Genomic DNA, 72,089 nt, shown 5'->3' on the forward strand with positions numbered 1-72,089 from the left:
TTCTTAGTTGTGCAGGTTACTTAACCTGTTTGACAGGTATTCAGAGGGAATGTTTGTTCTTGTTTTTGGGATCTAGAACACAGTAGTGTAGGTCATTATTAACCAATTTTATCAGATCTTTGTGAGTGATAGCTAGCTGGGAGGAAGTTTGTCAGAAGGCCTGGGGAGGAAAGTGGGTGGCAGGGTGGGGGGCGCTGGAGGCGGGGGCGGGGGGGGGAGCCCTACAGCAGAATGTTGTCTAAGGCAGACAGGCCTGGAGGGGGCTGGGCACTTGCAAGGCACAAGAAGGTCAAAGGGAAATGGGGGAGAGGTCTTCAGGAGTGAGTGCAGGTGGGCAGAAGAAAAACAAGAAATTTACTCGAGTCAAACAGCCATTGGTGATTCGTCTGAGACTCAGGCTCGGCTTCTGTTGCTGGAACAGGGATGGTGGAAGTTCTGTGAGACAGCGCAGGAAAGGGGCAGGGAAGTTATGGGGCGCTCCAGCTTCCAGTTTAGGGTGGCTTTCAGAAAAAAAGCTTAGGATTTCCTCACTGCTGTTCTCTAGGCTGGGGTGAGAGTCTGCCCTGTGCCTTGCCATGGGCTGGCGAACTCTCTAGGCCCTGTTTTGGGGTCAGCGTTGGGAAGTAGGTGTTCAGCCTAACACATTTGGAACAGGTGCTTTGCCCTCTCGCTAGGAACCTACAGCCCAGGTTGGGGGGCCTGCCACAGGACCCCCATCTTTAAGTCACCACCAATTAATTAAGAAACCACTTTTAATAGAGACCAGTCTTCTGATTCTAAAATCTCAGGCATCCCAGCTCATCTGGACCTCTGAAGCATTCAAGGTTTCACCCAGAGAAACATCTGGTTGCATGGGGAGGACTCACAAAAACCACCTCCACTTAACTTCAGGTTGCTTCTTTTAGTGGAGAGCTCTGTGGGCCCCAACCGTGCTTAAGCAGCCTTGAGGTTTGAAGGGCAAATCCCCCCGACTGGAGCACCGCCACAGTAACGGCTCTCACCGCTGGCTCCAGGGCCACGGGGCTCTTACCACATTGTAAACTATACATTTGCAAGTCTCACAGCTAATCCACAGTACAGGCTGCCTGCAATCTAATACGGGTCTGAGAGCCTGGAAGCACCCTCGTGGCACAGGCAGACCCTGTCTTAAGCCTCGCACTGAAAAGTACAACTGGTTAGCCAGACTGCAAAATATGTAACTTGAAGTCCCCTTGCCATGAGAACCACGTCTCTGGAATTTCCTGGCTTCGGGAGGGGTGGCGTTCAATTTCTAACCTTTGCTTTATGTTGGTGGAGCTCTTGCATTTGATTCCTGGGGTTGTTTCTGTATTTGGTAGGGAGGTGAGGGGGCAGGGTGAAAGGAATGAAAGAGTCTAATAGAAAAGCAAGGAGCCCGAGGCTGCCAAGTGGTGCATTGTGGAGTCCCATCTGGGCCCGCGCAGTGAGCCCCGGGACCAAGCGATGCAGACAGAGGCCGTGGAAATGCTCCGTCTGCCTTCTCCCCACACGCACATTGCTACAGGTTTCCCACAGCCTGATCACTGCGAAGTGAGAACAGCTATCACATCAGGGCAAGGACACTGGACCTGGAGTCAGAAAACCTCATTTCCAGCCCTGCTCTTACCACTTGCCACTGAGGGTCCTTTGGCAGACCTACCCGAGTTTCAGCTTCCTCCTTTATCTCTGGGGCTAGTCTCACCTCCCAGAGAACTGTGAGGACTGGATAGAGCAAGTGCGGAATGGAGGCCATCCAGAAGCCCATCTAGGGAGCTCTGTGGAGTATCTGAGTTCAGAAAGATTGCCTCTGCAGCTCAGCACGGGAGCAAATAAAATCTCCAATGAGCAGCCCTGCATGCTGACTGTCTTTCTTGGGCCGTGAGGCCGCTGCCGAGGAGCATAAAAAAGGTCACCGTGAACACACAATTGAGGACTGAGGCCAAGCCACCACCCCCCTCAAAAGATGACTAACAGGGCAAGGCATCGTTTGCTAAAAATCAGTAAATGTTGAAGAGAACTCAGAGGAGAAAAGAATGAGCCTTCGATAATGGCCAAGGGACTCTCTCAGAGAAAAGAGGCCTGTAGAATGCTTTATCCTGTTGGCTTTGGCATCCTGGGACTCTTTCTTGCGCCTAAAAAGTCTAGTTCAATATGTCCAAGTTTGAAGAGTCACACGATCCATGATCTATCTCTGCCTAAACAATTTGAGTAAACATTTCCTGATTAAATTGGCTGCAGGGAAAGCTAGCGTCTTTCGCCAGACAATTTTGTCTTCCCTGCCCCAAACCTACAGGCCCCGACACCGTGCAGAGCAGGGCCGCTTACTGCCTGGGGATGTGTAGTCTCCACAATTTTATTGTTCCGGATGTGTTGTGTTTTTTAAAAAAATTATCGAATGTCATCGTATGATTCCATTTCTTGGCTCCTGCCTGAGAAAGCCGGAGATCTCCTCTGAGGGAATTCCTTGTTGAGAGCTGAGGCTGTCTGCCTGGGACCACGCCACACATCCTGTCTCCCCCGCAGTCCTGGGGTGCAGGCCGACGCCACCGGCTGTATCTTTGAGTTACAACTTAAAGATGAAGAGCGCAACGACATCTTAAAAATATCTGGGCACTACTGTTGTTGCCTGAAAAACTTCTCTAGGCTTGTCCCCGCATGGGTACTATGGGACAAGGGCCCCATCCTGCAGAGTTGCCTCCAACCTGAGGTCACATTAGGGTGGGGTTGTAGACAAAGCCACGTTGACTGGGAGGCAGCGCAGTGCACCTGCAAGCTGGGAGCAGCATTTCTGTGGAGAGCCAGGTCATTAGACATTATAGCAGAACCAGGGATAAATACAGGGGGAGACAGACGACAGGCAAAAGTCTAAGAGGATACACAGCAATGTGCTTACAGGGGTCGTCTCTGTAAAAATGGTGTGATGGGTGTGTCTATTGTTTCTTCATACTTTCTGAAGTAAAAATTGATAATTAGAAAGAAAACAGATATTTAGAAAATGGCCACTAGAAAAATTACCTTTAACTATTGACTTAAAAATAAAACAAAATATAAACATTCTTCTGAATCTAAACCACTTGGGAACTCGGTTCCGTGTTACATTGGGCAAGTTACTTAACCTTTCTAAGTTTCAGTGTTCTCATCTGTAAACTGAAAATAACAATAATGCCTCCAACCTCAGTGGGTCATTCATTGTAAGGAGTACATGAAGGAAGCCAGGCAGAGCTTTGAGAGGAGCATGTGGCACTTGGTAAACATCAACAAATTTTAGTTGTTCGTGATCATCCCTCATTTTTTGGAATTGAAGGATGGATGTACATGGACTGAGGAGGTGGTGCTGTCCTCTCTGGAGAGCAGAAGGAGAGGACCTCAGACGGGCCCAGGCGGGACGGGAGCGAGCCCAGGGCTCCTTCTCGCAGTGACGATGAGGTCTGTTGCTCCCACACAGGCAGAGCCAACGCATGCTCATATGAGAGAGAGCCTTCCCACCCTGTGGGAGCATGCTGTGGTGCCTTTAAATGTTTCAAGTGTTGCCTTGGTTAGGTGTGTTTACGTTTTCCATAAAAAAATAGCCATGTTTTTCTAGGACGGAGGTTGAACTGGAACTGAAGAGTCCACATTTGCCCTAATAGGAGCAGAGCACAATCCACCCCTTCTGTGACAGAGCAGAAGAAAGCGTCCATGAGCATCTGGTCCAAGTTTTGCAAGGAACAAGGTACTAAGGGACAGAGTCTCCTCTCTTTTTTGAGGGGGGTGTGGAGCACTGTTAAAGGAAAATAGAGGCAGCTGACTCAGAAACTTGAAGAAGATTGTGGCAGAGGTTGCTCATTGGCCCCCAGTATCCATCCCTTGTTCTTGTTTTAAGTAACAGATCCTTGAATTTTAACTCACACACAGGTGCCCAGAATAAAGACATATTCCCCAGCTTCCTTGGTATTTCATTATAGCCGTATGCATAGTTTTTAGCCAATAGGATGTAAACAGAAGTGATATGTGATATGTGTAACTTCTGGGTCATGAGAGAGAAAAATAAACTCCCATCTTGTTTAAGCCATTGTACTGGACAAAATGGATTTGATCCCTATAGATTAAAATTGTTTGTGTCTATACATTTTCTACCACTGAACTTCTCTACCCCTGCAGTTATGAATAAGCCTAGTTAATAGACAATCAAAGGAGCATCCCTTTTTTGTCAGGTGATTTCTAGAGGGCCCATTAGATAACACGCAATGCATCACTGAAAGTGCACCAGTAAGAAAACAAACAAGCCTTCTCTTTCAAGTGGAGCTTCCACTCGGAGTCTACGGTAGGGTGGGAATTCAGGTGACTCTCCTGTGCCTATTCAACCTGTCCCCCAGCTCTGCAGTAGACCTTGGAGGATCCATGGAAGATCAGCAGGTCCTTGGTCATGGCTTTCGGGGTTGCCCCATGTCCTACCCCTCTCTGTCAGGAGGAAACCAAAATCATCACTGTGAATTCTTGTTAAGCCTTTTTCTCTGAATGCTGGGGACCTACGGTCTCTCCCTAGCCTCTGATAAATGCCATCAGCCTTTCTTTCATTTCTGTCTCATTCCATTTCGAGTGTGTTGGGGCCTTTAGCTCCTAGGGGTGGGGCATCTGCAAAACGCACTAAGCATCACTTTGCAAAGAGCTCTAATTCCTTGAGTTGCATTACCAAATGCCCTTGTCACAGCGTGTGCCAGGTCCCAAGGTGGGATGGATGGTAAGTGTTTGGAGAATAGGAAAAAAACCACCCCCTCACTTCCACATAGTGAGTGTGAATTACCCGGCATGTCCTGCATGCTCACTACATGGTAATTACTAGTATTATAAAAAGACAAATCTCCCTGAGGTCTGGGATAGTCCTGTAAGAGATGGGACTTGAACTAGGCATTGAAGAATGGCACAGAGGAGAAAAGGAGAAAGGAAATGGGAAGATGGAGGGCATTCCAGGCAGTTGGCACATCACGAACAAAGGAAGGAAAGTCGGAATGAGTGTGCTCCCTTTGGATGGTGAGGAGGCGAATGAGTGTGGGAGAGAGGTGGGACCGATGGTGGGGCAGAGGGGCAGGAAAGCCGGGATGAGGAGCTTGGACTAGAGGTAGCACTGCTGGGGTCTATGGAAGGCTCTGGAGCTCATGCAGGTCTTTGATTCTACAACTGTGTTCTATTATCACAGCGCAGCAAAAGTATCAACACCTGCAAAAAGCCTCCTCATTGCTCTCACCTCCTCCTCAGGGGGACAGGGGCCTTCAAGCCCTGATACACTTTGGGGGAGAGCTGCCCCCAGCCCCCCAACACACTGCAACTTCTCCAGGGAAATTTAGACTGTGGCCTCATTTCATAGTATTTCTGGGAAGACGTGTGAAGGCCAACCAACCAGTTTATCTTTTAAATGAGGCTTAGTTCACAAAACTTTGAAAACTTGGGTCAGAGCTGCCACCATAATTACTGCTGTGTAACACAAACCTACAAGTACACTCTGTTACCATTCTCAGAACATGCCAAATGGATATGGCCTCCGGGAAGCTGAAAGGCACAAAATTATGATTTTTGGCCATCAAATTGGCATTTGTGCTAACACTGGCTAACTGCTCAGCCACAGATAGAGTTTAAAAAAACATGAAGGCGGCTCCTATGATTTACTCTCTGAATGTCAGGTGAAGATTATTAACCTGACAGTAATAAATTCTTAGAGGCCAATGGCTGGAGTACTCCCAATCAGACAGAAATAGCAGTTGTATGTGGTCAGCAGGCTCTCTAGGTGAGTTCCTATTCTGAGACATATTTTATGTCCCGGTGTTTTCCAAAGCATCAAAGCATGAGGCTTTCAAAGACAGCAATGCCAATTTCGAAGCAGATTCATGAAAAGAGGGAGCCATATTTTATACTTCATTTTTCTTTGGTTCTTTCTTAACAGTACGAAAACATTGTGCTGAAAAGTGATAATAATCTAAGCAAATCTTGGGAAATTTTTTTCCATTTGTATTTAGCTTATACTATGGTGCTTTGCACAGGACTGTTAGATGTTAGGCAGAAATTCGTACTTGGAGGTATATTTTATTTCTGTCAACTGGATTATATTTTCTGAAGGAAATAAACACATTTCCTATTTCTTTTCACTTCCTCATTAACACCGGTACAGAGTTCTTCATTACTTCTTGTATCGTTAGTGAATGCTGTTAGTTGAGAGAGACGCTCTCAGCCGCTCATCACAAAGCACAAACTTTAAAATGGCTTAACCCACATGGGCACTGACTAGTGCACAGGGCGAGACGTCGAAAGGCAGGGCAGAAGCAGACTGGTCAAGGCAGAGACTCAGCTATGGCACTAGGACCCAGGCTTTTCCCACTTTCCTGCTTCATCATCTTCTACATGTGAATTGTCTTACTTGCCACACTCCACACACAAATGCAGGAATTGCCATTTCTCTTTGCTCTTCTCTTGAGGAGGAAAATCTTTCCCAGAAGCCTCAAGCCAATTTCTCCTTGGTCCCATTAGTCAGGACTGGGTCACCCTCAACCAGGCCTGAGCTGCCATTTTGAACCATAGTGAACCAGGAGGCAATGGAGGGTTGATGCAAGAGAGGCCACCAGGAGTCTGTCACTTGGCCTGTGTGTAAAGGATCGCTCCAGTGTGAGGGGAGAGGTAACAGCAGGAAAAAAAAGTCTTTGAAGTTATATGGTGGAAAACAGGTTGGGAACCATAGACACCGAGTGCCTATTTTGAAAAACATTCCCCAATCCCTCCAGGCAGGAACACTTGTAAGTAAATTCCCCACAGAAAGCAGCAGATTATCAGGCTGGCCCTATAGCAAGTCTTGCTTACTACCTAGTTTCGTAAAGTGGCTAAAATAATTGAAACAGGCCATGATCATCCTGGCCACCTTTGGGATACTGGCTGCTCACACACGTATTCCATTACTTACCTAGCTTCATAAATGCATGAAGAAGTTTGCAGCTAATCTTGCTTGCAAATGAAATGTGCAATAGTAGGTTATTTACAAAAATACAGAGCAAGTGATCATTTGTTAACTTATGATATGAGGTCATTGTGTCATTTTATAAAAACTCAGAATAACTAGTGGTGTGATAAAGCCATCAGCTGAAATAATTATCCTCTCTCCTCCATGAATGCATATGACAACGTTCAGTATCTGCACCAATTGAGACAGAAGGACCTGGGTATCTGGAAATCTGGAAAAAAAAGTCCTAAATTACCTCTAAGTAACTGAAATCTACATAATATACAATATAAATGTTGTATATTATATAATGTAATTGTATTTATTTTAATAATGATAATTATTGTGCATTATATAAAATATAATATGTAACATTAACTTACATAATATATAACATTATGATATATAACTGGCATACATATTATATAGAATAAAATTGTAGTATTTCAATTTACAACAAATTACTTTCCTTGTATTTCTCCTTTGTTAGTTACATATCTCAGCTTATGTTACTAAGATAAAAGATAAGTCCTGTGCAATCATTTTAATAGTGTAAGTCGATATGTTTGACATATAGAAATCATGCCGGAGGAAATGATTTACCACCAATGTAAAGAGAACAGAAGTATCCTCATGAAGCAAAAGGATGTAAGATTTGCTAGGCTCCTGCAGACAAGAGGCTCATCTCCCTGGTATTATCTGGCTTTTCTGGGACATCACTCTCAAAAGCAGAGTTTTCTTAGGTGTTACACACTCATGACAGGCTAAATCCTTAGGAAAACCTGGATATCTCTGCGGGGAACTTCACAAAGCTGTTAAGTGTTCATTGCTCTTAAAATATTTGGCAAAAATCAACACCCAAATTCCAGTCGGCTTGGTCTGCCTGGAGGGGCTGAGGATGAGACGCTGTCAGGAGGAGCAGACCCTCCTCACCCCTGTGGGCCGCAACACCTCTAGCCCAACCCATACCTGACACACCTACTATACATACAAGAGAGACCTCCCAGTTGTCCTTTCGCCCTTCCTCCTCCCAGTCTGTAAACTGAACTCTGCATGCAGGAACTCAAGTACAGAAAGGGCAGAGATGAGAGAAAACATATGGACACTGTTCTCATCTCACAGTGCTCAGAGAAAACAAAACAGAACAAAACACTCATGAGCTCAGTGGTGACAGGCAAACTGAACTGAGTGCGAGAACCCTCTTGCCCTCCCCATCCTCTGCCATAGTAAGAGTCTGAAGGTTCTGGGTGTCCTTGGATTTTCTTCCAGAGGAGACTCGCACCCCGCTCTTGACCCAAACCAGAACACTCTTCCTGGCCAAAAGAAGTTGCTCATGGAGAGTGGAGATCTGGAGGAAACCACCAGTTTCTCTGCATGTGGAGCTCCCCAAGGCAACAGTGAGGTAAATATTGTCACAGAGAGGCTGTGGTTCCTCCTGAACACGCCCAGTGTGAAATTGCAGGCAGGCCTCAGTCACGCTACACGACAACGGGGTGAGATAAACACAGAGAGTGTGTTTAGCATTTCCTTCCGTGGGGCCACTGGGGCCTCTTCTGAGGGCACGACACAACTGGTCTTGCCAACATTCCTTTTTTCCCATCCTTTCTCTCAGCCAGGGACAAAAGAGCTGGACACTACAACCTCCCTTGCCCCTACATCCCAAGCCCACTGAGGAGTTTAGATGTAGGTGGTGAGTTCATGGACCATGCCCAAGCTGGGCAGAGCGTTCCTGGATTTGTTACAGGACCAACTTCGGGGGCACAAGTCCTGTGTAATGCAAAGACCCAACTTAGATGGACTCCATGCATAGATGGACCTGCACTTGGTTTAATGCTCTACTGTCATGGTCTTAAAATCCTCCAAATTATTGATTGGGGAGCTTCACATTTTCATTTTGTACTGAGAATTGCAAATTATACTGCTAGTCCTATTTGCCATATGGTCCTTAAAGGGATTGGGCCCTTCCCTCCTACTGTCTTCACAAAGTGCAACTCCCATTTCCAACTTTCGTTTTCATGGAAGCATGAACTCCCCCAAGACATATTCCCTGCAGACCCTGTGGGAGGTGAGGAATTCTGTTCTGACTGCCAGCTGTGGGGATAAAAGTGAGGCAGACGCAGGCTCTGGGTGTACAACCCTCACCCTTCCTGCCATGCTATTCCCAGCCCGGAGCCTCCATCCCACTTCCCTGAGAGGTCCCTCCCCTCCATCAGTCAGCGGGAACTTACTGCTTTCAGCCACTGAGAGCTCACTGTGTGAGAGGCGAGTCAGGAAAAGATGCCACTTTACCCTCATGGGACTGACCGTCCACCTGGGTGGACAATAGTTGGCAAACAAAGTCATGGTCTATGCTGAGTACCAGTGAGGACCAGTGGTAATAAAGAGATGTAAAGAGGAAGAGCTTGGTATGGGCTGGTGGGGCGGGTGTGTGCTCAAAACTCTATGGGTGGGGCCATGCTCTTACCTTATCTCCACCTGTTTCCACAGACCAACCCTTTGCCCTAGCCAGCCTTCTCGTGAAAACCTGATAAGAAGGAGGGGTGAGGAGGGTTGAAAGCAGGTAGGAACATCCCCACCTTTAGAAAATGAAACAACTTGGGCCGTTGTCCCTGTTGGTGAAGATAGATGAAGGGAAGCTCTTTCTTATTATAAATAATTAACTCAGTCGTGTCTCATTCAGAGGAGAACAATTAATTCTGTTGAGGAGGCAGTGAGAACCCATAAGATGGTCAATACTCTGAAGTTGCTACTGGACCAAGAGGTCTGCCTGCCAATGATTAGTTTGATGCTCACGTCTTATAACAGCAACACAAACTCTCTCTGTACCGCACAATTGAGGAAGGAATTAATTTACCTGGATAATGGTAAAACACTTGATGCTCTGGAACTTTCTACATGAATGTGAATATTCTCCTTACTTTTCCTTTTAACTAATTGCTTTCTAATAAGACAAACCTTTATAGAATAGTCATTATATGCCAGAGACTGTGCAAAGACCTAGATACAGATGATCACTTGTAGACCTCATGCCTATGTTAAATAGACACTATTTAATATGGACTGAATGTTTGTGTGTCTCCCCTGCACCCCGTCAAATTTACATGTTGAAATCCTAACCACCAAGGTGATGGTATCTGCAGGTGGGGTCTTATGGGGGTGATTAGGTCATGAGTGTGAAGTCCTCATGATGGGGATTAGTGCCCTTTTACAAGAGCCCCCAGAGAGCTCTCTCACCCTTTTCTGCCATGTGAGGATGCAGTGAGGAAATGGCCTTCTATGAACCAGGAAGCAGGCTCTCATCAGATACCAAATCTGCTGGTGATTTGATCTTGGACTTCTCAGCCTCCAGAACTGTGAGAAATAAATGTTTGTTGTTTAAGCCCAGTCTGTGATATTTTTGTTTTGGCAGCCTGCATGAACTAAGACTCTACTATCACAATATTTTGCCATGTATAATGCCCAAATTTTTGAGGAAAAAATAAGGATGCACATTGTACAAGGGTAATACCTGAAATCCTTTGTATCTGTTCTTGTGTTTTGTAATTATTTGTTACATAAAATTTCTTGCATCATAATATGTTCAAAAATAAATGTTAAAATTCCTTTATAATAAAAACAAGTATCTAAATATAAATACATTAATTAATTAATTAAACAATTAAAAAAAAGATTTTTTCCCTGAAAGTTTGGCCCAAAATATGGGTGCACATTATACACAGCAAAATACAGTATTTCAAATTTACAAATGAGGAAGCTGAGGCATGACTGCCTCACTAGGGAAAGTAGAGACAGCTGAAAATTCAGAATCAGTCTCTGCTCTGGGCCTTTGACCCCGCCCCCAGCCCCCCACCGTCTGCAGCCCTCTTCTCTTGAGAGTTGGGAGAGGATGGTGTTGTCCCTTCAGGGACCACCCAGAAGGTTTCTATCTCTTCTAATATGGGGTTTGAAGTTAAATTAAGTGTGGGATTTGAAGATTCTACCAAACATTAAGCATCTTGGAAGTATCTTAGAAGGTGCTAGGAAGCATTTGCAAATTTCCATGGCCCATGTGGCCTGTGGTTGCAGATCAGTCCCTTACTTGTTTGTGTAGAGGTTGCCCTGGATTAGGCTTGACAGCTCTGGACCCTTTCTCCTTTTGGTTACTATAACCTCCTCTTGTCCCAGAGTTTCCTCAACCTAACGGGTGGGTGGAAGTGGCAATGAACAATCAGTGTGACTGGGTCCTCTGGATTCCCTGGGCCAAGGCAATAATAAGGGAAGACATCATTTATCAGCATTTATCTTTGTATACAGGCAGTCCTCACTTTGCTTGGTAGTGCAGGATTGTGAAAATGACCATGAGCACTGAAATCCTGTGAAGCAATCTTAGTAATTACAGGGGAAATTATAATTATTCTGTGAGCTTTAAAATTTTTCTGGCCCTGGCTGATGTAGTTCAGTGCATTGAGCGTGGGCTGCAAACCAGGCATCACAGGTTCGATTCCCATTCGGGGCACATGCCTAGGTTGCAGGCCATGGCCCTCAGCAACCGCACATTGATGTTTCTCTCTCTTTCTCTCTCCCTTCCCTCTCTAAAAATAAATAAATAAAATCTTTAAAAAAATTTCTGTCAAAACAATAAGAACTCTCTTCCTGTCAGTTATAAATGTTTGTTAAAATGAAAAAAATAATGAAGTCAATATTTACTTAATAGACCATGATTTAAAACATTAGGAATATTGAGAAGTAACATAATTTATTTCTTTGTAAAATACCTGTCAAGAGAAGTTTGAACAATTCCCGCCTTCCTCTCATAAAGTATGTGATACAGAGAAAGCATCTTTGCTATCCTTGATATATTGCTGCATCCTTTTCAAGTCTGGATCAGCTTCCAACACTTTATTATTTGCATGTTCAGTGTTGCCAAGTATCTCTGAGAGTTTCTTGCATGTGAAGATTTTGCTGGCATCACTTCCGCTGGGGCATCTTCATCCTTTTTGCCACAACTCTCCTCACCTATGTCACCAAAGTCTCTGGAAGAGTGGCATGGTCACTATTGCTGTGGTTGGCTATTTCTTCACTAACTCCATTTATGTTGGCTTTGAATTTCATTTCCAGCATCATCATTTTGGCTTCTTTGCTGCCCTTTTGTCTTTCTTGGCCAGCTCCCTCATTATGATTTCACGTGGGCTTATCACTGGGAGACAAGGAAACAGCTGCATGCTTTGCTGTCTGGGGGTGAACTGAGTAACAGATGTGCAGGGGCCGGTCACCAATAGGCTTTGAAGGAAGTGATGCCATCGGCCCCTGATCATGACATGCCTCTGTAATTTACATAAAAATTGGGGAATAGAGAGCTAGCAAAGAAGTTTGTACTTTATACAATTAGTTAACACACATAGTAACTGAAATTCCAACCATTGGGGACTGATGTCATTCAACTAAACTGTGATAACTGAAATTCATTTTTATTTGCACTCTGCAAAGTGAGGACTGCTTGTACCTTACCTCATTTAGCTTTCATGGTGGCCTTGTGAAGGATGAAATGATGCCATCACTGTACCCATTGATAGGTGAAGAGGCTTAGGGAAGCCAGTTAACTTGCACCCACAGGCACAGGACAAGGCAGAGATGGAACAAAAATTAGGGGGTCTGTGCCCCTCACCATCACTCCCTGGGGCCCTGATTTGGAAGGAGGTGGGGAGTCATGCCTTTCCATGGAAGACACCTCATCCCACAGAGGGATTTTGAAGCCTCATCACACTTCTTATGTTTGGGCTTTGGAGGATCTTTGACCTGGGTCTCATTTAAACTTCCCCAATGACTCCCACACTGCTGACAGATGGATTGGCTTATCACTCACTGCGCTGGTAAGATAAGGATTATCGCATCCTTTTGAAATAGGAAGAAATGGAGTTCCAGAGAAAGGAAGAGCCTCGTCCATGCAGCACAGCCAGTTGCAGGGCCCTTTGGCACTGCCACACCATCTGTGGGACACAGCCAGACGCCGAACAGCGCTGGCTCTGAAACGGAGGTGACGGGGTGCAGGGAGAGGCTGAGAAGAAGGCTGTTCCTCTGCCCCCACCCTCCTCTCCCTGCACTGGCCACACTGTTGGGGATCTTCCACTGCCCTCCTCATCCCCAAAGAAGGAAAACCAGCTTTTACTCACTTGGCCCAGCCCAGATAGGAAGGATGTTTCTCATTAATAGGATCAGAAAAGGCATCTCTCTAAGAACGAAAGAAAACATGGCTTTATTTGCCAAGGTCTCTCCCCTAGAAAGCCCTCTAGAAAGCATACAAAATTGTTAAATTATCAAAACATTAATTAGATTGTTAACTAAGACCAATGCTAATCCTCAAAACATATGGGGCAGGCCCTTTGATGGATCTGGCCTAATGGCTTTAGGGGCTGGCTGGCACTTCCTCTCCAGAAAGTTGCAGTCGTAGAATGAATAGCTGAAAACAAAAAGGAGCCGATTGTATGAGAGACAGCATCTGCCCCAGCACAGTCGGACTGGGCAAGGCAGGCTTGGGGCTCCTCCGAGTACCCCAGCTGCAGGAGGCCTTTCCACCTCCCACTTGCCCTTTTCCCAGTGTCTCCACCTTCCATCCTGACTTACCTGTATCCTGTGACTTCAACCCACAGATCCCTGTGTTTGTGTCCGGTCCCTTCAAATACCTTGTAAGCGCCTTGAAGTCAGGGACCAGCTGTTCTATGCTCTATTCTCAATGGTATAGACTTTGAAATTTCAATTAAAAGTAAACCTTTTATTTCCCATTTATTTTCTCTCCATTCCCTGTCTACTCCAGTGGATGTAAAAGGGAATGTGACCTGGAAATCCATCTAATCTGCCAGTCTCTATCCTGGGACAGTATTTTCTGACCAGGCCACAGAATCAAACCCCCGGCCTGCTACAGGGAATTTCTGTACTGCAAATACAGGTAAGAAGACACTACAGCCAGGTGTGCGGCTATGGCTCCCCATGGTTCCCTCTGCCTAATTCTGTGACAGCACTTAGAACATCGGCTTCCAATGGTTCATAGACACCCATCTTCTTGCTGTATGCTCACACAGTAGAAAGCGGTGACAGAGCTCTCTGGGGACCAGAGTGACTTCAAGAGGGCATTGGAAACAGACAGCAGGTTAGCCCTCTCTTGAGAAAAGTTTTGCTATGTGGAGCAGAGAAGTGGTGTACTGGCTGGAGGGGCTCATAGGGTCAAGAGAGAGTTTCTTAACCTAGAGGAGATATTATAATATGTTGATATGTTGAAATAAATGATCCAGTAGAGGGAAAAGTGAGAATTATTATAGAAAGCCCTCATATAAGCAAAGGAATGGTATCTGATGTGCAAGTAGAGGGGCTGGTTTTGGATGGGAACAGTGACAGTCCATCCACAGAATGGGAGAGAAGGCACAGCATAGGGGACAGATGAAGACAAGTGGGTGACTGTGGCAGGAGCACGTGGAAGTTGTCTTCCGATTGTGTTCTCGCAGAGAAATGGGCAATGGGGTCTGAGGTGGGCGAGTGACCAGACTAGGGAAAGGAGAGTCCGGTTGAAGTTAGTGCTCATGGATGTGAATGTGAACTGTGTATGTTCAGCTGCATGCGTGCAGGCATGGAAGGTGTAATTGTAAATGGGTATGTTATTTCACCAGTGACACAATGAAAAAAGGGGTCAGGAAGTTGAAAGAAGGGTCCATAACCATAGAATGTGGAATCTAAGATGGGAAAGGAGGACAGGGTGTGAGGAGCACTGGGAAAATAGTGAGAACAATGAGTTACAGGTCCCAGTGGGGCTCCATCAGAGCTGGCACTAGTCCACAGAGTGTCTTCAGTGAATTAGATAAATATGTCCCTGCAGGTGATACTGTGAGGTAAAGCCATGTGCCAGAGTACACTGTGTCACTCCTGGAGCTTAGTCTGGCTTTCAGGGCTCACTTAAGCCCTTGGCCAATGACTTTGGTGCAGTGCATGGCAGCCCAGAGTCAAAGGGTTGTGGGGGAGGACAGGCTATAAGACAGTAGGTGTGATCCTGGAGTGAGGGGATGAAAGTAGGATTGAGAAGGGGCGGTAGCCATTGGTAATGGGGAGGTTATAAGATCTGCGTGTCTGTGATAGGGTGGAGGACAAGGTATCGGAGGGGAGGGTGCCAAGGACCTGAGAAGTCTGGATGTTGGAAGGATCATTTTCACGAATGTTGAAATCCCCCAAAATAATAACTGGAGAGTGTGGGAGACAGTGAAATGAGCTGGGGCTCGGAGACCATTGGGAGATCTGTAGGCTGATGGCATGTGCTTCAAAGCAGGCATTTTAGACAGGAAGGTGAGAAGTGGTCCTGAGGCAACACTGAGGGTCAGGGAAGACCCCCTAACACAGCTTCCGACCCAGTGCCACGAGGGATGGACGAAAGGAACTTTAGGACTGCAGAAGAAGCTGTGTCCTGGGCAAAAAGCCAGCTTTTGGTTGGAGCAAGAGGGCAAAGAGAGCATTCGGGGAGAAGCAGAGGATGAAGGGCACTTGACTTATGATGGGCCATGAGGCCCAGAGGGCTTGGGGAAGTGGCGGAGTTGGAGACAAGTTCAAATGGGGGACTTCACTGAGCTGACTGGAGGTGAGAGTTAGGGGGTAAAGGATGATCTGGGAGTCTGGGCACCTGGGGGTGCTTGACATACACAGAAATAAAAGGCATGATAGAATAAGCCCCACTGGTCTATAAGGCAGACCGTGGTCACTGTGGGTGTTGGGGTGGGAGTGTTTTCCAGGAGCACACAGAACTCTGGGGGCCCTTCCTTACTCCTGCTGATGGAGGTAAGGGGCCGGGGGAGAGACTGTATTACCCTGGGTCTGTCTCTGATTACCTTATCAGAGAAATAAATGCCTTTCAATTAGTCCAGTTTTGGTGTACCCTCAACTGCAGGTGTCCCTATCTTAATGACAGGTGTTATCCACTCTCTCAGACTGAATGTAACAAGTCAGTGATGCCCCAGAAGGCCAGGCCTCCACTGGACTAAACTTTCGGAATCCCTATCCATGCAGCTGCTCCCAACTCGGAATCCAACTGGAAGGGCCAGCCCGGTAGGCCCTCAGAGGGCCCTCATCCTCGCTGCCTCTAATGTACTGGCCCGGGCTGTTGTGTAAACTGTTGAAGCCATCTTCAGCTCATTCTAAACCGGAAGGACTAGATGTGTATCAGGAGAAACCAAAACACTGTTTGATTAATCGCTATCTTGCAAGCTGGAGAGTGATGGCCGGGCGAGAAATGCGGTCGTTATCTAAATGGAGTGCCGGCCTATCCCCGGGATCCCGAACAAATGGACTCCCCTCTATTTATAAACAGCCCTGAGGGATGAGCAGCTCCGTTTACGTTGGGAAGGGGCCATCATTCATTTTTATCCATCATACCTGCTTTTAGTGATATTACACACACACCCTGCTGGGCCTAGAATCTCAACAACCCAAGAGGTTTATGTGCTTTTAACACCAATTTTGAGGGTCTCTGTGTACATTTCATCATGCGGCGGTAACGGTGGGCCTGAAACGCAGTGTGTGAGCTGACATCTTTTTCAGGTCTTCATGCAGGGTTCATGATGAAGACGAAGCTGAGTAAACTACTGTTGGCCCCAAGGGCACGTTTGTGAACTGCAGGTGAGAAGGCGTGAGCCGCTTGGACAGCCAGGATTCCGCGGGCAGGAAAGGGGGCGGAGGGAGCCAGGGAAGGGAGACCTCCAGTGACGGCAGGTAAGCCCAGTGCAGCCCGGGCCCACAGCAGGCATTTGGCGCTTGGCATTTGCTCACCAGATAGAAGGCGAGAGAGGGGAGAACTGGAAAGGGCACCATTCCTCCACTTTGTGAATACAGATAATTTAATGTTAGATTAGCACTTTCACTCTTTCAAGATGTCCGTGGGTATTCATTCTGATTTTTAAAATGGCCCCAACAGAAGGGCAAGGAATATTATTTTTCTCACTTTATAGGGAGAAATCTAAAGGCCAAGGCAGTGAGGTGGTTCGCTCAAAGTCACTCCTGTGCTGACTGTGAGGTCAGGGCAAATTCTCTGTTTCCACGTTTCCTGCTTAGCTCATCCCACTGGATCACTGGCACGTCCCCGTCGCGTGCGGGCTCTACCGGAAATGCTGGAGTCTCGTCATGGGGCGGAGGCAGTTTTATGAAATAGAGACAGGGGAGGTGCTGCTTCAGCAGGAGCTGTAGTGGGAAAAGGAGAGGGGAAGCCAGAGCAACCCCAAGGGTGGGGGGTCAGCGTCCTTACCACAGTTCTGTCCCATAGTAATAACCTGAGCGGCACACGTCATTGGACCTTCCTACTACCCACACTACAACAAATGAAAAGAAACCAGTGAAGTTCATTGTAATCATACATTTACTATAGCACTCAAACTATTATCAATGTGTATTCAACGTGTGATCAAGATACATATTTATGAATGAGACATTTTAAAGTCTTTCGCTGTGCATTAAAGTTTTAAGATGTGTATTTTTATTTTATCTTTTAACAGCTTTATTGAGGAATAACTGATATACAAAAAAACTGCACATGTTTACAATTGATGTTTGGACATGTGCAAATGCTTGCAAAACCATCCCCACCTATGCATATTTTAAATATTTATTCACATCCTAAGTTTTCAACAGAAATATTTGATCTATATTTAGATTTCTTAAAATATCCAGTTGGAAATTATTAGATTCACATGTGCAGATTGTTCCCAACAGACTTAAAAAGCTTTCTAATAACTTAAGAATCAGTTTTTAAATTTAAATAAACCACACATAAATATATTTAAAACAGCTTTTCAGTCGTAGCCACATCTCAAGTGCTCTGGAGCTACACGAGGCTGCGGCTCCCACATTGGAGAGCTTAGCCATCGCGTAACTGTGGCAGTCACAGTTTCAGAAGCTTGATTTTCTCTCAAGTCTAGGGCTCTGGGGAGTGGGCCAGGCCTTCTCTTTCCCATCAGGCACCTGCCTGGCATTTTCTTTTCACTCATTATTCCTTTCAGTGTGACTGCTCACAGAAAGGACCAGGCCTCTGTCTATGACTCACCATTAATGCATGGATGGATGACATCAGAGGGGGTAGGCATGGATTTGGCATTCTACATTTTGTTTCCTCAGACTAGGAATTCATGAAAGCTGGCATGATGTGGTCATAGCACCCCAGTGCCCTCGCAGGCCCACAGAGGGCAATGATCCTTCCCTGTGGCTGTCAACACACCACCCATACACACACCACGCAATCCCCACTCATCTTATACATACACACACAGTACACATACCACATACCACACCTCATAACATACACCATACCCCCACATACACACAATCTACACATAGACACACAGATACATAATAATCTGCTCTTCCAAGGTCTGTGACATTGAGTGAGGAGCAGGAGCTGTTCTTTCTACATTGTTGACCCTCAAAAATTAATTTTTGAGTGATAGGACAAGCACTGAACAAGGAGTTAAGAAACCTATGATCTGTTCCTAGTTCTGCTGCCATTGACCCATGTGTAAACTTGACCAAGCCCATTAATTTCAGTTTTCTATGAAATGAGAGGCTAGGTCCTTCCAAACTCTGATACTGTCCAGGGTTTAGTAAGCTACTGCCCATGGGTCAAATCTGGCCATGCCCATTCATTTCCATACTTTCTGTGGCTGCTTTTACTGGCAACCACAGAACTGAAGACTTGGTCCAGAAACCATATGACCCACAGAGAAGAAAATATTTACTTTGAGGCATTTTATGGAAAACATTTGCTGGACCTGTTCTCATCTATGGATCCAGCTCATTTTAATCCCCTTTACACACTGATTTCATCCCTTACTCATTCTACCCATATTCATTGGTCACCATTATTGTGCAAGTATTATGAAAATTGCTGAACTATGACAGTGACCAATATAGACACAGTCATTGCCCTCAGGGCAGTTAACATTTTTGCTCAGAGTGAGTTGGCCCATCTCCAATGTGGTAGAGATGGCTGTTGTCCCCAGTAGCCATCTCCAGCTCTTCCATACCGTGATGGTTAATATATGTATCACCTTGGCTGGGCCACGGGGTGCCTAGATATTTTGATGAAACATGATTTTGGGTGTTTCTGTGAGAGTGCTTCTAGATGTGATTAACATTTAAATCAGTGTGCCCTGAGTACAGCAGATTGTCCTCCATGATTTGAGTGGGACTCATACAATCAGGTAAAGGCCTGAATAGAACAGAAAGACTGGAAGCAAGAAAGAATTTCTAGGCTTCTGGCCTTCACACTGAAGCTGCAGCTGGCTCTTCAGCCTGCCAACCCACCCTGCAGATTTTGGACATGCCTGCCTCCATTATGTGCATATATGAATCATACTGGTTCTGTTTTTCTGGAGAATCTTGACTAACATACATAATAATAGAAATTTTAGCTGACACATGGCCACCTGGAATAAAGAGTACATTTCCCAGCCTCTCCTGTAGCTAGGGGTGGCCATGTGACCAATGGGTTGTAAGCAGAAGTTTATCTGATAGATTCTAAGGAGCTTCCTTAGGAGGTAGCCAGTGTGTGCCCTTTGCTACCCTTTTTCCTCTTCCTGCTTCCTGCAGCTTGTAACAGAAATGCAGCGGAGGGACTTCTATCCCAGACACAGAAGGAAAACTGACCTGTGAAGTGGAGGTCTCCAAAAAATGGGGAGAACTCAGAATGAACCTGGCTTCCTGGGGGTTTTGTGGAACAAAGCCACTATGTTATCCTGAACTTTTACTTGAGAGACAAATGAACTTGTTTATCTAACAACTCACTGCTATTTGGGATGCCTGTTATCAGCAGCCACACCCAATCCTAAATGACATACTCACCCTTTCCCAGGTCCCTGTGCTGTGCCTGAGAACAGTATCCACTGTAACTAAGAGGACCTTCCAGAGAGTCCAGAGTATGCCGGGCACATGTGTGAAGGCCATGGTTGCAGTTACCTGTCCCAAATGATGGGCTGGGACAAAGTAGGGTTGTCTGCCCATGAAGTTGAGTTTTAAAAGATATCGGGATTGCAAACTTAACATTACAATTCCTCCTATCTCCTTTAGATAGACAAACTTTTGTTAAAAAAAAAAACATTTGAAAAATCAATTGAATAGTTTTTCTTGGTTTTTGATGGAATGTGAGGGTTGTCTTCCAATGTAACGCTGAAGTGAGTGTTCCTATCCTTTAATGGGTGCCTTGGATATTACTGAGTATAAACATACCTACATGTCTTGGACTATATCACAGTCACATGGAATTCATGACTAGGCTTTTTTCTTTCCATGAAAATATTTTTACATGTAAAACAAATGTTCACTACACTGATAAACACTGTGGATGACCCCTGCCACAGCCTCACCTACTGGTGTTGTTCACAATGACTGTCATGTTAGAGACGGCAGTCATTGCCTGCTTTGCCCATGCCCCCACTCATAACATCTGCTCCAAAGTGGCACATGTTCACCCCTCAGCTCTCTGCACTCTGGGTGCCCAGCACAAGGGCAGCCAAGCCAAAGACCAGCCAGAACACTAGGCTCTGCTTTACTCCCTGCTCCCCCCCTCAAAAAAAAGATCAAGGCCAGTGGGCCAGTAGTATTCCTCGAAAGACAGAGAAACAGCCAGTTACTGTTGGGGCAGAAGCCAAAAGTTGTATAACCACTTGCCACACGTGCAGGAGCTGGCATTTGGGATGGGCCCTATGCACGGTGGAGGAACAGAAACTGAGTGTGCAGCGGGGAGAATGGAACGGACAGCAGGCAGAGCAAGGACTGCTTGGAGAGAGGGCCGGCCTCCTGGGCTCCCTTGGTCCCCTTGGTATTTGCAGCTCCTGATCCATTTCTAGCTCCAGTGCGCATGTGCCCCTGCAGCAGACCTTGTACAAGTGCAGGGAACTTGCATGTGTATTGTTCAGCCGTCTATCCTTCGCCTATTCCCACTCTGGTGCCCAGTCCCGATAGGGCCAGGCAATTCCATGAATGCACACAGCCAGACTGGCAAATACTGGCTCTTCAATGGAGAACTTTTCACTCAAGTAGTCCTACAAATGGCAAAGACAAGAGGAGAAAAGACTACTTTCTAGAAGGGCAGGTGTAAGATTTGAAAGAACAATCTAATGTCTTGTGCTTGGAGTAAGCTCTTTAGGAGGTATTTGTAATGCTCTGGGCTTCTTCAGAAGTGGTCACTGATGGGAACCCCAAGAAAGAGTTGAAGACAGAGAGGAGCTACCTTCCACTGAAGGTTACTCTGAAAGATAACCTTAACCTTGAAAGGTAAGGATCCTACTTTGAACACCCCAGTTTCCCCTGTCTCCCTTTGGCTGAAAAGAACCAAACTTTGTTGGTTGCTGAGAGCTGAACAAGGCAAAGCCTCTTTGGACTTCTCTTTGACAACTCCCCAGCTGCCGGAGGCTATGTCAGGGCTACAAGACCCATTAAGCGTGGGTCTGTATGTGGAAACTAGTTCTGGGTCTTTCCCTGAAACCCAACCCCCAGACATGTAGCATGAGCTCATTCTGCCCCAACTGGGAGAATGAGAAAATGGTCTGTGAATTTCTCTTCCACTCTGTCAAAATAAGAACAGAAAAAAAATACACCTCTGCAAAAGTGTTTTCTTTCAGCTTTTATTTGCACACATTCTGTATAATTATGGTCAGCAAGAGGGCATTTTCCATAGCCACACTGGCAGTATTTTCCACACAAAGGTTTATGCTGGCGGGCAGCCTGCCCTTGAGCTATTTACTTGTGTGGTGGATAGAAAATCATCTAACCTATGGCCAGTTAGACCCCAGCAAAATGTTCTCATTTGGACCTCTCCTATAACAAAACATATTATTTTAATTTCCCCTCCAACCCTTGTCCCTCTTCCCTAGGTAAAGTGATTCAATATGGTGCAACCACCTTTATACAACCAACCCTATGGTACACCTTCCATCTAAATACTAGTGTTCCCATTTTCACATGCTTCTTCCTAGCTTTCAAGATCTTAGAAATTTCTTATCCAGTTTTATTCTTCATGACCTTACCTCATTCCCTCTCGATCCAGTTAAGCCTTTTACTTCACTGACCCTCACACACCCAGCGCATCTCCTCCTGCAGGCCATTTCTCTCGCTCTCCCATCCCAATTTGGAATGCCTGCCTCCTTCCTTCAGCTTCTCAGTTTCCTGCCCACTACTCAGCACCCAGTTCTGGCTGTCTTCTGCTGAAGTCACCCTGATTCCTTCTTCCTTCCATGCATGGGCGGGTCACTACCTACCCATTTTGAAACGATGAGTCATCTAGACAAGTGGATCAAATGTTGTGCATAGAGCCAAGCATAACTCAAGTAATTCATTTACCAACTACTTAATGAGCACCTACCTACTGTATGCTCGTCTCCGTAAACATCCCATGTCAGAAAAAGTGTGAGGATTCGTGCGTGAATTAGACCTGTTTCTGTTCTTGAGGACTTTGCAGGGACCTTGGAGATGAAAAAGCTACACTCATGAAAGAACAATTTCAGAGCTGGGGCCCAGAGCTGGTTCTTCAAGGCCACATGAGGTAGTCAAGAAGGGGAAGAGGAGCCAACAACATTATCCATTAGTGAGGGGCAGGAGTTGGGAGGCAATTCTAGCTGACAGCAGAGTTAACTTTCTACTGTTCATTGGATGGATAGATGGAAGGGTGGATGGAAGGGAGGAAGGAAGGGAGTATAGATGAACCAACAGGTAGTTGGTCCAAAAGGCATCCATCCATTTAAGAAATATGTATTGAAAGCTTACTATGTGCCAGTTATAAAGGATTCTTAGATAGATAAGGTAGCCTTCAATCAGATTCCAGTCTAGCCCAGAGGGGAAGTACGGTCATAAAGCAAGCAACAGTGACTTTAGAAGTTTAAAGAGAATTCATGGGAATTACCATTTTAAGCACCTATAATATGGTAGATGTTTTTCAAACATTGTTGTTACAGTTTCCACTCCATGGTGCTGTGGCAAACTCACAGGGGCACTGTGAGTTACTTTAAATTTTGAGGGAAACATAATCAATATCTGTTAGACACTGTGCAAACCACTAGCTCAAGGTAGTTCACAGTTTTAACATACGATCACCCTACATTCCTTCTGATGATGTCATATCTGTGAAGCTGGGTCTTCGGTAGCAGCTGCAATGAATAAACAAGAACCATATGAAAATCAACATGGAACAGGAGGTGAAGGCAGCAGCGTCCAATCAGATTGCAAGGTCTGAGGAGTTGTCCAGTGCCCAAGAGGTACATACATCTTATTAATAAGTAATGGTCGTTAATGTAAGAATGAAATAAAATTATTGCTTTTTCTTTCAGTGTATATGTATTATTTTGTCAGGACATAAATACTTAAGTTGTTTGGTCCCAACTTCATAATAAATGGCACTCCTAGGTGTTTCTTAAGGCCTAGAGACACTGAAAAAAATGACCGAAGTACTAACGACACCATAAATAGAGAATGTTTGAGAACCTCTGTGCTGTTGCCAATCCTCCCAGGTTACTAATTCACCAAAGATCACACAAAGTAGCAAGTTCCAGAGTCAGGATGTAAACCCAGATGTCTTCTAGTGGTCTCTAAAACTACGTTGCTTTTGGTTAAAATAATGATGAGCTCATCAGGAGATGGACAGGAGGACGGCCTGGTGAGACAGAATTTGGGAAAGGGCGGTGGGACCAACAGACCATGGGACCAAGAGGACTTGAGCAGAGCCTCAGGCGCACTGCGTGGGCACTCTGCCCTGCTAGGACCCTGGTCCGGGGGGAGGAGGAACAACCCCTAGGAGGTACACAGCAACAAACCCTCTGGTTTTCTCCATGGTTGCAAGAGGAGGACGCTGTAGGGTGTGGGACCACAGAGCGGTGTAAGAAATGTGGGCAGAGTCTGCGCACACTTGGGGGGGATCAAATAACTTGTTTTGCAGCCTGCTGATTTTTTGAAAACGTTAGTGGCTGCTGTCATGGTGGTATCCCCAAATGACGAGACTTCTGTCATTTCAGGTGGGCAGAGTCCTGCCAAGACTGTGAAGAAAGTTGGAAGCAACTTCCCCTGAAAGAGAAGCCCTCTGGAATTGGGAAAAATTTAGGTCAACATCATCTGAACCTTGACCTCCTGCTCTTTTGTCCCCGGGCAGACATTTCCTTGACCTCCAGAAATTCCTCTGCCTTGAAGGAAGACTCGTCCCCCCACCCCCCTCCCCCCAGAGGCCTCCAAAGTGGGTGGAAACAGGCTCAGGTCGAGACCCCAGGGAAGCGTGAAGGGCCTTGGGAGTATGGAGAGTTGAAGAGGCTCCTCTGCAAAGATCTTCAAAGGCAAAGCCCAAGGCGCTGAGCACCCCAGGAGGGCAGGCTCCAGAGAGGAGTGCTGGAGGGAGAGCCTGCGCCACTGCCAAGGGGAATGGACAGAGAGACCCCCTACTGTGGCAGTGAGCCTGCTTGTAGGAGCCCAGAGAAGCCTAATTCAATTACCCTTATCAGAATGCCTCTGAACTTAACAAAGCAGATAATCAGTTCCAGAGACAGATACTGTGTGGGGGGCCAAAATTATTTTGCTTCCCAAAATTGAGACTGAAACTGGAGATGTTTGGGTAATGGAAAACATAATCCCTCTCTGGGTCCAGCCCCCCTAGCCCCCACCCCCTCCCAGCACCCACACCTGACACACCCCTACCATTTGAGTCAAAGAGACTGGGATTCAACACTGGGATTCAACATCCATACCCATCTTCTCTTAACACACCTGGCCCTGAACTTGACCTCTTTCTCTTACCCTCTTTGATTCATAGTCAGGAGGAAGCTGTGTATCTGGAAACAGGAGGAGAAAGGGATTAACATCTATTAAGCCCACTATGTGTCAGGTTCATTATATACATTATCTAATTTAAACCACCCAACATGCCTTTTGGAAAAAAAATTAGTACTACCACATTCCTGAAGGTGATAGAGCTTTGGAAAAGTTAAATCACTCCCTGGGGACACATCCTTATAAGCAGAATGGGTTCACTTCAAACACAGGGATCAGACTTTGCAACTCACTATGCCACATGGCTTCTCTGCTCAACGTCAGAAAGCAAATAGAAATTCATGTGTTCAGGGATTTGTACCAACTTTTCACAGTACAGTTGTCTCACTTATGGGTAAAGAAACAGACTCAGAGAGGCTAAATAACTTTCCTGGGGCCACACAACTGCTGAGTTTCTGAGTTGGGGATTTGAGGCCAATGAGACTAGAGTCCAAGCCAGGGCTCTCATTACTGTCTCACAACTGCAATCCAGATCATTTTCTAGAGACTTCCCATAGCCCCAAGTGCAGGGAGCACATCTTCTCATCTTCCCCACTGGGCGCAGGCAGGACTGAGCCCACCACCATGGGCTGAATACTGGGTGCTGGGTAACCAGGATTACTGCTGAATGTTCAGATGCTGTCCACCACCCAAGGAGAGCTCTCAGCACCTATGTACTTAGACTAACAGGATATACAAAGTTAGCCCTGGAAAGAATCTCTCATGTCCGTGGGTTACGTGCATCCCTTATTTATTTACTTACACTTACTGTTTTTATTAGGTGACATTTGCTATGTACAGAATACTATCTATGTACATTATAAAGCTTAGTCATCATAAAACCTGTGAGCCCACCACCACACCTCACAGTAGACTATTACTTTCTCTTCTCCCATTCTCTTTTCCCGCCTCCCCCACAGAAATAACCACTATCCTGAGTTTTGTGTTTATCGTTCCTTTGATTATTTTTATAGTTTTACGAAGTATGTTTGCATGATAGATTGCATTATTTATTGTTCCGAGGTCTTAAATACCCTTGGACATGTGACTTTGTAGTTCTTCCCATTAGAGGTGGAATGAATTTTCCTGCTCAGTGGTGTTGGATTGGCTGTGGCTGGTGGGATGCTATAGGCATTGACGGATGCCAATTCTGAGCCTAGGTCTTCAGGGGCATCACGTGTTTCCACTGTCTCCTCTTATATCCCCGACTCTGCTGTAAGAAGAACGTGCTCCTGGTCCCACCTGCTGATTCAAAGACGATGACACTTGTGTGGAGCAGACCTGGACCCAGTCTGAAGTTGGAACAAACCCAATGCAGCCTAGATTAGATTGGCCAACTCCCAGCCAATCCACAGACACCGGAGTAAGAAGACGAAGGCTCAGTAAGCCATTGAATTTTAGAGTACTTTGTTATGCAGCATTATTGTGGCAATAGCTCATAATATAATATACAGTATACCTCTCAATACCATGTTTTTGAGTTTTGAAAAATGATCATTAATATTGCATGTCATTGTCTACTACTTACTTTTCTTTCCCACTCTATGTTATATGTCTGGGCTTCATCCAGTGGAATATAATATATAGCAAATGAACTACAGCCGTGGGCCCCTCAGCTTAGAGATGAGGAAAGGCAAAAGATCCACAGAGCTCATGAATGGCTGAATTGTCATGGGATCCCAAGTCTCATTCCTTCAGCAAGTATTTATTGAACATAAGCAGAGCCCTTTGCTCAGCGCTGGGACTATAAGGTGAACTGGACACGTAAGATTCCTGCCCTAAGGGCCTTATGTTATAGGGGCCACTTCATGGAAAGGGGGCAACGCACATCTGTGCCTCCTGTCATGTCACTGCCAGCATTTCCTGTTGCTTCTGCCCTGCCTCTTTCCACTCATTCCAGTCACCAACTCCTGTCCCCGGAGGCAGATAGTCTAATTAAGGCAGCATGTGAGGAAGGCAGGCAGAAACCATGGAGTGGATAACTCTCCTTGGGAGAACCACCGGCAGACTGAGTTCCAGGGGAAAAGGCCAAAGTAATTGGGAAACTCGGGCCCAAGGGTTGATCATTTTGAGAGGCAGGTTTTCATTGCCACAGGTGGCGTGTGCGAGCAGAGAGCAGGCAGTTGTCTGGCCACAGCGGGCCCTATAGTGAGGGCAGCAGCCCCAGGGACTTGGCTGCTGGTGTGACCACACTCATCAGTGGAACATGCTTGGGAGACAGAGAAAGAATGAGTAATGCTCCTCACCCCTGAGGACCTTACAGCCAAATGAGAGGAACAGGATCCCCCCACCCCCAAGTGCAAGGCCTCAAACCCCTACAATAAACACCACACACCATAGACAGAACCAGAACTGAGTAGATACACCTGCATAGACGTGGAAGTGCAGATGCCCAGCAGTGGCTGAAATGACTGGGACAGGCTGCCTGCCCATAGACAGGTGTCTTTTGTTTCCCCACAGCAAGTAGGTGGGTCCCATGAGACCTGCCTTTTATTCCAGACTGTGGAAAAGCACAGTGAGAATCACTTCACAATGAAACTAGACCGAACACAACTGCATACTCCCTCAATGATTCAGAAAACATTCCAGGGTGTTGCAGGGCCTCAGGGACATCATTAGGAAAATCAGTTACCATACAGGATTGGAAGAAACTGCATCCTGATGATATGAGGTTTCGTGGTGATTGGGTCCTGGATAAGAAAGTTATTTTCAGTAATGAAGGATTAGCAATTCCTGCCAGAGAGGGGAATGGCAAAACCAAGGCGAGCATTTGGCTGCTCCCAGCTCCAGTGTCCAGTGCGGATGAGGGAGTGGCCACGGCTGTGGGATGATCAGTCCGTGAGCTGAGGGCTGTGTGGATGGGGGAGGTCAGGAAGGTCTAAGGTCGGAGTGGAATGTCTCTTGCTTGGGGATGTTTTGCATGTCTCTCTGCCTGGTGCCCATTTGAAAATTCCCATTGCTGTATTTTGTTATTGTTTTTACTCCAGAAGTAATGTTTTCCAAGACAGTGACCCTGCGGTTCTGTGGGAGGGACTTCCCCAGGGAAGGAAATCAAGGAGTGGCCTGCAGTGATGGGGGTGAGCAGCCAATGGGCCCCCTTCAGTGACCCAGACCTTACACACCCCATGTGACTGCCAAGTCAGAGGGTAGCAGAGCGGATGGGAAAGAGCTGGAAGTTCTGAGGTCCAGTCTGCCACTTCCTAAAGGTGCAATTTTGCAGTGCAAGACTCCTTCCCACCTTGGGCCTTATTTGTCCCATCTATAATAGGGGCTGAGAGGACAGTGGCTTCTAATTATAGACAATTCCCACCTTCCAGAGCCTGTAGTAAAACCAAACACTTCATAGAAAGATAGCAAGAAGAAAGGGAAAAATGACCACATTTATCTGAGCCATTGTTGAGAAAATACCAAGTGACTCTTAGCCTACGTGGTGTATTTTCTATCTTGGATATATTGCTATTATATGTATGTGTTCATTTTATTTCCCCAATCAGAGCACATGTTTCTTAGGAGCAAGAAAAAATTTAACAGAACTCATTAAATTTCAGAACAAATTGTAATATGAAAAAATAGTATAAAATTAGAAATTATATTAGTCTTCATTTATTAGATTTGAAGAAATATCTGTCTGTTGATGCTATCTCATTATAAGTGATACCATTTATTTTCCACACTATTGTCAAAGAGTTTCTGTGCCCATTTTACAAAAGGAAACTGAAGAAAAGAGGGGTTAGAAAACTTGCTAAAGTTATATAACTAGTAAGTAGTAGAAAGGGGACTTGAACCAAAGTCCTCCATCTTGAACTCCTAGACTCTTTAGAAGTCACGTGGGTCTCTTCTGTACCTCGAGGGGCACTCAGCGCAAGGCAGATACATAACTGGTGGTTAGTAAATAATTGTGGGTTGCTGAATCCCACACCACTATAAATTGCCCAGTTTAAAGACTGAGGCCAAATCAAATGACATGGCATGATTTTTTTTTTTCACCCAGAAGTACCCTTGGGCCCCTTTGAGTGCCCCAGGCTGTAGGAGCCCAGGCTCTGGAGGGCCCCGCCTGGACCTGTTGGCACGTGTCCCAGTCATGTGGTTGGCCAGGCGCCTGCAGTTCTCCTTTCTCACACGAGAAGCCGACAGGCCCAGGCCCGGACTGGAAGCCCCCTTTACAAACACACTTCAGTTTGCATTCGCCCCCGGCCAACAGACAGGGCCCTACCAACCACCCGGCAGCACCAGCCAGGAAAAAGCCCTCACTTCTGGCCACAGGAACTTCACCAGCACGTCAGCCTGCGCCTGAGGCGCCAGCTCTGCCCGCAGAACACCCAGAGGCAGTAACCCCAGCCAAGCCAGGTCTCATAGACTCACTGAATTTTATTTGCCCATCGAGGGCCTGGGACAAAATTGAAAAGCAAACACCTCATGCAGTTCAGTTGGTTATCTGAACCACAAATGAGACCGGACTTGTGTCCCTCTCCCTTGTCCCAACAAATCTGGGAATACATTTGTATGTGGCTCATTCAGGGCCAGGTACTTGGTGCTTCTGGTGACACCAGCTCTGGATTTGGTCACTCTGGCAGCTTCACCTCTCCTATTGGCTGTGAATAAGTGCTTCCTTCACTCCCAACCTGGGCCCTGCCCTTTGTCCTCCTCACAGGAGCCCCTGTCTGGTTCCTCATCCACTAGCCCAGATCCCAGGTCTGGGTGAGCCCTTTGGTCCACCGATGTGGCGCTGCCCGGACCAGCTTCTCAGGCACCACTCGCAGCCCTCATCCTCTGTTCATAAACCTTCAAAGACTCCCCAAGTCTTCTGTGATAGATTTGGACCCAGAGCCTGTGTTAGAGCTCTTCTAAATGCCTCCTCCAGGTGCTACCAGCTAGCTCCTGTTTTTCCGAGCACATCCTCTGTCTCACTGAGCTGTGCATTGGCCCCACACACAGAAGACCCAATCTGACCTCATGGCCTCTGTTCACGTGGCTCTTCTTACCCGGAACGCCCTCCTTTGTGTGTCGATCTACCCTGATCTTCTCATCCTCCAAGGCCCCCTTCTTGAGAAATCCTTTCCCACTGGTGGTATTCTCTCTCTTTTCTAAAACTCTGCAACACTTCACTGTACCCTGCCTTGAATTGTTATTAGACTGTGCCACAACAATCACTATAGAATAAATATGCTATATAATAAGTAAATACCTTTCTTTGACCTGGCAACCAGGGCCCCTGCTCGGGCCCGCATCCAGCCCCACCTTTCCCTATGAGGTGATGATCCTGTGGGATCACATGAACATGCCCATCTTGAGCTTGCATCCTTTCTATGACCACTTTTAAAGCACGCTCCTGTTACTCAGGGCCCTAGAATTCTGTGCCCAAACTTTTCTGCATCTATTTCCAAAGCCTGTGGTAGCCCCTTCCCCGGGTCTGTCATTCAAAGGACAAGAGGAGGGTGTTTGCTGGGAGCTGGGTTTGTGGGTGGAGCGTGGACATGTGGGATGGAGTGTCCACCTGCATAGGCCCTTTGTGGGAAGAGAAGGGGGTAGGCCCCTGCAGGCTGGAGTGCCTAGCTGCCCTTTAGTCCACCTGCTGGAGGGTGAGGCCAAGACAGAAGAAAGTAGAGTGAGATTTGGAGAGAGACTGAGCACAGATGACAGGGCTGAAACTCTGGAGCCAGCTTGTGCTTAGAGTTTTCAATCATCTAAACCAAAATATTTCTCTTATTTGCTTAACTTCATTTAAGATGGGCTTCTGTTACTTGCAACCAAAACTGATGAATATATATTGTCATGATGACAAGGAGGAGGAGGAAGAGGAAGAGGAGGGTGGTGGTGGTGGTGGTAATGGCAGCTAATACTTACTGGATTACCTGTATGTTCCAGGCACTCTGCTTTACCTATGTTAGCTCATTTACTCCTCCCCCTGCTTCATGAGGGAATTGGTACTATTATCTAGTGTCCCAGGTGAGGAAAAAGAGATTCAGAAGAGATAAGTAACTTACCCAAACCCAAGTCTGTCTGATCCTAAACCTGTGCTCTTACCTGCTAAGCTTTTTCTAATTGCTTGCCAACACTGAGCTGGACTACAGGCTTGGAACTTAGCCTCTTCCAATAAAAGGCAAGGGTGGTGTGCAGTTAGTCACTGTGGGAAAACTAAGGCCTTGAAAGTGGAGTAAAGGTCAAAATGCACAAGATGCAACAAGATCAACCAGACCCCTAGCAATCCCTGTCAACAGAGAGGAGGAGAAGGAACAATGATTCTTCTCCAAAATGCATTCCTCTACACTTGTCCCTCTCTGCCCCAGGTCTAAGGCTTCTGCAGCACAGCTTGGGGAAGAAGGACAAAATTGTCTCTGGCAGCATACCTTTTAACATCTCCACAGGGCTCAGGAGGTTATGCTTTCAGCAGATATACAGAGTAGCTTCACCGCCATTGGGTTAAATCATTGTTAGATGAGCCAAGTCACGTCATAGCACAGATGGTAGGGGGTGGTGAAGTACAAGTGATCATCAACAGTCAGTATTGACATATACAGGATACCCCAGGTACAGTGCATGTGGGAGCCCAGCACACACCCGATGAGTGGCTAGAATCATGCAGCTGAAGTCTGGTCTCTGCAAGTAGAGGGAAGGTGTGAACCTTAGGAGGGCTTTGCTCATAAGTCTCCTATGACCACAACCCCATACACACTTGTGAGATCCATCACCGGTTGTGTCCTCCCTCAGGGAAAGTAGAATAAGACCAAAATTAGCACGAGAATGTGGCATGCAAAATAGCAGGACTGTCACAAAAGGTTTATGGCTGCAAGTGTTGGGGAGCCGCAGGAGGCAACTTTAGCTCTGCCACACTTAAGAAATGCTCTCACCCCATTGTCACTGCCATAAAATCTTTATAGGAGACAGCACTGACCTTCCCACTGTCAAGTACTCAGTGTCACTCTCCAAACATTCATGAAATATAAGGGCCTTCCCATTTTCAGGTGTGGGCTTTTAAAAATCTTCCAGAAAGGTCAACAGTCATGGCAGAATGATCTCCGTGGTGCCTCTTGGGAGGGAGACTCACTCAAGTTCAGGCTCCAAATCTAAATGCATTTTACTCTCTATCTTTCTGTAGTAGGAAATACGTGCAGTAAGCAAGTACAGTTTCTACTGAGAGCCACTGTTTCCCAAAGTAGCACCCATACATCACGGAGCCTGAAACCGACCCCTTACCACATGGAACTGTTAGAATATCTCCTTCATTTGTTCGTATATTCATCAATATATTTGAGCAAACAGAGAAGTGAGTAGAATACACGACCTTTTAAATTGTACAATTCAGTATTTTCATATATTTAGAGGGTTGTGCAACCACCACTCGTATCAAATCCCAGAATATTTTGTCAGTCTAATAAGAAACCCTGTACCCATTAGCGATGACTATGCATTTCCACCCCCATCCCCAGCCTCTGAGAGCCACTAATCTACTTTGTGTCTCTATGGATTTGCCTATCCTGAATACTTCACGTAAATGGAATCATATGATATATGTATTTGGCTTCTTTCATTTAGTACAATGATTTTGAGTCTATCCATCTTGTAGCATGTATCTGTACTTAATTCCTATTTATGGCTAAATAATATTCCATTGTATAAATAGATAACATTTTGCTTATCCATTCTTCAGTTGATGGACATAAGAGTTGTTTTCATTTTGGAGGCTATTATAAATAAGAATAAGGCTGCTATGAACAAGTTTTTGTGGGGACATATGTTTCCTTTTTCTTTCTTCCTTTTTTTTGGACATATGTTTTCGATTCTCTAATATACCTAGAAGTGGACTTATTGGGTTATATGTTTAATTTCTTGAGGAAGTGTCAAACTGTTTTTGCAAAGCAGCTGCATCATTTTACATTCCCACCCACAATGTACGAGAGTCCATTTTTCCTTGTTCTCGTCCACAATGGTAATTGTCTGTCTTTTTGATCACAGGCATCCTGGATGGTGTAAACTGACATCGTTGTGGTTTTGATTTGCATTTCTTTAACGTTGTTGAGCATTCTTTCATGTGCTTATTGACCCTTTGTACTGCTTTTTTGGTGAACTGTCTATTCAAATCTTTTGCCCTTTTTAAAATGGGTTCATCTTTTCATTGTTGAGTTGTACAAGTTTTTTCATTCTAGGTATAAGTCCCTCACAGATAATATGACTTAGAAAATTTTTCTCCCAATCAGTATGGGTTGTCTTTTCACTTTATTGATGGTATTCTTTGAAGGACAAATATTTTTAATTTTGTTGAAGTTCAACTTACCTATCTTTTCTTTTGTAATTTATGTTTATTGGTATCATATCCAAGAAACTATGGCCTAACATAAGATCATGAAGGCTTAAGGTTAAGTTCTATTTTCTTCTAAAAGTTTTATAGGTTTAGCTCTCACATTTAGATCTTTGATCCATGTTAGTTATCTTTTTATATGCGTTTTGGAGGTAAGGGTCCAAATTTATTCCTTTGTATATGAATACAGAGTTGTCTAACACAATTTGTTGAAAAGACTATTATTTCCCCTCATTTAATTGTTTTAATGCCTTTGTCAAAAATCAAGTGACCAAAAATGAAAGGGTTTACTTCTAGATTCTTAATCTATTCCATTGATCTCTACATCTATCTTTATGCCAATACTATAGTCTTGATTTATGATAAGTTTTAAATTCAGAAAATGTGAGTCCTCCAAGTTTGTTCTTTTTCAAAATTGGTTTAGCCACTCTGGGTCCCTTGAATTTTCACCTGAATTTTAAGATAAGCTTATCAACATCTACAAAGAAGCCAGCTGGGATCTTGGCAGAGATTGCATTTACTCTGTGTAACAATTAATTTGGAGAGTATCACCATCTTACAATATTAAGTCTTCCAATCCATGAGAATGGGATGTCTTTTTTTTTTCATTTATTCAAGCCTTCTTTTATTTCTTTCAGTGATATTTTATAGTTTCCAGAGCACATGTGTTATTTGGTTAAATTTGTTCATATGTATTTTATTCTTTTTGATGCTATTGTAAATGGAATGGTTTTCTTAATTTTATTTTTGGATTTCTCATTGTCAGAGTTATAGAGATATAGTTGATTTTTGCATATTTATCTTGTATCCTGCAACCACGCTGAACTCCTTTATTTGTTCTAATAGTTTTTTATAGACTCCTTAGGAGTTTTTATACACAAGATTATATCATGTATAAATAAAGATAGTTATTTACTTTCTTCTTCCTGTTCCAACCTTGATGCCTTTTATTTCTTTTTCCTGCCCAGTTGCCCTGGCTAGACTATCCAGTACGATGTTGAATAGAAGTGGCAAAAGCAGACATCCTCGTCTTAGCCTCGATCTTAAGCAGGAAGCATTCAGTCTTTCACCATTAAGTTGATGTTAGCTATGGGTTTTGTGGGGGTTTTTGTCTCTTTTTTTTATTTTAATCATTGTTCAATTACAGTTTTCTCCTTTTTACTCCCAATCCAGCCCCCCTCCCACCCCTCCCCACTTCCTTCCCATTTCCACCCTCCCCTTAGTTTATGACCATGTGTCCTTTAAGTTTGTTCCCGTGAACCCTTCCCACTGTCCCCTGAAATTCCCTCTACTCTCTTCTGTGGGCAGCTATGGGTTTTTATGAATGGCTGTATTAGTTTTCTATGGCTACTGTAACTAATTATGACACACTTGGTGGCTGAAAACAACACAAATGCGTCATCTCCCAGCTCTGTAGTTTAGAAGTCCAACATGGGCTTCACTGGGCTAAAACCAAGGTGCTGGAGGGCTGTGTTCCTTCTGGAGGCCCTAGGGAAGACGTCCTTGCCTTTTCCAGCTCCTATAGGCCATCCATATTCCTTGGCTCTGACCCCTTTCCTTCATTTTCAAAGGCAGCAACGTGACACCTCTCTCACCTTCCTTCCATAGGCACATCTCGCTCTGGCTAAGTACAACTGGAAAGTTTCTCAATGTTAAGGATTCAAGTGATTAGACTGGTCCCATGTTAAGGTCCCTAAACTTAGTCACATCTGCAAAGTCTCTTTTTCACCTAAGGTAACATATTCACAGGTCCAGGGATTAGGATGTGAATAGCTTTGGGGGACGGGGGACACTTTTATTCTGTCCACCACATTTCACTTTCTAGAACCTAGAGATTTATGTCTGCCCCATATGCAAAATGCATATATCCATTTCCAAGAGCCCCTAAATTCTCAATGCATTACTTTATCAAAAAGTCCAAAACCTCATTTATATCTCATCAGTTCAAAAGTTCCAAATTCTATCACCTCAATCATCACTGTAAGTATGGGTGAGACTCAGTCCCATCTATCCCTGAACACAGGTCCTTTCCACGTGGGCCAGTGAAACTAAGAAACAAGTTACGTGCTCCCAAAATAAAGGTAAGACAGGTATTAGATATTTTGGTTCACAAAGGGAAGAAATGGAGAGGAAAAAGAGTCACTGGTCCCCCCAAATGTGCATACCCAGCCAGGCAAACTCCATGGGGTTTCAAGGTCTGGAACTAATTTTCCGGGGCCCTCATTTCCAACCACTGGGCCCGTGGCTTCACCCTCTGGGCCTGAGGCTCCATTTCTGAGACATCCCATCTTTCTCATGAAAGGTAACGTGTGTTTGCAGCTGGATGGTTTTATCAGCCTGTTTCCTGCCTGCAGAAATTTGAGGGTCCAACAGCTTGCTTTCATTTTGTTCTCTCTTTGTCCCTTTTGGTCCAAGCTGGCAGTGTTTCTGCTCATGTAAAATTCTTAAGAATCTGTTGTTCTCCCATCAGACGAGAGGTCCCTCCACGGATTCTTCCTGAATAATCCCATCTCTATTTTTGGCCCCTGATGACACAGCTGAGGGCATCTACGTGTCGGACTTGTAATCTCTAAGGGCCTTTTGTGTGACCGAATTCTTTAACTTTTTTATTTTGCTGAGGTATTGGCAAGAGGTTGTCCAGCTCCACCCTTAACTTTCTTCCTACAGTACATTCCTCCAGGAGTGAATCTCTTGTATTTAGAGATGTTTGCAATTTGAATAAGCTGAGTTTCCCAAATTATTAAGTCCTAAACGTTTTTTTTTAAGTTCTTGCTCCAACCTATGTCCTTTCTCCTACATTTCACTATAAACAGCAAGAAAGACGAGGTCATACCTTCAACACTTTGCCTGGAAATTTCAGCTCCATGTTGCATTTCATCATTTACCAGTCCTGCTTTCCCCATAACTGCAGGAAAAATCCTGCTAAGCTTTCTGCCACTATGTAACCAGAACCCGCTTTCCTCGTTTCCAATAACATGTTCCTCATTTCCTTTGGAGCCTCCAACAGCCGCACCTTTAACATCCATATTTCTACTAACAATCTGTTCATGGTGATTTAGGTAGAATCTAAGGCAATTTATGTTTTCTCTCCTGTGCTTCTCATTTCCTTCTGCATCCTCATTAGCAGAGTTATTAGCATCCAGGTTTCTACTAACAGCCTGTTCAAGACAATCTAGGCTTTTTCTATCATGCTCCTCAACATTCTTCCAGCCTCTGCTTATTGCCCAATGCCAAAGCCACGCCCACATCTTCAGGCCTGTGTTTCAGCAGCACCCCACTTCCAGGGTCCAAAACCTGAATTGGTTTTCTGCTAGTATTAATATTTTATCAGGTTAAGGGAGCTCTCTTCGATTCCTAATTCGTCGAGTCTTTTTAAAAGGAAAAATTGTTCGATTTTGCCAAGTACCTTTGCTGTGCCCCTTGAGGTGATCGTGTGGTTTGGGGTCTGTCAACTTTGAAAGAGAGTGTGGAGGGAAGTAGCCAGACATAGAAGGGAAACCAGGTGATCATGCCTGGTGTTATTGAAGCCTGTAGAAGGGAGGGTTTCAAGGAGGGAGTGTCCAGAGTATCAATACTCTGGAGAGGTAAGGTAAGATGAGAACTAGAAAGTGCTCTTTTTCTATTGATGCAACATTGGTATATAACATTATATAGGTTTACAACAGTATAATTTGACATCTGTGTTTTCCCCAAAGTCTGGTGATCGTCCTTCACCATACAGTTGACCCCATCCACCCCTTTGCTGACCCCCCCACTCCCCTTTCACTCTGGCAACCACTGATGTGTTCTCTGTATCTATGAGTGGTTTTGTTTTCGTTTGTGTTTTAGATTCCACCTACGAGTGAAGTCATATGGTATTTGCCTCTGACTTATTTCACTTAGCATAATGCCTTCTAGGTCCATCCCTGTTGTTGCAAAAGGCAAGTTTTTATTGTTTTCTTGTTGCTGAATAATATTCCATTGTGTGTGTGTATGTGTGTGTGTGTGTGTGATATCTCGCCGCTTTTTTATCCATTTGTTTATCAGTGGACACGTAGGTTGCTTCCATATCTTGGCTATTGTAAATATGCTGCAGTGAACATAGGGATGCATATGTCTTTTTGAATTAATGTATTTATGTTAATCAAATAAATAAACAACATTTGAATATGTTATTTTTATTCTTAATTTTTGAGAACCCTCCATACTATTTTCTACAGTGGCTATACCAATTTGCAAACAGTGTACAAGAGTTCCCTTTTCTCCACATCCTTTCCAGTATTTGTTGTTCCCTGTCCTTTTGATAATAGCCATTCTAACAGGTGTGAGGTCTTACCTCATTGCGGTTTGGGTTTGCATTTCCCTGATAGTAAAGTTGAACATCTTTCCATGTGCCTGTTGGCCATCTGCGTGTGTTTTTTAGAGAAATGTCTACATATTCAAGTCCTCTGCCAACTTTTTAATTGGGTTATTTGGTTTTTTGTTGTTGTTGATGAACCGAAAAGTGTTCCTTCTCTCTCACTGGTTCTGTGGAGGCTGTTGATCAGCCTGGGGCTCACTGTCATGAGGGCACGAGAGGAGGCGAAGGGCTGTGGAGAGTGGGGTGGCGTTTCCTGTATTTTGGGGAATCTAGGGTATGAGCTAGAGGGCAGTGATTACACGGAGGTGGTTGGCCACAGGAGAACTGACGCAGCCTTTTTATAGCAGGTTACATTTTGGCTGAAGCAGGAAGGTCCAGAAATGTGTCCTCAGTGTCTGAGATCCTGGAATAAAAATTTCTGCTTTTTCTGGAGTTAAGAACGGACATTTCCAGGCGTCAAGGTCAGGGACCAGTTGTCACCCTTTGTGAAGACGCGGTGGGCTCACACCTGCCTCAACTCAAGAACGAAACTGACTGCTGAACGGTTATCGCATCGTGACAACTCACCCAGGCTTGGCCCCCACAGCTAAAGAAGGGCTGAAACTCACTTACGGTACCTAGTGTTTTGATGACTCTTTAAAACATGGGGCTTTCTTTTTTTTTAATGGGGAGGGATGGGTTCCCGGCCTCAAGGAGAGGCATCTCCAGTCAGCAGCAGCATTGTCAGCCATGCTGAGAAGGAGCCAGCTCCACGGGTCCCCCAGGCTCAGCCTTCCCTGCATTCTTGGATGGGACCTCCCCCTCGACAGGACCCGGGTGTTCTGCTGTAATGCTCATTTCCCTTTACCTGGCAGTTTTGTGTGATTGAACATTTCCCTGGGATATTTACGTGAAAACCAAAGAAAATACTCCAGGATCGTTTTTAATAAGTGCCAATCCCTCCTAGGCTATCTGCAGCCATAAACATTTATGTCTAATATCCCAAAGAAAATGCTGCTGCAGCCTGATGTGGGGGCGACAGCGCACAGATTAGTCTAAACAAAAACACGGGGGTGACAGTTCGCTTCTTTCTGCATGAAGCTGCGTTCACTCATTTTTGACATAAAAGTGCAATTTGCATATTCTTTCAAGTCTGTTTAGCTGCAAACACATGTGTGTTTAGGGCACAGAAATTTAAAATTTGTAAATTATTCAGAAACTACTGCCAAATTGTAATCAAGTGGTAGGAAAAACATTCTATACTCAATAGTTGTATGTTCAGAGGGGAACCTTTCTCAGGCTGGGGAAATGTTTTTAAGTACACTGGTGCTTAATCAACTCAGAAAAAACAGGGGGAGAAATGTTTACTTTGTTAGTAACAATTTAATATAGATGTTGGGGTTTCTTTTTCTGTTTATTGAACATGGCAGAATGGAATGATTTTAGTGTTGTGACATTAAATAAATAAGGTGCCTTCCTAGAGAAAGCTAAACATTGTGATTAAGCTAAAATGGGAATTTCTAATGCCTCTCTAAAAATGATTTTAAGCCCAGAATGGTAATTACTAGAAAGCAATCCAAGGTAATTTAATGCACGTACAGTACACCTTGCAAATTGTAACATTCAGCATGTATTCATTGCTTCTCGTTTTGATGCCTACTCCATCCTCCCTTCTCCTTTTATTTAGTGCATCTAGCAAATATTATTCTGGGCGCCTACTTTACACTGGGTACCTTAGGGTCCAGCATAAAGTAGTTTATGCAGATTGAGATGTACGCAGGCAAGTGAGTAAATTCGTGTGAGAGGTGGAGGGCTGGCAGACACTGGCGGCAGTGATGAGCGTGGACAGGGAGTTAGATGGAGGGGCCGTGAGGAGAGGGACCACTTTCACCTCCCTGACAGAGCTGGTGGTGGATTGAAGCTCATAGATGCTGTGCACAGATTAGGCATTTCTTCCATGACTGTAACTATACAACGCGCACACACACAGACTGCTGCAACCAAATTCATCTTTTAAAAAGTGTCAAATTCAGTCCACCCAATATCCACTTCTCGTTGTTTACTGTTTGACTGTTACCAATGGCAACCTAGAGAAGTGGGATTAAAGTGGTGTGGGGAGAGAGATTGTGGTGGGCATTTCTGAAAATGGTCTATCATGAATGAAAACATTCCTTTACTGGGACCAAGTTGCAAATGGGAAACCAGGTTATTTACGCATCAAACAGAAAGTAGAAAATAGATTAAAAGTTCAACAGGGTGGGCTGTCCAAGGTAAGTGAACCCTGGGGCTGACTTCTCTCATCCATAATTCCACTCATTCCCTCCTTTCACTCATTCACTTATTCACGCATCCACTCATCCAAGGGACATCAGTGCAACACTGAGCCGGCAAAGTGCAGAGCAGGAACAGGAGACAGAAACCTCGTCCTTATCTTGCCTGTGCCTAGGTGGATAAATGGCTTTCCAAAGAGTCCCAAAAGGTCAAGAGGCAAAGTTTGGCATGACAGAAGCAAAGTTTGTTATGAGAAACTTTGCATTTGAGTTCTTTTTTAAAAAAGATTTTATTTATTTGTTTTTGGAGAGAGGGGAAGGGAGGGAGAAAGAGGGAGAGATACATCATTGTGTGAGAGAAACATCAATCCATTGCCTCTTTCACATCCCCAGCTGGGGACCTGGCTCATGCACCCCAGGCATGGGTCCAGACTGGGAATCGAACCAATGACCTTTCAGTTCACAGGCCAGCACTCAATCCACTGAGCCACACCAGCCAGGGCTGCATTCAAGTTCTTGAGCATTTTATGGTGATTTAACAAAAATTTTCTCCAGGCAAAATTTTCTTACATTTTCGAAGAAGGTGATTCACCATGTGGTTGCTGGTGTGCATATTTATTATGCATGGGTGTTATATACAGTTTTCTTCATGTAAACATTTAATATCAACAGGGGCATTCAGTGAGAAATCATATTTACATCATTGCTTCAATTAAATTATCCAATATTCTTTCCCACTAAGCCCTTCTTGTTCTGACACTTTTTTAGGGCTCAGTGTGCATATGACTTGAATTAGGACCATCAGTCTACAGAGAGATTATTTGGAAGAACTTTCAAAAAGAAAAATAAATAAAAGGCCACAAAAAGGAAGATATAAAGCTCTTTATTTGCAGCTGCCATGATTATACATGTAGAAATTCCAAAAACTCTGTAACAAAGTAGTAGAATAAGTGAATTAATAAATAATTAAAGTCAATCTATAAAATTGTATTTCTTTTTTAAATTATATTTTATTGATTATGCTATTACAGTTGTCCTGATATTCCCCTTTTACCCCCCTGCACCCAGAACCCCTCACTCCCTCAGGTAGTCCCCCTACCATTGTTCATGTTCATGGGTCATGCATATAAGTTCTTTGGCTATTCTATTTCTTATACTGTACTTTATATCACAATGACTATTCTGTAACTACCTATTTGTACTTCTTAATCCCCTCACCTCTTCACTCATTCCCCCATACCTCTCTCTCACCTGGCAACCATCAAAACACTCTCCGTGCCCTGGCTGGTGTAGCTCAGTGGATTGATTGCGCGCTGTGAACCAAAGGGTCGCCAGTTCGATTCCCATTCTAGGGCACATGCCTGGGTTGTAGGCCAGGTCCCCAGTGGGGGCCATGTGAGAGGCAACCACACATTGATGTTTCTCTCCCTCTCTTTCTCCCTCCCTTTCTCTCTCTCTAAAAAAATAAATAAAATCTTTAAAAAAAAAACCACTCTCTGTATCTATGATTCCCTGTTCTTACTTGCTTAGTTTGTTTTTTCAGATTCAATTGTTGATAGATATATATTTTTGCCATTTTATTATTCACAGTTTTGATCTTCTTCTTTTTCTTCTTCTTAAATAAGTGCCTTTAACATTTCACATAATAATGATTTGGTGATGATGAACTCCTTTAGTTTTTTCTTGTCTGGGAAGCTCTTTATCTGCCCTTCAATTCTAAATGATAGCTTTGCTGGGTGGAGCAATCTTCACTGTAGGTGTCTGCTTCTCATGACTTTGAATATTTCTTGCCAATCCCTTCTATCCTGCAAAGTTTCTTTTGAGAAATCAGCTGATGGTCTTATGGGGGCTCCCCTCTAGGTAACTGTCTCCTTTTCTCTTGCTGCTTTTAAGGTTCTCTGTCTTTGGCATTTTCTCTCTAAACTTTGGCATTTTAATTATGATGTGTCTTGGAGTGGGCCTCTTTGCAACCATCTAGTTTGGGATTCTCTGTGCTTCCTGGACTTGCATGTGTCTATTTCCTTCATCAAATTAGGGAAGTTTTCTTTCATTTTTTTTCAAATAGATTTCCAATTTCTTGATCTTTCTCTTCTCTTCTGGCACCCCTAATGATGCAAAGGTTGGACCTCTTGAAGTTGTCCCAGAGACTGCTTACGCTATCCTCATGTTTTTGGATTCTTTTTTCTTCTTGTTGTTCTGATTGGTTGTTTTTTGGACTCTTATGTTCCAAATCACTGATTTGATTCTCAGCTTCATCCACTCTGGAGTTGTTTCCCTATAAATAGATTTTTATTTTATTTAGTGTATCCTTTATTTGACTGGATCTTTTTTATTCTACCAAGGTCCTCACTAAGTGAGTAAACCAGTGTTTTGAACTCTGCATTTGATAGATTGCTTATCACCATTTCCTTTAGTTCTTTTTCTGGAGTCTTGATCTGTTTTTTCATTTGAGCCATGTTTCTTTGTCTCCTCATTTTGGCAGCCTCCCAGTATTTGTTTCTATGTATTAGGTAGAGCTGCTTTGACTCTGTGACTCAGTAGTGTGCCCTAATATAATAGATGTCCTGTAGCATCCAGTGGCACAGCCCCTCCTACCACCCAAGCTGGGTACTTAAGGTGTGCTTTCCATGTGGGCTGAGTATATCCTCCTCTTGTAATTGAGCTTTGGTTGCTGTTGGCAGATCAATGGGAGCGATGTACCCATGCCAGTCAGCTGCAAGGATTGGCTGTGACTATTTACCACCACCCTCCCCCCTCCACAGAGGATCAGCTGTGCAGGGGCAGGGTGGTGGTGCTGTGACATGGTCTATTGCTATCTACTGGGTGTGCTGGCCCTGGGGTGTCATGGGTAGTACAAGCTAAGTAAGGTCAGCCCCTATCTGCATTTTGCCCAGGGATACCCTGCCTGAGCTATAAAGCAATCTGAGATGGCTGCTACTTATGCTGGGCTTGGAGATTCCCAAGCAAATCCAAGCTATGAATCTAAACTGGCTACTGCTAGAGTCAGGCCTGGAGCTCACTGAGGCCAGCTGTTGCTTATTTGAGAGGATTTAGGAAGTTGTGCAGTATGAGCCAAGAACAGCCATTTATGTGGAAAAGCAGCTTGGGTGGGCCCATAAGTTGGGTGGGGCAGAGTCTCTGGGAATCTCCAAGGCAGGTCAAACTCTGTTAGCCCAGTTGATGGAATCTCAGATATGGCACCAGCTTGCCAGCTCTATTGCTCTGTGGGGGAGGGTTTAGAAAAGGGACAATGGCCTCTGCTCACCTTGATGCCAGACTCCTCAGTTCCTCCCTGTGTGCCACTGGTACCTTTCAAGCTGCTATCCCTGTGCTGGAGCTCAGAGGGAGTGAGTAGGTGAGTCCATGTGTAGGTTCTTTAAGAGGAACTACTTGGGGCTCTAGAAGTTTTTTCCACTGACTCAATCCCTGATGGTTTTTTGAACAAGAAGTTGTGGGGACTTATCTTCCTGGCACTGGAACCCTGGGCTGAGGGGCCTGGTGAGGGGCTGGGACTCCTCAATGCCAAGATATCGCTCCGGAATTTTTATCCATATGGGTGTTGGACCAGCCCATTCTGCATCTGTGCCCCTCCTACCTGTCTGGAAGTATGTGGTTTCTTTAATTCCACTGTTGTTGGGCTTCCATTCAACTTGATTTCTGATGGTTCTGAGTGATGGTTGTTCTATTGTTTACTTGTAATTTTCATGCGGTTGTGTGAAGAGGCAAGCCATGTCTGCCTAGGCTGTCATCTTGACTGGAAGTCTAAAATTGTATTTCTATAAAAGAGCCACAAAATGGAAAATAAAAATTTTAAAACACTTAAGCATTAAAAATATGAAATATTTAGTGATACATTTAATAAATAAAGTAAGTGTAAGACTTACATACTGAAAACATAATAAATTGCTAGGAGAAATTTTAAATGAGCTAAATAAATGACACATACATGCTCTTGGATCGAATGATGCAATATTGTTAATGCATTAATTTTCCCTTAATAATATATAAATACAACAAAATCAGGAATTCCTGCCAAGATGGAGGCATAGGTGGAAACCCTTCACTTCCTCGCACAACCAAAAGGAGGATAACAACCAATCCAAAATCAATAAACAACCAGAAGCACCAAAAAATCAAACTGCATGGAACTCCGACAACCAAGGAATTAAAGAAAAAATCAATCAGAACAACCAGATGGGTAAGGCAGTGAACCACATGGGCCAGCTGGTAGAGAAATTACCCTAGCAGACCTTGGGGGCAGGGCTGGCTGCTGCAAGATGGTGGGCCGCTCTGGCTGCATAGGTGGAAGTGACTTAAGGGGAAACAGACTCAGAGTTGACATCGCCACATAGGGAGAAGCTCCCAGTCTCACACAAGAGTCCCACAGAAAGTACGCTAGGGACAAACGCAGGAGCTGCATTGTTCCCTCTCTGGCGCCTGCTCCAGAGGCAGCACTTCCATGCAGCAAAGAGGGTTGCCCTGCCTGGGTGAATACCTAAGGCCCTGCCCCCTTACAACTTATCAGGTGTGCTGAGACACAGAAATTTGGCCCAAATGAAAGAACAGAGTATAACCTCAGAAAGAGAATTAAATGACAAGGACATAGCCAACCTATCTGATGGAGAATTTAAAGCCCTAGTAATCAAAATGCTCACAGATCTGATTGAACTTGGTCAAAAAAATGAAAAAATAAATGAAAGATACCCAAAATGAAATAAAGCAAAATATTCAGGGAACCAACAATGACAGGAAAGAAACCAAGACTCAAAGCAACAGTTTGGAACAAAAGGAAAAAATAAACATCCAACAGGAACAGAATGAAGAAACAAGAATTCAAAAAGTTAAGAGAGTCTTACAAACCTCTGGGACAACCTGAAATGCTCCAGTATCTGAATTATAAGGGTGCCAGAAGGAGAAGAACAACAGCAAGAAATTGAAAACTTATTTGAACAAATAATGAAGGAAACTTCCCCAGTCTGGCAGAGAAAATAGACTTCCAGGAAGTCCAGGAAGCCCAAAGAGGGCCAAAGAAGTGGGACCCAAAGAGGAACACACCAAGGCACATCATCATTAAGTTACCCAAGATTAAATATAAAGAGAAAATCCTAAAAGAAGCAAGGGGGAAGGAGGCAGTTACCTACAAAGGAGTGCCCATAAAGCTATCAGCTGATTTCTCAAAAAAAACCTTGCAGGCAAGAAGGGGCTGGAAACAAGTATTTGAAGTCATGAAAGGCAAGGACCTACATCCAAGATTACTCTGTCCAGCAAAGCTTTCATTTAGAATGGAAGGACAGTTAAAGTGCTTGCCAGATAAGGTCAAGTTAAAAGAGTTCACCAAGCCCTTATTGTATGAAATGTTAAAGGGACTTATCTAAGAAAAAGGAGATAAAAATATGAACACTAAAATGACAACAAACTCACAACTATCAACAAAGGAACCTAAAAGAAAAGAAAAACAACAAAAACTAAGCAGACTAGTAGAACAGGAACAGAGTCAGAGGAATGGACATCACATGGGGGGATTTCAGTGGGGAGTGGGAAGAAAGGAAGGGGGGAAGTACAGGGAAGAAGAAGCATAATTAATAGGCATAAAATAGATGGCGAGAGATTAAAAAATGGCATAGGAAACAGAGGACTCATAGAACTTATATATACAACCCATGGACTTGAACTAAGGTGGGGGGAATGCTGGAGGGTTGGGGGCAGAGTGGAGGGGGCATAAAGGGAGTAAAAATTGGGAAAACTGTAATGGCACAATCAATAAAAATACTTTAAAAAGAAAGGAAATCAGAATCCCCAAAAGTTTATATTTGTTGAACTCAACAAGTTAACTCTAAATCTTACAAGGAAATGCAAGAGACCTAGATAGCTAAGATGATCTTGCAAAAGTGGAGAGTGTAGTAACTAAGACAGAGTGGTATTAGTGACAGTGTAAATAAATAAACCAGTGTTCCAAAATGAAGTGCAGAAATACACCCACTTATATGCTCTCCTGATTCACAAGGAAAGCACCAATGCAGTTCAGTGGAGGTAAGAATGAGTTTTTCAACACCTTGTGCTGAAATTTAGATATCAGAATGGGGGAAAAAATTAAGAGTGAGCCCCTACCTCACACACGGCACAGAAATTAATATGAGACAGAACACAGATATAAATATTACAGGTAAAACAATAAGGTTTCTAGAAGCAAACATAGGAGAATATGTTCATGACCTTGGGGTAAGATGATATTTCTTAAACAGAAAGTAAGAAGGTAGCAGCCCTAAATGAAAATTAGATGATTAATTGAACTTGAGTAAAATTGAAGATTTTTGTTCATCTGGAAATTATTAAGAGAATAAGAAGTCAAGCCCTAGACAAATATCTCTGAGCAGACAGGACAAGAACTCATATCTGGAATACATGAAAAAGTCTTACAAATCAGTAAGAAAAGTCAAACCAGCCAATTTAAAAATGTGTACAAATATTGAACTGGCACTTAAAAAAAGAGAATATGGAAATGGCCAATAAGTATAAGAGAAGGTGTTGAACACTATTACTTATCAAGTAAATGCAAATTAGAACCATAATGAGATGCCATTCCACATACTCAGACTGACTAAGATTAAAAAGACTTACAATACCAAATGTTAGCCAGAATTTGAAGCAACTACACTTCTCAAATATTGATGGTGGGGATGTAAAATGGTGTAACCACTTTTGAATATTTGTGTCTATTAAACATGTGCATATTCTGCAACCACAGAATGGTGTACACATGTTCACAAAGAGACATGTACTAGAATGTTCATAATCAACTAGTTTTATTCATAATAGCCAAAAACTAGAAACAACACAAAGACCTGACAACAAGAGAACGGATAACTTCATGAAAGTGTGTACATAAATATTTGTGTATATGTGGGCACATGCAGACATATGCATACACACATACGGACATACATGTACAATGGGATATGACAAAGCAATAAAAATGTCCGAACCCCTGGTAAGAACAACAAAGCAGGTGAACCTCAAGACACCATGTTGAGTGGAAGACTCCAGGCACTGAAGTGCACTCTGCATGATTGGATTTATATTAAATTCACAAACAGACTAAACTACTCCCTGCTAATAGAATATGAATAATAGTTACCTTGGGGCCTGGTGTAGTTGGAAAAGAAACACTAGAGAATCATTCAGGTACTGGAAAGATGCCATATCTTGACCTTGGTGTATGTATAATTATGTAAAAATTCATCAAGATAAATACTTAAGATTAGTACACACACTTTATGCATGTTACACCTCAATAAAACTAGTTAACTAAAAAGAAAAGAAAGAAAGAATTTTGATTATAATACCACTTTCATGAGCTTCTTAAAAGAAAAAACTTTCTTTTGATAATTTATTTCATTAAACATGAGGTCAGGACAAAAGAAACTATAAATGTACATAAATATGTATGATAAAAAATCTCACTCACTATAGCAAAACAAGTTACTAAATATGGGTGAATGAATACCCTTATAACAAAATGTACAGAATCCATACAAAGAAAATAGCAAAACTTTACTGAGAGATTTTAATGTCTTAAATAAAGAAAAAACATCATATTTCTGTGTGAGAAAATCTAATATCACTTCAATACCAATATCCTAAATTACATTACATCTTTAACATTATCCCAAATGAAATCCAAACAGAAAATGTTTAAACTTGAAAAAAGTGTTATAGTTCATGCAAATAAAATAAATAAGATACTTTAAAATAATGGTGATTATAGGAGCCTTCCCCAACCACAAACACACTAAAACTGAAATGATGTAAAGCTGGAATAATTGTAACACTGTACTACTAAATATACCTTGCATTTTTTTGCACAGAAACAGATGACCATGGTAACAGAACATAAATGCAGAAATGTACCCAAAATTGCAAAATAATTTATATTGTGATCAAGATAGCTTTCCAAATCAGCAGAGGAAGGCTACATTATTTAACAAATAAGGGGAGTAGCTTAAGAGTTTATAAAATAAAGTTAAAAAACTTACCTGTTAGCTTAAAACAAAATAAATTCAGGATGGATTAATTATTTAAATTTTTAAAATAAAGTTGCCAATATGGTGGACCAAACTGCTGAAAAACCTTGCTTTCCAAACACATGGATTTTCTGTTTTAAATATAATTCATGCCCAGTCTATCTCAAAAGTAAGAAAATGAAATCCATAGGGACCAGAGAATGGAAAAAGAAAGTTAAAAGGGAGTTAGAAAACCAAAAGACCTAGAATGTTATGAGAACCAGATACTCATATAAAATATATGCAAGACACTCAGGTTTTAGTAGAGATGCTTAGCCTATCTGTGTTTCTGTGATTATTGATAAAAAATGATATTAGGCATGCCTACCACCTTGCTATTTGTTTTCTATTTGTCCTCCTGTTTTTGTTCATTTCCCCTCTTTCCCCAACTTTTTGGGGGTCATTTTTTTAGTATTGCATTTTATCTCCACTAGATTTTTACTTTTACCTTTTTGTTTTATTTTCAGTTTTTACTCCAAGGATTGCAATATGCAACTTTCACTTTTGACAGACTACAGTTTATTAATATTAGGCTACTTCATATGTAGTGAAAAATTGTACAAGAAACTTCCCTGTAGCTCCTTCTGTACTTTGTACTATTGTGGTCATATTTTACTTTTACACATCTTATGAACCCCATGGCATATTATTACTTGTGTTGCTTTAAACTGTTGGTTGAACTTTCAAGAAATTAAGGAAGGAAAAAAACAGTCATTTTATTTACCCACATGCTTGCCACTTCTGGAACTCTCTATTTCTTCCTGTTCCTTTGTGTTTCTATCTGGTATTGCTTCCCTTCAGTTCGAAGTACTTCCTTTAGCACTTTCTTGCTGTAAGGGTCTGCTGGCTATAAATTCTCTCTGTTTTTGCTGGTCTGAAAATATCTTTATTTCACCTTAGTATTTGAACTGTGTATCATTTCACTTGCTCTATAATTCAAGGTTAAAGGTTTCTTCTTTCAGCACCTTAAAGATGTTGTTTTATTATCTTCTGGCTTGCATTGCTTCTAATTAAAAATCATAATTCATTTTCATGTTACCTTGGATACAATCTTTTTTATAGCTCTGTTTCTCTTAATATTTTCTATTTATCTTTTTGAGCAATCTGACCATGACATGTCTAGGTATGTATATTTATCTTATATGAGATTTGTTAAATTTTTTGTGTCTATCAAACTTGAGAAGTATTTGGCCACTGCTTTTTTTAAATTTTGACACATTCTCTTTTTTGTGACTCCAATTACATATATGTTAGACTATTTGACATGATTCCATAAGTCACTAATGGTTTGCTTATTTTTTAATATACTTTTCCACTCTGCTTCAGTCTGATTAATTTATATTGTCCCATCTCCAAGTTTATCCTATAACGCCCACTGTCTCATCTTTTATCTCATTCTGTGAAATGGTTTCAGATTATTTTTCAGTTCTAGAATTTCCACTGGGTTCTCTATTAGAGACCACTTCTTTTCTGAAATGCCGCCACGTATTTTTTTTACTCATGATGTCCATCCTTTCTTACACATTCTTTAACATATTTATAATAATTATTTCTTGTCTGATCCCACATTGAGGGGTATTCTACAGATTCCTGGATAGCACTCTTCTAAAGTGTCAAGGTCATGAAAAGAAAGACCAAGCAACCGTCCCAGAGCAGGGAGGGCTACGGAGACCTGTGCAGTGTGACGCTGCAGCCTGTTGGGTCTCTGCAGTGTGTACACGTGGCCTCGGCCAGGAATACGCTTGCCCCAGGCCCACAGCCTCAGGCAGCTGAGGGAGTCACTTCCACCAACAACGTCACTGGACTTGACTTTGCCGCAGCTCCAAGTCCCGTGAACTCCCTTCAACCAGGGCAGAGAAGCTGCCAGCATTCCGGGCCTGCCCTGCTCTACAAACTCCACCTCAGCTGGGCTTTGAGCTTCAAGATGCAGGAAGGGAGCAGCCGCAAGCTAGAGAGCCACAGAGAGCCGCGGTCCTCGTCTTCGTTCCAGCAGTTTCCAAACATAAAAACTTCTCAGATTGTTGTTAGGTCTTTGATTGCTTTCCAGAGTACTGAAATGATCATTTTGGTCCATTTTGTCTGGCTTCATTGTTGTTTTTGGGAGGAGAGTTTGCCAATCTCTTCATTAGGTTGTAACCAGAAATCCTGACCGAATACTTTTTAAAGAACCTGGAAAAGCAGATATATATTTTTTTAATTAGAAATGGATCAGCACCAGACATCTTTTTTGTAAAGATTTTATTTATTTATTTTTAGAGAGGAGAGGGAAAAAGAAAGAGAGAAACATTAATGTGCGGTTGCTGAGGGTCATGGCCTGCAACCCAGGCATGTACCCTGACTGGGAATTGAACCTGCGACACTTTGTTTCGCAGCCCGTGCTCAGTCCACTGAGCTACGCCAGCCAGAGCCTAGAAGCAGATATTTTTAAAAATAAATATATCAACAATTTTATCGAAGATGAAAGGAGGAGGGATAATTTGAAATTAACATATGTTAAGATCCTAATCTTGCTTGGAAGATAAAATTTGTTAAGTTAAATAAATAAGCATATTAAAAATTTAAGAGCAACTGCTGAAAAATAGAACATATGCTCGTATGATTTCAAACTAACTGAGGAAACTAAGTGTAATGTGGAAAACTCAATCAATCCATTAGAGGAGTAAAAAGATGGGGAAGGCAAGAAGAAAAGAAAGAAGTATAGTAATAAAAACTGCAAAATAATATGTCAGGAAAAAGTGCCACTATATAAGTAATCGTAGTTAAATCAATAAATCAAGCTTTCCTATTAGAATGGATAAAAAGCCAAAATCTAGTTATGCGAAGTGTACAAAAGACATACCTAAAATAAAGACACAGAAAGAGTAAAATTAAGAAATAAAAAATGTAACAAAAATATATATGTATACATATATACACACTATACAAATACTAACAAAAACAAAACTGGCTTATCTGTATTGTTTTTAAAGATTTTATTTATTTCTTTTCAGAGAGAGGGTGAGGGAGGGAGAAAAAGAGGTGGAGAAACATCAATGTGTGGTTGCCTCTCACTCCCCCTCCACTGGGGACCTGGCCCACATCACAGGCATGTGCCCTGGCTGAGAATCAAACCAGCTACCCTTTGGTTCACAGAACGGCACTCAATCCACTGACTTACACCAGCCAGGGATGCTCATCAGTATTGAAAAGAATTCCTAAATGATAAAGAGAGTCATCCACCAAGAAAATGTGGTTATCATAACTTTCAGGACAATGTAAATTGTTACAAACTCTGAAAAATAATTTGTTGATATGTATCAAAGGCCTTAAAAAGAACTTTTACATCATAGAATTCAATTTCTTAGAATTTGTCCTAGAGAAATAGTTATACAGATGAGCAAAGATATACATCTATAAAACAATATATATATATATATATATATATATGTATACATATATACACACTATACAAATACTAACAAAAACAAAACTGGCTTATCTGTATTGTTTTTAAAGATTTTAAAACAATCTGGCCCAGACAGGAGCTGTTAGAACCAGGGCTCTGGTGTCTGGGTTCCAATTGGGTCTGTACCTCCCTTTTCAGGCCTGTAATGCTGGGGTAATAACAGTTCCTCCTTCATAGGGATATTGTAAATATTAAATGAGACAATACACTTAAAGTGCTTAAAAGAGTAGCTGGCGTATAGATAAACATGGCATTTAATATGTTCTAAGTCAGCTAGACCTATCACTCACTTGAGTCTCATAGAATCTCTCCTGAATCAGGTGCTACTGTAATTCTCACTTAAGAGATGAGGAAACAGGCACAGAGAGCTTGGGTAACTTGCCAAGGTTATATATGTAGCAAATGCTGGGGCCAGGATGAGGACCCAGGCAGCTTAGCTCCTGAGTCTGTGCTCTTAACCACAATGCTAGTATCACTAAGCTGTAGTATTGGAAACAATTCAACTAGGGATCTGAACAAATAATTTGTTCATAAAATGAAATATTGGCCATCCACGTTAAATGCCAACGGAGAAGTAGATAATATAAAATAGTTCAAGTTTATTAGGTATTTTACTATGTAAAACAGTGTTATAAGCATTTTATATGGATGATGCTCACTAATCCTCATAAAAAATTTAGGAAAGAACCATTATTATTCCCTTCCAGATGAGGCAGCGAAGGCACGTGCCCACACGTCTAGCTGACCTGGCAGAGAGAGCACTGGAATCTAGGCAGTTCGAGGCTTACCTCGACTCTTAACACTACGCCAGGAGCGCACTCACACGAATTCCACCCAGCCGCCCTCAGCCGTCTCTTCCTTGACGTCCCCTTCACCTCACACTTGTTCTCAGTCCACGATAGTTCCCAAGTGAAAACCTGGGGGATCTCTTAAAATGTTTCTCTTTCTCTTGACTTCCACATGGGAGCCATCGTCAAGTCGTCTCTAAGTCCACCTCTGTATATCTTAAGTCGGCCCACACTTCCCACCCTCCTCACTCCACTCACCTCTTCTTGCTACAAGGACGGCCCTACCGCGCAGGGTTCCTCCTCGTCACCCCTCCTTGGCTCCAACCCACTCTTCCACCGCTGCCGGAGAGACCCATTCAAAATGTAAAAAGATTCTGAAAGATCATTTTATTCCGCTGCCTAAAACCCTTGGAAGGTTTTTGCATAACAATTTGCATGAATTCTACAGTCCTTCAGAACCTACCAGGTGCCCCAGAGCCAGGCTCTGGCTTCCTGTGGCACCTCCTGGTGCCGCCTCTGCCCAAAGCTTCTTTCCGTGCTCACTTCACAAACTCTCTACCCCTCCGGGGGCCCCTAGCTCCGAGCTGCCTGGATGGCCCCTCTCCATACAGTTCACAGAGCTGATCCCTCTGGTCCTCAAGGATCGGTGGGAATGTCATCTCCTCAGGGAAACCGTCTCTGACCACCCAGGCCCAAGTGGTCACTTCTGGCTCCAGTGTTCTCTCTCAGGCATTCTCCCAATTCTTTCTCTTTCTAATACTTGATTCTTTCGGTCAGCACGTATTTACACTGCACCAACCATGTGTCCGACTCCGTTCCAGGTGCAGGGAATACAGCAGTGGAACAACATAGGACTCAGCACTGCTTGTAATTACATTGTAATTTATTTATTTATGCAGTGTGATGATTCATTTACATATGAATTTTTGCATTACTCCCATGGATATCCACTCCCATGGATAAAGAAACCCCAGGAAGGAAAATGCGATTCCCCTCCTACTAGTTCTCAAAGCTTAACCTTTGTGGTCCAGTGGCTAGGCTCTTTTAAGAGAGTCCCATCTCCTAGGTATTGGTGGGCTTCTGAGGAGGCAGCTAGCATCGGGCAAGGGGAAGAAGTGATGGAAACTGGAGTTTTGAAAATCAGGCAGAGGGTTCCACATATATGTGAAATCATATGGTATTTGTTGTCTCACTGACTTATTTCACTGAGCATAATACCCTCTAGGTCCATCCATGTTGTCACAAATGGTAACATTTCATTCTTTTTATGACCAAGTAATATTTCATTGTGTATACATACTACATCTTCTTTATCCAGTCATCTACTGATGGGCGTTTAGGTTGCCTCCATATCATGGCTATTGTAAATAATGCTGCAGTGAACATAAGGATGCATATACCTTATTTAATCAGTGTTTTGGATTTCTAAAAAACAAAATAAGTGAACAAGAAAAAAACAGAAACAGGCTCATCTCATAGATAGAGAGAACCAACTGATGGTTGCTAGGTTGGGAGCTAGGTGAAAAAGGTAAAGGACTGAGAAGTAAAAATTGGCAGTTACAAAATAATCATGGGGACATAGAGCGCAGCATCAGGAATACAGTCAATAATATTGTAACAACTGTGGATGGTGCCAGGTGGGTGCCAAGGGGATCAACGTCATAAGTTATGTAAATGTCTAACCACTATTCTGCACACCTGAAACTAATATAATATTGAGTGTCAACCGCAATTGAAAAAAATAAAAATGATATTGAAAAAAACAGGTCAGAAGGGTTGGTTCCAGGAGACTGAGTAAATTCCAAGGGGCAGAATGCAGTGGGAGCGAGGATTTCCTCCGAGGTTGAAACCCCGGTGCCTCCAGCCCTGAAGCGGCCCTGGCTGGTGAGAACCCACACGGGGCTGGTGGGAACAGCGGAGAGCTATTAGCAGGCAGCACAGGGTAACCGCAGGGACTGTGACGGCGGCCTGAGCATATGAGAGCTGCCTCTGATTTTCTGGCCACAAAAACCCCAGGATTTTGGTGCAATCCATGGGAAAGGAAGTGACCCCAACAACTAATGTTGAACTTAGTGCAGACCTTGGCATGGGTGGAGCTGAAAGCCAGATTTGATAGGATTGGGGGAATCATTCTTTTCAACCCAAGTGCCGTGAAGCAATTTGTATCAGTTGCTGCGTGGACCCACCTTACGCCTCCCGCTGCGGTTCCTAAATTGGCTTTGTTCAGTGTTGTGTGACCGCGACTAACAGCACTGAGCCCCTCGGGGCTCAGTAAATGCTTGGTCAGGGAGGACTCCGGAAAATTATAAATTAAAATGTTAACATGACTAATACTGGAAAAGGGATTATAGGTGATTTTAAAATGACAGTTTAATCCGTCCAAACTATAAATGTCCGTATCTTTTGTCCTTAACTTCATTTCTAGGCATTTATTCTGTGGCTATATGACCATATGTGAGAAATTATTCATATACAAGGCCTCTGTAATAGCTACACATCAGAAACAATCCGAATATCTGTCCATAGGGGACTTACTAAATAAATTGCAATGAAATACTACATAGCTGAAAAAAGAATGTCTTTATGTAACAAAAAGAGATGATCTGCAGGATGTATTGCTAAATGGAAAAAAACAGAAGATACATCAGTGTGTGAGTGTAATATGTAAAAAGGAAAAACTAACAGGTGAGTGGGTGTTTGTGTATGAGTACACACCTCTGGAAGGGTACACAAAAAAACAGTAATACGAGTTGCCTCTGGGAAGGGGAACTGAGGGGCTGGAGTCAGGTGGGAGGGGAGGTTTTTGCTGATTATTTTTTGTTCATTTAAAAATGTTAGTTATATTAATGTGTTTCCTCTTTTAAAAAATAAATATATTAATACCATCATCTTTATTTTTCTCCTTTTTATTGTCTCATAAATAAAAGTGAATTTTTATTTTTTAACAAATATTTTTAATATTTTAATTGTGGGCTCATCTGCACAAGGATCTGTTCTTTTTCTTTTTTCGCAGTGGGTTTTTGAAGATTAAATTCATAGGGGTAACACTGGTTAATAACAGTATATAGATTTCAGGTGTACACTGTATAATACAACAGCTGTATAAAAAGAAAGCTTTTAAAAAGGGAAAAGAGGTAACAGGGGAGCCCCACTGACAGAAAGTAAGATCTAATTGAAAAGGAAAAAAAATCTACATTGGTTTTCATCTGGAAATGTGTTCTGAGGTGCCCCTTTGTGTTAAGGATGTTAAAACCAAAAGTGCTTGAGCCTTTTCATCAATGGGACTAGTAATAGGAATCATGTAGAGGGCTATATTTTTTAAAACATGTCCTGTGAATTCCTCTAAGTATAAGTGATTTAAAAATCTACTTATATTGCACTCTTCTCTTCAGACTTGATCGTCGTCAACATCTGTTTTTTAAAAGAAAACAGCTTTCATCCCGGGAGAACTGCTGAGCTCTGTCAAAGCTACTTACAGGAGTCAGAAGTGTGGGCTGTCTGGGGGAGCGGGCTGCAGCCCACGTGCACGCCAGAGGCTGCACGGCGGCGGGCGCAGGGACCGTGGTGCAGGGCTGGGCCCTGGAGTCCGCAAGAAATGAACTCCAGAGTGTTGCCAGTGGATGGGAAACCAGGGCTACAGGAAATCAGGACTTCCAAGATGTGATTAGTTTACTAGCCAATCGAAAGAACACCCCGGACTGACGGTAATAGCCAAGCATCCTCAGAACCCACCTCCCTGTAATTCTCTTACGCCGCCTGACCTCCTGGGCTTTCTGGTCTTCAGAGACACATCCTGATGATCCCCACCACTGTTGAGTCATACAGTGTAGTATATGTTGCCCTCATTTGCTAATCAATAGATAATGCCTTCTTTAATTATGTCCCATCAGAGAAAGTTTGAGCTGGAAGGAGCCTTAGGGGCCATATCCATTTTCTTCATTTTGCAAATAAAGAAACAGAGCCCTAGGGACCCAAGATGACAGTGCAGTAGGTGGATGTTACACTCACCTCCTCCCAAGACCAAACTGGAATTACAACTAAATTATAGAGCAATCGACCTGAGTAACCAACTGAAGACTAACTGAAGAGAAGCCTTATAACCAGAGATTTACAGAAGCAGCCACATTGAGACCGGCAGATGGGTAGAGGTGTGAAAAGGGCCTCTGCTCCCTTCGGCAGTGGCTGAGATTCCAGAGGGATATCTCGTGCTTCCCCCGGAGAAGCGTGGGGTCTCAACCCCAGGCTGGGCTCCCCAGCCCAGAGAAACAGAGCTAGGAAGAGGTGCCCACATAACATCTGGCTGTGAAAGTCAGTGGGGAGTCTGTCTGCCAGGGAATAATGGGGGTCTGTGAGAGACACAGGTGCCCTCCTAAAGGGCCAACACAAAAACTCTCGTTTACAGCCACCCACCCTGGGCTCTGGAGGAGGGAGGGAGGAGCAGAGCAGACTCACATAAGGAGAGACTGGTGTTTGTGGCTCTGGGAGAGAACTGAAAGGAGAGCAGCCAGGGTACCTGTGCTGAGTCACTCTCCCACACCGCAGACACCATCTTTCTTGGGTTGGAGCACTGCCCTCCATGTGGCATCAGACAGGGAAATGCAATAGCCCCACCCTCCGGACGTTCCACCCTGCAAAGCCTATGCCCTGCTGAGGAGTCAGCTGCCTGGGTCACAATGTAGAGGTCCGGACAGACTCAGAGGGTGTCAGTGGCTGAGTTGTGTGGCTTTGAGGCAAGGGCAACTCCCTCTAGCTTCCCCCAAGCCTGACCTGCATCTCCCCCTCACAGGAGATCCACTAGCTCCATCATCCTGACTCCTGGCAATCCTGCGCTGCTGAGATCGGACTGCTGGCAGAATCTGGAACAGACTGCATTGCATGGCTCTAGAACTCTATGGTGGGGGTCATTTTCCCCTCATATGCAGAGCCCTCCCTTCACATAGCCAAATCTTCGTCTGTTTGAGCCTGATAAACTCTGCTAGACTCACCCGGGTGACTCCCTGAGACCCTGCCCCAACACAAAGGCATACAGGTGGCAGCTAGACTTGGTATACTCCAGAACATTTGCTCAGTGGTCTCAGACCCAGCACTGGCACAAGTATGAACCTGCATCAATCTGGTGGACACCACTTGTTCAAACCTAGTAACTCATGGAGAACCTATGTCATGCAACCCAAGTACCACCAGAGGCTGTTTCAGTGGCTGAGCCTAATAGGCAGCCAACAGATGGAGGCAGGCAGGTGGATCTCAGGGTGCCTTGGGGCTTTTCCTGACCTGTCTGCAGGCCCAGTGCTGGTAAAAAGCTGGCTTTGATGCACAGCTTGGTCCTTGCCATACATACCCAGGCCAAGCAGAGGGAGCCACAAACTGTGGATTGCTTTGTATCTCCAAACAGGTTGTTCAGGGCCAGTCATAGGCAGCACCTGACCAGCATCCCTCCTAAGAGGCCTCAGAACCAACATACCCAGTGGCCGGCTTTGGACAACACCAGAGCAGATCCAATTAGCTTCACAAGCAGCGTATCCAAAGGGAGGTTTCTGCAGGCACCAGACCCTGGGGAGGCACAATCTGCTCTTTGTGGTCAGCACCTGCACAGCAGCTCATACTCTGAGGTACAGATTGATGCTCATGGCCAGTAAGTCTGAAGGTTAACCCTACAAGTGAACAGGCCAATAGAAATCCAGACTCAATTACAACAGGAAGACCCACATAGCCCACATAAGGGACATTCCTGGAGCACCCAGTACAGGTGATTTAGGGCACTGTGCCACTGGGTCCACAAGACACTTATCACATAAATGTCTAGAAGTGACTAGAAGTCATAGCACATCTACATAACACATAAAAACAAACACAAAGAGGCAGCCAAAATGGGGAGACAAAGAAATATGGCTCAGATGAAAGAATAGAATAAATCTCTAGGAAAAGAGGTAAATGAAATGGAGGCAAGCAATTTACCAGATACAGAGTTTTTAAAAAATGATTGCTATAAGGATGCTTGTGGGGAAGCTTTGCCCGCAGAGTGCCCCGCCATCCACCTTGGATGAGAATAAGTCTACCAATACACTATCTGCTTGGGGAGGAAAGGTGGCCAATCTCTCAAAGGAGAAGGGCCAGGAGCCTGTTCCTTGATGGGCTTTTATTGGGTTTAATTTGCATAGGAATAGAGGGGTACATAAAGCTCACCAAGCAGTGTCAGGCAGAAATGATTAAACAATAGATAACATTCAAAGAACTCTGAGGGCTTATTTGGAGTCAGGGTCAGATAGTTAAAGGGCCATAAAACTTTGAGGAACAAACTCATTCCAGGCTTGGACCCTTATCATTTAAATTGAGGGTATTAGCAAAGTAGGTTTCATAGGATTTTATGCATTCTTTCTTAGGCCTGACTGCTCTATGGAGCCCGCCCTTTCCAGCACAGGGCCACACCCACCTCCGTCATTGTTTCAGGCTTAAGGAATTGTTTCAGGCTTAAATCTAGTAGGGGAAGTAAGGCAGCCAAGAGATTAGAAGGCTCCTTGTAGGCAGATTGAGGACTCAGGCTATGTCAAAGCTGAGGGGTGAGAGTCCATCACCCCCTTTTTCTATAGCCCTCCAAGTCCTTCCCTGAGGGCCCCTTTGTGATCATGCCTGTCTTAGATCATCCCTCTTTTGAGGAATCTTACCCGTCACTGGCTAACCAGTCGTCTGCCCAGGGCCAAGCAGGGTGAAGAGAAAGGGGGCAGAGGTGGTGCCCCTACAAGGAAGATAAGCTTTGTCTCCTAAGTGTCTTGTGGTCCCTTTTTACTCAGCCTTAGCCACGAGGAGTCAGTTTCTGAAACCTGGCAGGACACTTCCCAACAGATGCTCAGGGAAGTTAATGAGAACTTTAGCAAAGAGATAGCAAACATAAAGAAGTACATAGAAAGCCTAAAAAAGAACCAGTCAGAAATGAGCACAGTATCTGAAATGAAGAATACTAGAAGGCATAAACCATAGGTTGGGTGAAGCAGAGGATCAAATTAGTGATTTGGAAGACACCCAGTAAAAGGGGGGAAAAGAAGAATTTTTAAGAACTGAAGGTAGTGTTAGGGACCTTCAGAACAACAAAAAATATAAAAAACATCTGTATCCTAAGGGTACCAGAAGGAGAAGAGAAGGCACAAGGGATCAGGAACCTATTCAAAGAAATAATGACTGAAAATTTCTTAACCTGGTGAAGGAAAAAGACACACAAGTCCAGGAAGCACAGAGAGTCCCAAACAAGATGAACTGAAAGAGGCCCACACCGGGACACATCATAACTAAAAGGGCAGAGGTTAAAGACAAAGAGAAAATCTTGAGAGCAGCAGGAGAATTACCTACAACAGAGCTCCCATAGGACTGTCAGCTGATTTCTCAACAGAAACATTTCAGGCCAGAAAGGCTTGGCATGAAATATTCCAAGTGACGAAAAGCAAGGACATACAACCAAAACTACTTTACCCAGCAAAGCTATCATTTAAATTTGAAGGAGAAGTAAAAAGAGCTTCCAAGAGAAGAAAAAAACTAAAGGAGTTCATTAGCACCAAACCAGCATTACAAGAAGTATTAAAGCGTCTTCTTTAAAAAAAAAAAAGGAACATAGTTAAAAGAATAAAATGGCAATACATGCATATCTATCAATAATCATTTTAAATGTAAATGGCTTAAATGATACAATCAAAAGATACAATTTAGCCAAATGGATAAAACAGCAACAAGACCCATGTATATGCTATTCACAAGAGAGAGACCCACCTCAGAATGAAAGGTACACACAGATTGAAAATAAAGGGATGGGAAAAAATATTTCATGCAAATGGAAAGGGAAAAGAAAAGCTGGGGTAACAATACTGGTCTAATTATGCTGATTTAAAAAGTCAGTTCCAAAAGATATCGTATATGATATGATATGATATGATATGATATGATATGATTCTACTTACATAACATTTGAAATGAAAAAATTATGGAGAATTGGAACAGATTGCCAAAAGTTGCCAGAGAGCAGTGGGCCGGGGAGGGAGGTGGGCGTGGCTATAAAAGGCCAGAGCTCCTCGTGGTGCTGGAACTGTGCTGTATCTTGATTCTGGTGGTGGATGCACAAGTTTACCCAGGTGATAAAATTTCATAGAACTAAATACACACACAGGTGTGAGCACACACATAGGTAAAACTGGTGAAATCTGAATCACATGAGTAGATTACATCAATGTTAATTTCTTCCTTGTGATAGCGTAGTATAGTTTCATACCTAGTTAGGGAGGTCTTTGAATTGTTTTTTACAACTGTGTGTGAATCTGCAGTTACCTCTAAGTAAGATGTTTAATTTTTTTAAGATTTTATTTATTTTAGAGAGGGAAGGGAGGGAGATAGAGAGAGAGAGAGAAACATCAATGTGCGATTGCTAGGGGTCATGGCCTGCAACCCAGGCATATACCCTGACTGGGAATTGAACCTGCGACACTTTGGTTCGCAGCCCGCGCTCAATCCACTGAGCTATGCCAGCCAGGGCAGATGTTTAATTAAAAAAAAAAAAAAAGAGGTGTTTCCTAAGCTGTAAGGACTGTGTGTGTGTGTGTGTGTGTGTGTGTGTGTGTGTGTGTATTAGTTTTATAGTAAGAATTGTAGGAGCACATTTACTGTTTCCTAAATATCAGATTATTCATTCGAGTACTGCTTGTAATAGCACAAGACTGGGAGCAATTTAAATACTCAACTACCCGTCCACAGGACAGTAGTTAAACAAATTGTAGTGCATCTGTAGAATACATGTTACACAAGTTTACAATAAAATGAGGAAGCTCTTTATATACTAATATAGAAAGATTTTAAAGATTTGTTTTTAAGTGAAAAAAAGCAAAGTGAAAGACAATGTATATAGAATGATAGAATTTGTATTTCAAAAACAGCGCTTGAATATGTATTTAGAAATCTCTGGAAGTATATATACGAAAAACTATTGACAGTGGTCCCTGGTTTGTTTTGGTTTTTGAGGCAGGAGCACAAAGATGGAAGAAGAACCAAGGTGGGAGCCTGGTTTCACCGTCTATGTGTATTTTTTGCTTTTTTGAATCATTTGACTAAATTATTCAATGTATTAATTTTAAAGCAATAATTTTACAGTTGATGACAGTTGAGCTGCAGACCTCTTTTACACATCACAAAGTTTGTCTCAGTCCTTCGGTAGTGGGCTAGCGGACACGGGTATTTTAACAGCTGTTTTTCTCTGGCAGCGTAAAGCGCACAGGCTGCCTGTGATACATGAGGTGTGCGGGTGGGGTGATGGGAGAAGGAATGGCCTGAGGAGTTAGAGTGTCCTGGAGGAGTTGGCATCTGAGCTGAGAGCTGATAATTCAGAGAAGAGATATAAGACCAAAAAGGAGGAGGGGGTACAGAGAGGAAATGCTGCTTATGCAGAGACATAGGGTAGGTGCCCAGTGGGATTGAAACTCAGCTTCCCCAGGAACAGCCCCTCACCTGTAGCCACTTTGCAAAATCAGGCCTCTAACTTTGTCCAAGTGTCACCACTTTCCAGGAAGCAATCAAGAAACACTTACTGAGATAAGCGTCTTCTCAGCCAATCCCAGTCCTAAGGAAGAACGTGTGTCTTTCACATTCACTTGACATTGGCATGCTCTGCAAAAAGCAGCTCCTCTGTTTCCCTGAACTTTTCGTTGGTATTGCATCTGTGGACCCGGGAGCTGACCCGTTTGCCACATACTTGTGCCTCTCCTCTGTCTATTTGCCTCCTGCCATTATCCCTGATGATGCAAGGACAGTCCTCTTCATCACTCCCTGGGGCTTCCATCCCAGCCCTGCAAGGGAATTGCTGCCCTGCTTAGCTACCTGGACTCCTGTGAGCCTTCACATCCAGCCCTGCCCAGAAGGAGCCCCACCTGCGTGACAGGACAGCTTGCCCTGGTTTACAGGGGGCTCAATTCATGTACTCCCCCAAAGGCCCCCTCTCTCGTATCTCTGGGCCTTTGCACACACTGTTTTCTCTCCCTGGAACATAATTTAGAGCTCACTTCCCATGTATTCAAGGAATATTTATTAAGCACCTACTCTGTGTGAGGTACTGTGCGAGTTCTAGCATACAGTAGTGAACAAAACAGACAAAACAAACAGACAAACCTGTTCTCACCAAATCTGCAGCTGTTTGAGGTGAAACTTGCATTCCAGGAAAACTGTTCTGACCTCTCAAGCCGTGGTGCTGCCCCTCCTGTGTCACCTCGGAGGCCCTGTCCTTCCCACTGGGGCAGCCGCCTTGTACCACACTCCATGGATGGAGTTACGGGGCAGACTTCTCTTACGGGGGATGGACCATCCTCCTCGAATACTGGCCCAGCTGGGAGCTCCTCCCAGGTCCCTGCCTGCCCAGGGGATAAATTCATTTCAAAGCATCATTTGGAAGATTGAATGAGATAATTGGTTGCTGACTGTCCAGCACAGGGCCTGGGGCAAAGAAGATGAATACATTTGTATTCATTGTAGTGTAGTGATTACAAGCAAGGATTATGAGGTCAGACAGGGTTTAAATCTCAATGTAGCACTTCCTAACTCTGTGACTGGGAGCAATGTACTTAGTCTCTGTGTCATTCAGTTTCCCCATCTACAAAATGGGGACTAATCATGATAGCAGATAAAACATTTTGAAAAAGTAGAACGTAATTTCTAAGAGCTTTGCATTCATCATCTCTGCAAACATCACAAGAATTTATGGTTATCCTCCCCATTTTACAGCTAGGTTTGCACACTCACCAAGAATCACACAGCTGGCAAGGGTGAGCAAGGCTGCCCGTTACCGTTCCAGCACACGACCCCTTCCCTCACCCCAGGCTTCTAGTGCTGTCGCCTTGGCGGGTTATAGAAATTCAGTGAAGTGATACGTGTGGAGCACTTGGCACAGGGTTTGGCAGACGGACAGTGATCCATAAATGTTAGTGATGCTCACAACTATTATTGCTATTACCATGAATTTGCTCAATAGCAAAATGGCTTCATATGTGAATAAAGACTTAATGAAGGGAGTAAAGCCTTTTGTTTTCTCCAATCAGATCAGCAGATAGAGCAGCTCCCTGCCCGTGAACTCAAGGAAGGGCAATTAATTTTCCCATAAATGTTTCAACGGTGGCCTGCATTGTATAAAGTGTAATAGTGGACACAGCAGATACTTGGGAGATGTCATTGCCCAACAAATGGTCTCCCAAGCCTTATAACACAGGCAGACCTCCTGGTCGGGGCATCAGGCCATCAGGAGGTTTTTCCTGAGTGGCCCCTGTGTGTCCAGGTGCTGGAGAGAGCAGGGAGAGGAGGGCAGAAGGGGTGTGAACGTAGGAGTCAGAGCAGAATGAATGACAGTCAAGCACTCAGGGGCACTGTGAGATGTTAAATAACGCTGCCTGCCACACGTGCAGCTCCAAGCTCACCGCCAATGCACTATGAGCTATGAATACAAAGAGAAGGAGATCACATGGTCTGGAAGGCTGATGGGAGAAAGAGAACCTTGACAGCAGGTAGGATGTGGATAGGTAATGAGGAATACGAATAGGAAGGTCATTCCAGAAAGGGAAAGGGAAATCAGCAAACATCTGGAAGCAAAATACACCCCAAGGCTTATGTTGAGGATAGTAAAAAGGCAGATGTGATGGGAGTGGAGGTGGGGAGGTAGGGTTGAACAGGGGACAGGGAAAGCCAAGGTGCAGTGGACAGGGACGGGGGCGGGGGGGCGCGGGACGGGGGCGAACTATCGACTTCTGACACAGCCAAAAGCAACAGGGAGCTGAAAGATCCAACCCACCAAAAGGTGCTGGTCACCATACGAAGCTGCGTGCCCACTAAGAGCATGGTGCCTGGCCCACAGCAGGTGCTCACCAGCTGTTATCACAGTGGAGCTTCAGTCAGATACTGTACCAGGCAGATGTCAAGACAGGGCCAGGAGTGGGGGGTACCATTTCAGAGTCCACTGCCCCCTGGATGATACAGGAAGCCAGAGACCAGAAGACGGCAGATAGATGTTAACAGCAATTCGGTCCAGACGCTAACTCACACTGCATCTCCGGCACCAGGGGCAGCACCTAGTAGATGGTGGGTACTGGCATGCATTGGTCCTTGAAGGAATAAAGAGAGTTCTCAGGACACTTGTGTCCCCACGCCGCCATAGCCCTCTCCCACCACCACTAGGAACAAGCTCAGGATGTCGTCGGGGTCTCTGTTCCGGTTAGTTCCTTGTGTCTGAGATGCCTGCTGCCAGGTAGCATTCCTTCAAGGTTAATTCCCCCCCACAGCCGTCCAGTACAATTGCCATGACTGGCTACTGAGCACTTGAAATGTGACCAGTGCATCTGAACATTTAAATATTTATACCATTTTAATTAATTTTAATGTAAAAACTGACGGTGAATTCAGTTATTGGAAAGCTGAATCAAGTTGTTTGGAATAATCTGGGTATGTGGATCTACGTTCACCTGTCAGCTTGATGGAATTTAATACAATGAAGTATTTCAGATGAAAATCTACTGGCTGAATCGAGATGTACCTGCTGTACATGTAAAGTATACACTAGATTTCAAGAGTTAAGATGCAAAAATATGTGTATATCTCTTTCACAGTTTTAAATTATTCAATACATGTTGAAAATATGATATTTTAGATGTATTGGGTTAAATTATGTATGTTAGTAAAACTACCTAATTTTTATTTTTCAGTGGGGCTTCCAGGAATTTTTAAATTTCATGTGTTTTACACTATATTTCTATTGGACAGTGGTGGCCTAGACCCTCCTTTCTTCCCAAACTAAAAGGGGAGGGTGGCACGGGATTTTGTAAAGAAGGGAAAGGAACTCCAGAAGGAGAGAACCTGACAACCTCTAGGAAGGACCTGACGTTGACCCGTATTCAGTTATAAAAGCAGCTGGTTCATGCTGCGTGCCAAGAAGCACTGTCGCGTTAACTCAGTATCACAACAATCCTGTAAAGAAAGAACATCATTATCTCTGCTTCGTAGATGAGGAAGCTGAGGGCACAGAGAGGTTAAGTTACTTGCCCAAGGTCACTCAGCTGGCAGATGGCAAATTCAGAGTTTTCAGTCCAGTCTGTCTCTGGGGTCTGAGCTCTAAACTCCCAAGAGAGACTGCTTCTAATTTTAGACTCTTGCTATCAATCCAGTCCTCCTGTGTATCAGTGTCAGATTGAATTCCACTCTCCCCGCTTCTAAATATTCATGACTTCACTTCCCTCTGCCACATCTCTTGCGCATCTCACATTCCTCACCTCAGCCCTGCTGACTCGGTCCCCAGGTTCTGCTGGCCAGTCCCCCCTCCCCACCTGCCTGGCCTGGCCCCCACAGCACGGTGCTTACATCACCCAGGCGGAACCTTCTGAATGGGGCCATGGGACTTTCTCTGAACCCCTCAAGATTAAATGTGCTTTTGAAAAATGTACAGCCATGACAAGTAACATTTCGGTGGGATGTGTGGGTGCAAGGGAAGATCTGAGGAACAGTGGAGAGATAGTCATTCCCTCACACAGTGTTACAGACTCAAGGGTGGTGACCTTGTCCGTTTAGCAAAAAAGGAAGTGGGGGCTGGGACAAGCAAGCGAGGAGGACTCGCTGGGCTCCATGAGAGGGCATGGAGCACTCCAGATGAGAAACTGGGTGGGGTAACTTGGTGAAATGGAGACGATGCTGGGGACACAGCTCATTCAGGCTTATCAGCAGCAGGAGGAAGCAGTCCCCTGTCTCTGCTCACCCAAATATCTGTTCCTCGGCACCTGGATACCACTGCCTCCCGCGAGGGCCCCACACCCAAGTGTTGCCACCTGTGTCCCCAGAGAATAAAGCAGGCACACATGATATCCCCCTCCGTAGGACAGTCAGATAAGGCCAAGGGATTACTTACCAGTGGGTAATTTGTGCAAACGCCTCACTGGATGGGCGAGAGCTGGCCGAGGCCCCTTCTTTCTCAGGTTCTCTGTCCCCTGCCAAGGGCAGAGGAGGGTGCTGCATGACATGTGCACCCCAGCATGACCAAGTCTCCCGAAAGGGGCGAGAGGGAGAGACTAGGCTCAGGCGGACCCTCTGAACAGCAGTCTATGTGGCTGGAACCAGCTCAGGCCTTCAGCTGGGAAGGTTTCAATTTGGAGAAACTGGGCCAGACGCAACTCCCGCTTGGTCAGATGAGCGGCTCCGAGCCAGACCAGAGCAGGCACTTGTTGCTTTCCCAGTATTCCCGAGTGTTTGCTGAACCAGGAGGTCGTGAAGCCTTTGTCCACCAGGAACAGCTAGCAGTGACCATCGAGGGGGAAACAGATCTAATGGCCAGATGAACTTCCCCGCTAGCAGTCAGCGGGGCCACGGACCAAGGAGTAGGGGGTGGAAAAGAAATTCAATCGAACAAGCACGGATTGAGTACACACCATGTGCCCAGCTCTATAGCTGGGAGCAAGGTGTCCCATCACACAAGGCGGAGCCTGGGACCCACTATTATAAAAGGCACAATATGGGGAAGGGGAGCCTGTGATTGAGGTACCCAAGTGCTGAGGTGGCCGCGTGAGCTGGGCCCTGGGGAACAGAGAGGATTATTCCAATACCTGGGTTTGGGATGGGCATTCCAGACAGAGGGAACCACAGAGTAAAGGCAGAGAATGGGACATTCGTGGAGGACGTGCAGAGAACAGTTGGCAGAGATGAATAGGAGACAGAGCTGGACTGGGGATGTGGGAAGAAACCTGCCTGTCTCAGTAAAGTTTGGGAACATGGACCATCACAAGTTCAAAGGCAAGAGACAGTGTGTTTAAGGAGGTGGCCAGCGACCATGTGAGGAAAGGTAGGTGGGCAGTCGGGAAAGAATGAAAGAAAGGGAGCAAGGTCCCCACCAACTTTCCTAGTTGTTATCCCTCGGTCAGCAGCCACATTGTGTTAAGCCATAGACTGTAAAATGACAAGCCATGCTCTTTGGTGTTCCCCGTGTTGGACCTCTTAAAGGTTCAGAATTTTGTAGAGCCGGGGCACCTGGGAGCTCTGATGGGAGAGGTAGGATGGGCTCCTTCCTAAAACAGGACGCAGCTGTTCTACCAGGCGATGGCAAAAGGCAGCCGTTGGCACCAACCAGTCACACCCCCCACTTCTCCTGCAGCAGCATCAGACCCTCCCCAAGTCCACCCTGCCTGCCTCTGCCAGCCCTGACAGCGCGGCTGTGCCGGGGAAGCCCAAGTGTGACCTCTTCCACAGGGCACCAGAGACAAAGCCACACATGACTAAAGAGTAAACAGGCAACACTAGGTACTCAGTGCGTTTCAAAATGTTCCCCAAGGGCAAAACCCTCACTCTGAAGAAAGAATCCAAGATTTCATGGTTTTATTTTATTCCTTACGTACTTATTTTAGGAAACCAAAGGTGACTTAAATGCTATCTTCCCTGAAGTCTTTGATCGGTTGCTTTAGGAATACTTCAGTGTTTTTAAATTCTTGGAGAAGAAAAAACTAATTCTGCAGTTTGGTTGCATTAAAACTTCCCTAGGAGGGCCTTTTTCTCCCTGTCCCCTCCCTCCCCTCTCTGAGGCCAGCGGCAGGCCAGGCCGGGAAGAGGAACTCGAAGCATTTGGGCATCTTCCCCTTCTCCACCGAGGCCAGGGTCCCCGGTGCCCCCCTTTCCGTTGGTTCGCCGTGAATGGCAGATTCCTCTGTCCGGGGTCGGGTTTCCAATCACCATAGAAACAAACTCGAGGCAGTTTCATTAATCATTTAGAGCACGAGAGTCTAGGTCAGTCTGATTGCAGCATATAGGGTATCATCTCCGGGCCACATGGGACTCAGTCGATTTGAATTAAAAAAGATTAAGCTGCCCTGGGCTGCCTGGCCCCATCAGTTTAAGTTCTCATGTAACAGTGGTCTCTGGAGCCGTATGGATTAGTGAGTGAAGCTATGCATTTATGTGGCAGGATTCAGTGAAACGTTAGACGGCTGCAGGTGTCTGAGGGGAAGAGGACAGGGATCGCATACAGTTTTTTTTTATATACTTGTTGCTGTTCTTTTGAAACTGGAAACAATAACTCAATTTTATTTCTCCAGTGACAGTTACCACTCTTGCTGACCATGAAATGGGACATTTGTTACCCGGGGTTTATGGTTCGCGACGGAATGGTCTTCGAGGAGTGGGCGCGGCCGTGTCCCAAGCCTGCTCCGGGGTGGTGGGTGAGAATGCTGACATTTTTTTCTTCCTCCTTTCCTAAGGAGTGGTAAGAAATGCATCGAAGAAATATTGAGGACGTTTTCGTTTTGCTCGAATCAAGATTTATGGGCCCCAGGAAATTGACTTAGAGGCAGCTACAAATCAATGGGACTCTGAAAGAGTTGTTTGGGGATCCCTCAAAACGAGCGCCCCCCCCTTCCAAAGTACCTACCTTATTTATGGGCCTCTCCAGGACTTCAAAGAGGTTCAGTAACTTAGGCCAGACTGTTTTATTGCTTCGTGGAGCTAAGATGTTTCAGGGGGAAGATGCAGGTTACGGTGTGTTAGGGAGCCTGTCTCAGGCGGTGGGCAAAAGCTTCCTACAGAATCCCTCCTAAATCTTCTCAGTGGACTGGGCATTGTCTGCAGTCCCAGGTGCTAAGCCCAAGATAGAAAGAACTTTTGTACTTTTTTCTCCTCACCCCCTTTCTTGGACCAACCGCCTGGGATGAGCAAGGAGGCCGCTGAACCCGGTGGAGATCAGTTCTGGGGTCCATAGAGTTCTGGGGGGTGTTTCCATGGGCCTTCTCTTCCCTCTCTGGCATTTTGTTTCTCTCTTATCGTGACAGTGACAGTCCTGAGGTCTTTGCTGAAATGCCAGAAGGCAGGGACCAACCTGAAGTCTGCATCTGGGCCCTCATTTAGTAAGGACAGCTCAGGGTGGTAGACTAGGCCAGGAGTCAGGAAGCCCAGGTTCTCAATCCAGCCAGGCTACCGCCACCTGGCTGTGTCACCTTGGGCAGGTCGCACTGCCTTCTGTGCCTCTGTTTTCTCATCTCTAAGATGAGAAGTGTGACTATCTTTCTCCAGTCGTATGGTCCTAAAATCCCTTCCCACTTACTGAGCGCCAGATGGTTCCCAATGGCAGAAAATCTGGCCCCAGCCTCCAGGAGACTGCGGTGGTCAGGTAGCGCAGAGGAGGCGTGAGCACAGGTCTCCTGATCCAGCCGCGGTTGGCCTTTCCTTCCTCTGGAAGCTATGACAGGCAGGACTCACAGGGCGGCCCTCACTGTGCTGCTCTCTCCTGCCATCATCGCCTATATAGGGGGTGGCCATGGCTCTCCAAACAGCCTGCATCTCTGCTGGAGCGGGATTCTGTCTTCAGAGTCCCATTCCACCCGGCAGAGGGCTGAGCCCCCAGGAGACCTCGTCAACAAAGCACTGCTTTGATTGACTAGATATAATTCAGCTAGAGTACTATTAGCCACCAGAGTTTGTTCAGAGAGAAGAAAGAACACAGTGCATAGGAAACCTAGAGGTAAAGTTTCCAGAAGAAGGTACCAGCAGAGACTCTAAAGAGGCAATATAGCAGATTGATTTAATACGCAGATGAGGTACTTAAATGGTGGGCATTTCTATCTAGTTGTGACTTTGAGCAAACCATTTAGCTGTGAGTCATATGTCCTGGCTCTAGCCCTGTCTCTCTCCCTTGTTGCTAGTGCAGGCTTCATTAAGTGGCTTTATGTGAGACTCTGATCCCTCCAGAGCACTGCTTCCAGAAGGAAGGACTTACACCTGCAGGCACCGGAGGTGCTGCCAGCACAGACCCCTCAGCTCCACGCCTTCTCAGGGATTGTTTTAGCTGAAGAGAGTGGTTGATTTGCTCCACGTCAGGCCTTCTTCCGGGGGCAGCCTGTGTTCAATGGGTGAGTGACCAGCATTAGTGTCTAAAGGTCTGTCCTGCCAGTGCCAACTCACAACAGCTCTGCAGGGCTGTCCCAGCTCCAGAGGTCCCTGGAGAGCCAGCTGAGACCTTTATTGGAACTGCATTGCAGCCCAGCTTCCCTCTGCCCAGTCCTGCTTCCATCCCCTCCCATCTTCCATAGGAATTAGCCCCAAAAGCACTCTCTGATGCATGTCCTGCCCACTAATTGGTACTTTCCATCTCAGAATTTGTATCCCAGGAGACCTAACCCGTGACATTGCACAGCTCTCTGAGCCACATTTCCTCATCTAAAACACTGAGGCAATGATCGTGTCCATCCCACAGAGCTGGGCCGCAGACTAAATGAGATGATCCATGCAAAGCTTCTATATGCCCATGGACTTGCTCTGCAACTCCCAAGTGACACAAACTTCTTATTTTGCAGATGAACTTCACTTGATCTTGAAGAATGAAATATGGGTCCATGGAGGAGAAATGAATGAAATAGTAGAGATGCTAGTTCTTCCTAAATATTCCCCTCTCCTCCTTCAATGATGACAGAACCCTGAGTTTTACCTGGGTACATGACCACCCAGAATCAAAACCGCATTTCTCAGTTCCTCCGGAAGATAGATGTGTTTGTGTGATTAAGATCTGGCCAATGGAATATATTAAAAAGGGGGTGTAGGCAGCTTCTAGAGAGTGCCTTTGAAGACAGGAAGCATGCCCTCTCTTTTTACTCCTCCTTGCTGAAATGTGGATGCATGAAGGAGCTCCAGCAGCTATTTCAAGCCACAAAGGGACCTTGGAAATGGCAACCACACAGCAGAGCAGCAAAATGGAAAGATGCTGAGTCACCCACACCAGCCCTGGCGTGCTGGAGGACTATCACATGAGACAGAAGCACACCACCGTTGCCATGGGTTTTCTGTTACTTGTATCCAAATCTGATCCTAACTGACACAGGGGGACTTCCAGCTGGAAAAAGAGACCATGAGCAGAGATGCAGGGGTACAAATGGGTATGGAGCATTCACAGGATGGGGAAGAGGCTAGTCAATAATAAGATGAATAATACTTTATGTTCATATTGGCTTTGTCGTTTGTAAAGCACTTTTAAACTCTTTGCCATTCCATCTTTCTAACTTTGTAGGCTAAGAGACATTTATCATCTCCACTTTACAGCTGAGGAAACTGGGGCTCAGAGAGAGAAATGATTTTCCCAACTTCACAAAAACCAGAAAGCAGCACAGTCAAAGCTGGAATCCATGACTTTTGACGCTAAGGGCTGGGTTTCCCTATTGCCTTTGACCATTCACTCAAATCAATGTAGTTAACAATGCTCTTACCTAAACTGTGGGTCCAGCTCATTTGCAGTGCTTCGTACCTGGTTTCAACTGCTTTCAAGGCTCTTGCATTCTTTCATTTTCTTTACTAACATTAATTGACCACCTACAATGTAATAAACACCATGCCTTATCATGCCAGGTGCTTTTACATGCACTACTCTCTGTTCCCACTCATATTAGCTCTTTATCCTACATCTCCAGTTTCTGTTCTGTATCAGGCCTCTGCCTCCACAAAGCCTTCTCTGGGGGCCGCAAGAATGAGCCATTCACTCATCCATTGGCCTCTGCCGCCTCCTGAGGCAGCTCCTGGATGGACTCATGCAATAAACCTTTTAACCAGATCTGGGCCAACCCCAGAGAGAAGGATTCTGAGAGTGGGTTCTGAAGAAGTCTGTTGGTTTTATGCCAGGGAAGAGAGGTATTCTGGGTTTGAACTGATATGTAAGAAACTGTATTATTTTCCTCAGGCTACTATGACAAATGACTATAAACTGGGTGGCTTACAGCAACAGAAACTTGTTTTCTGACGGTTCTGGAAGGTAGAAGTCCAAAATCAAAGGATTTGCAGCATTGGTTCCATCCGGGTGTTCTGAGTGAGAATCTGCTCCATGTCTCTCCCCGCTCCCTCCAGTACTTGTAGCATTCTTTGGTTTGTAGAGGTATCACTGCAGTCTCCACCTCCATCTTCTCATGGCATTCTCCCTGCGTCCCTGTCTCTGTCTCAAGTTTCTCAGAAGGACCCCAGCCATTGGGTTAGGGCAGCGATTTTCAACTGTTTTCATCTCATGGCACACATAAACTAATTACTAAAATTCTATGGCACACCAAAATACATATGTGATATTTTTTTGCCAGTCTGACCAGAAAAGGGGTATGATTTTGATTGATTTACCAAAAAAAGTAATTACCTACCATTTTGCTCCAAAGTGACTTTTTAAAAAAATCAGGGGCCT

This window comes from Phyllostomus hastatus, unplaced genomic scaffold (assembly GCF_019186645.2).
Source record: "Phyllostomus hastatus isolate PE091 unplaced genomic scaffold, TTU_PhHast_1.1 phas_scaffold_78, whole genome shotgun sequence".
Lineage (NCBI taxonomy): Eukaryota > Metazoa > Chordata > Mammalia > Chiroptera > Phyllostomidae > Phyllostomus > Phyllostomus hastatus.